The sequence below is a fragment of the Pinus tabuliformis genome, chromosome 6 (assembly GCF_031772625.1).
Source record: "Pinus tabuliformis cultivar Carrire ecotype Pingquan chromosome 6, CPIR1, whole genome shotgun sequence".
Taxonomy (NCBI): Eukaryota; Viridiplantae; Streptophyta; class Pinopsida; order Pinales; family Pinaceae; genus Pinus; species Pinus tabuliformis.
Genome location: NC_142292.1, coordinates 79,189,632 through 79,261,720, shown reverse-complemented (window position 1 = coordinate 79,261,720; position 72,089 = coordinate 79,189,632). Strand labels below are relative to the sequence as shown.

Here is a 72,089-nt window from a genome sequence, read left to right as displayed (position 1 = left end):
TGTACCCGACATGCTTTCCCATCATGAAGAAACTCCCAGTATTTCCCTCTTCATGAGCAGAATAATTCCCCTTTGCATCATTTCCAAAGAATCTTCCTTCTATCCCAGTTTACAAGAGCCAAAGCTTTGATATCTAGAAGCTTTGTAACGAAAGTCTAGTAGATGGTTGGTATGGATAGAGCCGAGGAAATCAGTTTGGGATCCTTTCCCCTATTATGATGGGACAAACTCAAGGGATAAGACCTTCTCCCATGATGAGAGGAACCATCTACCATCCATCCAAGCTATATAAGCCTCTCTTTTTTCCAAGCAAAAGCTAGTTGGAGTTTTGGAGCAAGTGTGAATAACCAGCAAGCCATTTATAGTTATAGCTTTCTAGTGTGCGTTTGAGGGATAATAATGTGATTTTGGTTTGGTTTGAGACTAGAGGGAAAGAGGCCTTAAAATTCAATTTCTTGGGGCTATCCATGAAGTGCTAGCAAAAGTGTGGGAACCTATATATGTCGGAGGAGACCAACAACGTCAAGGCACGAGTTGTAATCTCTTTCTGATTTATATTAATGCAACTATAGATTGATTTCCTACATGAAGTGTCATTTTATCTTTATGGCTTAATGTTCCTTGACCTATTAAGTAGGATGAATACAATATTGCATGCTGTCACATTTATTGTTGTTGTTGTTTTCTTGTTTCAGGTATTCGAAGGAAGGAAACAGAAGATAGTTGGAGTGAGGAAGCAGGACCATCACTAAGCAGAATAGCATTCTAAGAGGTAGGCCCTCGTAATTGATTCTAGCTTAAGGAGATTTTCCATAGATTGTTTACTTGTGGCTAGACCTACTCTCTTGGGCTAGAGGAATTATTTGTGTCCACACTGAGAATTTACCTGCACCACAAATTGGTGACTTTGCTAGGGAGCAAATCCTTCTATTTGATTGATTGTCATTTTATGGTTTTGTGTGAAATTTTCTAGTATCATCATTTCCCTTTAGTGTTCTCTGCTTTGCTTGGTTTACTTCTCTCAGCCTGAAATTTACAATGGCAAGTCTGGTCTTAGCCTTTGAAATTTTTTATCTTTTTCCTTGAATCCTCGGTCAGCATGTTTATTTTTTTGACAGTCGCGCTGATCAGTGCGAGTTTCTCACAAACAGTCGCGCCGACCCCCTTTTGGCACGTGTTTTCAGTTAGGTTGTCATGCCGATTCCTGTAGGTGAAGATCAAGGTTTACCCTAGATCATATCCAGTGTGTCTTACCCTTCTAATTTCTATCTCTCAGTTCATTTTGACTGTGTTCTCCCTGGCCGGAAATCTCTTTTAGTTTGGTTTGTATGATTGGGTAATTTCCATTTCCTTCACTTGGTTTCTTGAGTTCTTGGATGGTGTATAACTGTAGGGCATCTAGGTCATCACCCATTCACTTGTTTGCCTACTTAGAAAGTCAAGTCCATAGTCAAATTTTCTCCTTGCATTTCATTTGCTTAGTCCTTTCATTGCTTCAATTTCCATTTAACAAGTTTGAAAAGTTTAGTTTAGTGTTTGAGCGTCTCTTTTCGGGCACAAATCACATTGCCCATCTTGTTTTTGGCTCAATATTTGCTTCATTAGTTTTGAAAGGAATTCTCTTTTATGCTCACTTATGATTGATTGTATTGCAAATGTTTCATTGAAGTGTGAAGTGTTTGCGAAATATTAATTCCGTCATTTCAATGAGAAATACATAATTCTAGTTTGCTGCATCAATATGTTACATTAGTTAGCATCATTGAAGGCTAGATTTGCATCATCACTTGCATTGCAAAAGAAATGAATTCTCTTTATTAGTGAAAGGGCTACTTGAAGTGCATTTGATAGGAAAGTTAGGAATTGGAAAGAGTTTTTCATCATTTTTGTTTTCAAAAGGCGAAATAGTGAAAAACTAATTTTCTTTCAATTGCTTGTTTTTTTGCATTTGAGTGTGATTTCTACTCTCATTAGTGTAGACAATTTATCGAATTGAAAGGGTCCTGTCTCATTTAGCTGCATATAGGTGTTTTTGAGTCACATCGATAAGGCCTGAAAACCGAGACATAATTTCAAAATAACTCTAAAATGTACTCAATTAACCTAAGGTGCATTTGAAATCTAACGATCACATCTTAGAAGGTCTAGGCTAGAGACGTGTTCCAATGTCTTAAAACCTAGCAGCTGTCGTCTACTTTGGCACTAGATAGTGATAGTACGGACTTGTGCTCCCCTTACCGTCAAGTATATAAAGGGAGACCCCAGTAGGTTGCAATCCTTTATCCATATGAAGCCGATTCTACCGCCTTGTAAACATGATACACCGAACATAACATTTGGGGAGATTGCCTGCCCGTACTTCTCGATTCGCTGGGATGTATTCTGCAGTTCACGGTTACCTGGTAATCCCTTTTACCTAGATCATCCTGGGTAGTCATTTTGATCTTTTTGACTCCCTTAATATAAAATATCACTTGAGCGATTGTCCTTTCGAGCTCGTTTGAAACTGAAAGTGACAGAGTCACCCTTTCTTCTTTCATGACTCTTAAAACATGAAAAAACATGAGTTTGTTTTTGCGTCTTAAAAAATTGTTGCCCATGATCTTATGGCATCCATGTTAGTCTTTTTTAGACCACATCGTCAGTATACCTTTAAATACATTTTGAAGCCCTTGAAATTGATCTCTCTTTTGGTTATTTGAGATAAGATCATCGTGGGTGAACCAACTGGTTCACCTAGTTCCTCTTCCTCTCCTCTATCTGAAAGATTGTTTGAGGAGTCTTGTCCTGAATTCCCATAGTCGCTTGAGGACCAAGATGTTGAACTTGGAATTGTTCTGAGTATTCAACCTTTGTCATCTCGTCCTCCCCCTTCAGATACTGGGTCACTTTCTGACATTGGCCTGGAATCTCCGGATGTCCCTCTCCAGACTCCCGAGAATCCGTCGACTTCTGAAGGTCAGCTTGGACTAGTTGTTTATCCTTTGAATCCTTTATTTGATCCTGTTGTGATATCACTGCAGCGTCCCTACAGTTTGTACGATCAACCGAGTATTCCCTTGGAATTATCCCCTCGAACATCTTCGGTAGTCCATTGTCGTATGTTTTCAATCATGGAATCAAAAGGCGAAATCCCAGTCTCCTCTCTGGGTCAATCAGAGATTTCCACTCCACTTATAGTCGAGAAGCAGGAATATCCTTTCCCTCCTAAAGGTTTCCCTTACACGGGAAGCATTTGGGCTAGTGTGCATCCTGAGCTACCGCGTAATTACATGACTTTAGGTCAGTTGGTTTTAGGCACACCTACCACCTCATCATTGTATCACAACCCTATATGGGTGTCTGGCGCTATCCCTACCACAGGTCCATTCATTTAGAACCCAACCATCGAACAAATGGTGATTTCTGCAATCACTTTAGTCCCGGTGCAATAGAACATTCCCAATCCTCTTGTTTCGTCGGTCTAGGTGACCCGTCTAGTTCAACCGACGATCTCAAGTCATGTCGTTGTCAGTTCTTCGATCCCTCCTGTAAGTGGACAGGCTGTTCCACCGCCTGGGGGGCAGAGTCCGAATGTTTCTATGATGTTTGGCAAAACCAATGTGAGTGGCTCACAACCTCACATGGTTGGGATGAACCAACCCTCTTTGGGCGCTATTTCAAATCCTGCTGGTCCTACTGGATCAAGTAATGTACATTACCAACAACCCAATGTTGGTTTGTCTGGGTCAAGTCACGTCTAGTACTAGCAGCCCAATATGGTTCAAGGTCAGTACCAACCTCCTTATGTTCCATATGGTTCACAGGCGATGACTAATCCATCATACATCTATTATCCTAGACACTATGTCCAACCTGGTCCATCCGCCACGCCTGGTGGGTAAGGCTAGATACATTTCAGGAAATTTCAAGTTGCCATTCCGGGAACTGTTCAAGTACCTTTGCAGTAGCAATGACAACTCTTACAGCATCAAGGGCAACCTTCGTTGTAGCAGGGGCCATCTATGCAACAGTAAGGCCAGGTCATGCCGTAGCAAGGACAACTGCAACAACCGTAGGGGCAACCCTCGCAATAATTGCAGCAAACCATGTAGCCATAGATGCAGTATGCACTGCAATCCTCCCAGCCTATGGCTTCGCAAGGTCAACCTTTGTAGCTGCAGGGACAACCTTTACAGCCACAAGCTCAACACTTGCAGCCACAAGGTCAACCCAGGTAACAACAACCCTTATATTCATATCAACAAGGGAAACCCTTGCAAGGGTAGGGTCAGGGTCAAGTCCTGCAATAGTAGGTGCAGAATCCTTATGCCAAAGGCCAACATCTTTAGCCTCCTTTTGTCCAAGGACAATAAGTCTGAAATCCTTGTGTGCAAGGACGACAAGCACACAATCCCTACGTCTAAGGGTAGTAGGTCCAATACCCATTTGCCCAGAGGTAGCAGGTCCAAAACCCTTATGATCAGGGAAACCAGGTGCAAAATCCATATGTCCAAGGACAACAGGCTCAACAACCTTTTAACCAATATGTTTCTTATCATTAGCCTCTGGCTAGATAGTTTCAAGGCTTTCAAGGTCATAATCCTCCCTACAGGCAAGGTAACCTACAGTGGAGGAAAAATCAAATGCCTTATGGGAAAAACCCTCCACTTTGAGGACAAAATCCTTTCCAACAGGGATGAGTCCCACTAGTTATACCCCCTTATCGACCTCAAATTCCTTTCAATACCCAATTTCCATTCTTGACTATGCTGGAATTCCATATGTGTCTAGACTCACGAATGATCTGATTCTTCATTCACCATATTGGCCTCCGGTTTCGTCCAAGATTCCAAGCGATTGTCCAAAGTTTGAAGGAAAAGTGAAAGAGGACCCTCAAGCCCACGTGATGACATATCACCTCTGGTGCTCCTCAAATTACTACGTTGATGATTCCATTCGTTTTCGTCTTTTCCAACGAACTCTTACAGGAGCTGCGACCAAGTGGTATATCAAGCTCCCCCAAAATACCTATAATGACTTTAACACTCTTGCCATGGCCTTTCTCACACATTTCCAGTTGTCGGTTCACTATGAAACGGGCACCCATCTGTTAACATCACTCAAGCAAGAAACATCGACTCACATCTCCGATCACATCCATGAATGGACACGAAGGCACCGTCTGATTAAGTTTGAAATTGTTGATCAGTTATTGACCGAGTGGTTCACCAAATCATTTGTCAACAAAATTGCTAAGGACATTGCTATGGGTGGATGCGTCACTAAGGAACAAGCCATCACACATGCCTAGTATCTAGACCTTTTCTATTCACAGTTCAGCACGTTATATGATGTGTTACCCGATGCACCCAGACCATCATTTGATTTGATGACATGTAAGTCCCTCGCTACCCATCCTGTTGATGGAATAATTGGTTCAGTGACTCAAACCCTTGCAAAATATTCTTCCAAGCAAAAGTCGGTCTCCAACACTACTCCCAATGACTCCTTTCGCAATGCGTCCAACCCTAGTAAAACCTCAGAGGTTCACACTGTCTAGTCTACTACAGTGGATAAATCCTCTAAAGGTAAGAAGAAAGGCAAAGGCAAGGGTAAAGTCAATGCCCCAAAACGAGGTGCTTCGCAATGGAAACCTAAGTATCCATGCCTCATTTGTGAGGAGGATCACTATACTAAGGATTGTCCCAGATGATCTAAAGTTAGTCATTTTCTCAAAGGGACCCCAGATGTCCTGCAAGAGCCCTTTCCATCCCAGCAGACTCAAATGGTAGACCAACCTCAGTCATCTGCTTCCTCGGGTTCACAGGTGTTCATGATGAGTACCCTGATCAACGTGGCTACCAGTGTTGGAAATAATACTGGGGGGTGAATCAGTATTATCAAATCAATCAAACTTTTTCATTTCCATACTTATATCCATATACGCTACTTCAGTTAATGGAACCTGCGTGTATATGCGACTGTGTCTAATAAAACTAGCGTATATGTAGAATACTTATGATTCAGTTAATCCATTAAATGTTGATCTTTAGTTAGTGCATAAGAACTTCATTAACCATATAAGCAGTAAGCAGGTGCAGTTAAAACAGAACAGATCATCACACACATGAACACCATGATATAAGGTGGAAACCCAATGTGGGTGAAAACCACCTGCTGCAAGTTGTCTCTATCTTCCTTTAATAAGAAACTTCATTTTACAATCTTTTGTATTGGTGTAGTCTTATACCAGTACACTGGCTACAACCTGCAGAGGGCTACAACCCTCTCTCATTTTCCAGACTCTCATGGATGGGAGCTACAACCCCCTTAGCCTACCGAATGCTCCAATCTTCACTCGATCTCCAGTTGCTACTGGAAGGGAGCTACTACCCCCTTTGCTCTTGTACTCGCTAATGTACTAGTACGTAGGCACCGACCTACAATCTCCTTTCATCCTCCAGGGACCACATTTCATACATTTTCAGACTAGATACTCCTGAAGCACAACACTATAATCTGAAGGCACGTTTCATCAACTTTTCATACTGGACCCATAAATATCATTGAAGCTCAAACCAATCAATACTAGCATCATCAATTTCTGAACACTGAACCACTGAAACCCTGTCAACAACACAGTCACCAAAACACAGAGCAGAACACTGAACTCTGCAACAACATCAGAACCCACTGTATCATCAAAATCATGCATTAGAGTGCATACGCTACTTCACAACTTCACCAAGGTGAACCAGCGTATATGTCATTAATTACTTATTCATAACTTTGTTGCACTTCCTGACTTTAGACATAACCAGATCATTACATATACAAGGATAATATATGAGTTAGCACCCAGATCTAGTCCATCAGATCACATAAATATGAGTCATTATGATCTTGATCCAATATTAGTTCTCATCCATCAATACTGAAGCTAAACACAATCAACCAACCAAGATATGCAGGATACTGACACCTTTAAACTGTCATCAACAACCAGAACTACCTATAACCTTAAACATCATAGCTCAAATGGTATACGCTACTACAATGAATCAAGCCTGCGTACATACGCGCTTACACCAAGGTCAACCCGTGTACAAATCTATAAATATTCAATCATGACTTGCAGCGATGTCAAACTCAAGTTATACCCAGTTCAGATCATTACATGCGTAAGTATACAAATCTAGAATAAACATAATCAATTATCTAGAGATAGTTCATTTCAAACCATTTGATCCTGATCTATCCTTAGATCTTGTTCTCCATCAACCGGTGAGATCCCTCCATGGCTCAGATCAAGCAATGCATCATCAACCCATAACCTGCATACTGGATCTCATACTTCATCACATATTCAAGACATTCTCAATGCCCTTGCATAATGATCTTCTTCTCCTTTTATAGCCTTAGGCCTTTCACAATACCACGATCCAAAACCATAGTAACACAATACCACGGGCCCAATACTTTGGGATCCACACCTCTGACAAGATACCATGGTCCAAAACCATAGGTTCAAATACCAAGGACTAACTACCATAGACCAAGGATAATTTTTCCAACATATACGCGTTTTTCTTTGCGTGAAAGTGCATGTATACGCATATGTGCCTTTGTAACGTCCAACCTGCGTGTATACATGGCTTGGTCACAATGAACCTGCATATATGTATTTTCTCTTCATTCTTGTAGTATGATCATCAAATCCTTGCTGCTGACCTGTTGCACTATGCTATCATCTGTGTGATTTGCCATCAAGTACAACACATGCATCATAATGCCAAAAATCTCCCCTTTTGGATTTGATGGCAAAGCTAACTTGTCACACTTAGATCTATCATCCGATTCCTTTGATCTGATATCTCTTCTGAAGATTCATCTAGTTATAACTAAGTGAGATGTTCTTCTCTGAGTGGGTTGCCATCAAGTACAACACATGCATCATAATGCCAACAACCAGGTCAAAAGATTATTAGATTCTTTCCCTGTCAGCAGAGAAAGAGAAAGAAAGTACCCCTTCTTCCTCCACCCCATCCGATTTCGGTCCTCTCCATATAGAGTGACCTAATCTTGATTATGCCATTTGACCACCTTCTCGAGGTGTGCTTCAAAAGTCCTTGTACAGTCCCAACGCTCAAGGCACTCAACATTATAACATTGTTGAAGATTTGACTCAAGCACCATCAACTATGTCTGCTCTCGAGGTCCTTCAAAGCTATCCTTCTCAGCGGAAATCGTTACTATCGGCTATTGGGGGTATTGATCTAGCTGACTCTAATCTCATCTACTTTGACCTGGAAAACCACGTTCCTTATTTACCTCATCATATTTCCTTTCTCATTCAAGTAATCATAAATGAGAAAACCATTCATAGGACTGTCATCGATGAAGGTGCTTCTACCTGCATCATGTATGTCGCTTGTTGGAAGGCAATTAGTTCTCCTACTCTGAAACAGTCCCCTAACACTCTGGAATCTTTTGATGAGTGCGATTCATGACCATTCGGTGTCCTTCCCAACATTGCCATTACCTTGGAGGGCAAGATGGTACATGTCAAGGTAGAGATCATTGATGCTAATCTTAACTACAATCTTCTACTCGAACGGAGTTGGACCCATGCCATGCATGCTGTAGTCTCCTCCCTCTTCCATGTGATTCGTTTTTCCCATCAAGGGAAGATAGTCACGGTCGACCAACTATCCTTCTTTGCCTCTTCCTCTTTGGATGGAAATGTTCCATATGTCAAGAACACCGGTGCTCCTTATGGCAGTGTGGGTGCAAGAATTTTTAAATATCCTACCTTGATGGGCATATTTCCGCTCCCACCTCCCCATGTTGCCTCTTTCAACATGATTTCGGTCAAGTATGATCCTTGATTTGTTCCTTCACCGCATCTTATTGATGCATGGGGCGAGGTTATGCCGTTAAGTCCCGTCGAAATTGATTACGTGGAAATTATTTCAACCTCACCTTCAGTATCCTCTGATCATCCTATTTCAAGAACAGCTCTCGATGCGTATTCTCAATCCTTGTGGCTTGGTTCTTCGGAATCCCCCGATCCCTTAGCTGAGACTTTTATTTCTGATGAAAGTATCATGGAAGTAATGTTTCTAGAGGAAGTACCTTGGAACGACACTCATCATCATTCCTCATTCTTGCCTAGCCCGACGGTCATGTCTATTTGTCTAGAGGAGTTCTCTTCTCAGTTCCCATCCCTACCGCTTCAGACACCGATCATGACTCACAAAGTTTGGTCAAAAGGGAACATGGGTAACATTACCCAAACGATGCCAATTGATATTTCTGTCAAACCTGGTGTCGTTGAAAATGTCCATATCAGGGTAACTTGTTCTCCAGAAGAGATTAATATCTATACTCGTTTGTTCCAAGAATTCTGGGATGTTTTTGCATGGTCATATGAATAAATGCCCAACATTGACCCAAGTATAGTCGTGCACGAGATCCCATCTTATCCTCATTCGAGACCTATTCGCCAATGGCTTCGTCTAGTGCACCCTAGAAAAGTGGCTGCCATTAAGGGTGAAGTTGAAAAACTTCTGAAAGCTGGATTTATTTATCTAATCCCTCTTACAGATTGGGTGTCAAATATTGTACTGATGACAAAGAAGTAGGGCATTATTCGTCTAGTGCACCCTAGAAAAGCTGGATTGTGCTTGTCCTAAAGATAACTACCCCACTCCCTTCATTGACCAAATCATCGACGAATGTGTCGGGAGTGAATTATTTTCTTTATGGATAGTTTTTCTAGCTACAACCAAATAAACATTGTGTCGACTGATAGATAAGACAACCTTCATCTATCCTTGGGGGACTTTTGCATACAAAAAGCTCCCTTTTTGCCATAAGAATGTTGGGGCCACATTCTAGAGAATGATGTCTTATGCATTCCATGAAATTCGAAACATTATTCAACCTTACTTGGATGATATCCCCACTCTTTTTCGTAACCGCCATGATCACCCTGATCATATCCAGCAAAATTTTCTTCACTGTGGACACTACAACATCTGGGTCCCTATAATACTAGTGAATACCCCATTACTATTGTAGTTATACCCCTTATTTATATTGTTGTGCCCCTATTACCCCCATATTGTTATTTCTGTGCCCCATAGAATTCCTCTATTGTTATTTTTGTGGCTTTATATTATTATTGTTAGGTCGGCTGGATTATATTGTGACTCCTTAGACTCCTATATATAGAAAGGAGGTTTTGTCATTTGAATCATCCAAGAATTGTTCATTTATGTAATGTAAAGGAGGTTTCCCCCTCAAAGAGGCTGAATTCTAAGGCGTTGATCTATCTTTTCTATCTTTTCTTGAGCTGGTTTCATAACATTTGGTATCAAAGCTTTGGATTCTAGGGATTTGCTGCTCCAAACAGGTCATTGTGGAATTTTCGCTATAATTTTTTTTCTATGACGTTTCAGAAGTCGCAAAAAAAACCCATTTGAGAAGAAATCGCGCTGAACCTTGGTTTAGAATTTAAGAGCTTTTCGCACTATATTTTTGGAGCTATGATCTGAGGAAGTTGGTCTTTGTGCAGACTCCTGAATTACATTCCAAACAGGCGACCTGGGAAAATCGTCATAACTTTCTCTCTGGGGATCGGATTGAAATTTCATAAGAAGGTATAGAAAGAAGATAGACTGTAGTTTCTTATATACATTTTTCAGATCCAAAGGTTGAAACAGTGACTCGTGGCACGTCGTACAAGTTCGCTCTACTGAACTAGTCTATAATCAAGTCACTGTGGGAGATTTCACATAACTCTTCCTTGGAGAATCCAATGTGGGTTAGACCTGTGGCATTGGAAAGAGGACATAGAGGGCTACTAAAGGTAGCAATTTCAAAACTAGATGATTGGAAAGTACAGAGATACATCAGAGGCAATATTGAGCTCCTACAAAGTGAAAAAAGGTGTGTAGATTTTTTTAAAATTTTTGCTTAAGCTTGGTTTGAAAATTTATTTTGAAGGAATTCAAAGGGCATAATAGAGAACTATTATCGGTAACTGATGCCCCAAGGAAAGAAAATTCAAACACCTAGTAAGGAACCTGAAATCTCTAGCATGACTCATGAAGAAGAGGAAGAAATGCTACTTGATATATCAAAATTACAAGAACAAGTGCAACAAATGTCACACTCACAAAAGTTAACAGAAGCTAAGATAAATGGTGTGGAAGCTAAGATGAATGGCAGGAAGCTAATATGGACAATTTGAAGATAGATTTGAATGCAAATTTGAAGACAGGCATGGCAGATTTGAAGACAGATTTGACAAATTTTCTACAAGAAATACTTACTAATGGTGAAAAGGTAGTAAAGGAATCTCATGATGAGAACAAAAGAAATGTTAATCATGATTCCATAGACGCTAATGTTGGATTGAAGACTCACCATATTCCAAAAATGATATGAGGAAGTTTGATGGCAAGGATCCCGCCACATGGATATTACAGATGGAGCAATTCTTCGATCTCAATAATGTGCAAAACGCACAAAAGGTACATATGGAAACTGTATATTTGGAACCAAATCAGTTTGTATGGTATCAATGGCTTTGCTCTCGTAAACGATTTATCACTTGGGAAATTTTTATGGAAGAATTGATAGCACATTATGAGGATACGAAAAGCAACATTTTTTTAGCCAATTGATAAGTCTCAAACAAAAGGGTTCAATAATGGAGCACATTGAGGAGTTCCAAAAATTGAATATAAGGGTAAAAGATATTCCAAAGGAGCATAGGATTGATGTGTTCATAGGGTCTTTAAAGGATAATATCCAACATGATGTTTGCCTTTGGGAACCTGATTCATTAGAGAAGGCATTCGAGTTAGCAAGAAAAATGGAAAGCAAAATTATGGCAACTAGGAAGCATACCACTCACAACTATAAAGACGGAAGTGTTGTTTCCCCTAGTCTTCCACAACCTATAAGGTTGACACCACAACAATTGGAAGAAAAAAGAGCAAAAGGGCTTTGTTACAGTTGTGATAGCAAATACACTAAAGGTCATAAGTGTGCTGAGAAGAAATTATTCTACATAGATTGTGAAGAGGAAGAAGAAAAGGAGCAAGAAAGGTCAAAAGAAGAGGATATACTCTAGGAACAAAGCCTAGATGAAGAACAAATAAATCCGACCATATCTTGTAATGCATTGGCAGGAATTACCACTCCTCAAACCATCAAGATAGAAGGACAAATCAAGAAGAAAAAGGTAATAGTGTTGATTGATTCAGGAAGCACCCACAATTTTGTTCATTGTAGGGTAGCAAAAGAATTGAATTGCTTCCTATATCCAGCACCAGAGTGTCAAGTGATGATTGCAAATGGAGGAACAATAAATTGCTCTGGAAAGTGCCATAATATCAAGCTATCCATGGGAGAATATGTATTGACTAGCCCAATGCTTTCCATTCCAATGGGAGGTGCTGATGTTGTACTAGGAGTCCAATGGCTACAATCCTTGGGTACAATAGCTTTTAATTTTCAAGAACTTTTCATCAAATTTTCTACGGAAGGAAAGGAAGTTGAATTAAGGGGTATTGCAGGGAAACCAGGAAAGATAATCAGCTCTAATGGTATGACAAAGCTTCTAAAAAAGGAGCAAAGAGGTGTAATTGCACAATTATGTTCGCTAGATGTTTCCACATCGGAATCACCTATTTCTCCAGATCTCAAAAAGTCCTGGACAATCATTCCAAGGTATTTGAGACTCCCAAAGGTCTCCCACCTATGTGTGATCATGATCATGCTATTCATCTGATTCCAGGAAGTGTTCCTCCAAACATCAGGCCGTACAGATATCCCTATGTTCAAAAAAGTGAAATTGAACGTATGGTTGCAGAAATGCTAGAGGCTGGTATAATTCAACCGAGTCAAAGTTCTTTCTCTACTCCAGTAGTATTGGTGCACAAGAAGGATGGATCATGGCGCATGTGTCCGGATTATAGGGAGCTCAACAAGCTCACTATTAAAGATAAGTTCCCCATTCCTGTCATTGATGAATTACTAGATGAATTGCATGGATCAATTTACTTCACGAAGTTGGATCTTCGTTTGGGATATCATCAAATCAGAATGAAGATTGAAGACATTCCGAAAACGGCATTTAGAACTCATGAGGGTCATTATGAATTTTTGTTCATGCCTTTTGGCCTTACCAATGCACCTTCAACATTTCAAGGTTTGATGAATTCAATTTTCAAACCATTCCTTAGAAAATTTGTGTTAGTATTTTTTGATGATATACTAGTCTACAACAAGTCTTGGAAGGATCATGTTGAACATGTTGACAGAGTGCTACAACTATTGGAGGAGAAACAATTATATGCAAAAAGATCCAAATGTTTCTTTGGAGTCCAGGAGGTGGAATATTTGGGTCATATTGTATCTCATGAAGGAGTTAAGGTAGACCCTAGCAAAATTAAAGCCATCAAGGAATGGAAAATCCCACATCCATAAAGCATCTGCGAGGATTTCTTGGGTTGACAGGGTATTATCGCAAGTTTGTTAAGAATTATGGGAGAATAGCAGCACCTCTAACAACATTATTGAAGAAAGATGCATTTTCATGGACTCTGGAAGCAACAAAGGCCTTTGAACATCTTAAAGAGGCAATGTGCCAAGCACTAGTCTTAGCTACACCGGACTTCACAAAAACCTTTATTGTGGAATGTGATGCTTCAGGAAATGGAATTGGTGTTGTTCTAATGCAAGATGAAAGACCCATTGCTTTTGAAAGTCGTCCAATCAAGGGAAAGTTTTTAAGCAAAGCTATTTATGAGAAGGAAATGTTGGCAATACTCCATGCACTTAAGAAATGGAGACCCTACCTAATGGGAAGACACTTCAAGGTAAAAACGGATCATGATAGCCTTAAATACTTTTTAGAACAAAGATTATCGTCTGAAGAGCAAAAAAAGTGGGTCACAAAGATGTTGGGTTATGACTTTGAAATCATCTACAAAAAAGGGAAGCAAAATGTGGTGGCAGATGCACTCTCAAGAAAGGATGAGGATGTGGAAGTATTGTTGTGTGCCATTTCTATTATCCAACCAGATTGGATAAACGAAGCAAGGGAGGAATGGAAGAATGATGAAGAAGTGTGGACACTTATTCGAAAGCTACAACAAGATTCCAGTACGTCTCATACATTTAGCTGGCAAAATGATTCGTTATGGTACAAAGATCGCTTATACCTCTGTAAGAATTCCCAGCTAAAACAAAAGATTCTTATGGAATTGCACACTTCTCCCTTAGGAGGGCACTCAGGATTTTTAAAAACTTACCACAGGGTTAAGAAGGAATTTTTTTTGGATGGCCTTAAATCAGATATTCAAAAGTTTGTGGCGGAATGTTTGGTTTGCCAACAAAATAAAGTTGAAACAATTAAGACATCAGGTCTATTACAACCTTTATCCATTCCAAGCCAACGTTGGGAGGAGGTTTCAATGGATTTTATCACAGGTTTACCCAAGTCTGAGGGAAAGAGTGTCATCATGGTGGTAGTTGACAGACTTACCAAGTATGCACACTTTTGTGCATTATCACATCCATTTAAAGCTAGTACAGTTTCTACTGCATTTATGGAAACAGTTCAAAAGCTACATGGAAACCCAAAGATTATTGTAAGTGACAGAGATCCCATTTTCACTGGAAATTTTTGGACAGAATTATTTTCTTGTCTTGGTACTCAGTTAGCTCATAGCTCATCTTATCATCCTCAATATGATGGGCAAACTGAGATAGTAAACAAATGTTTGGAAGGATATCTTCGTTGCTTTGTATCTGATAAACAGACACAATGGGTCAAATGGTTGCCTCTGGCTGAATGGTGGTATAACACTTCCTTCCATACAACAACAAAAATGACCCCATTTATGGCACTTTATGGGTATCAACCACCATCCATCACATCATATTTAAGAGAAAATTCTAAGGTTCAGGCAGTGGAACATCACATCGAACATCAACAACAAGTCCTCCAACTCTTAAAGGATAACCTCGTGTTGGCACAAAATAGAATGAAACAACAGGCAGATCAACATCGCAGTGAAAGAAGTTTTGATGTAGGTGATTGGGTATTCCTACGGCTACAACCATATAAGCAAATGTCCCTAAAGCAAGCTAAGAAGGATAATAAATTATCACCAAAGTATTATGGTCCGTACAAGGTGTTGCAAAAGATTGGTACTATGGCATACAAATTGGAGCTTCCTGCAGCTTATCGATTGCACCCAGTTTTCCATGTTTCATGTTTAAAGAAGGTTATAGGTGACAAGCTCCCAATTCAAACAATATTGCCAGAGCTTGACGAGGAAGGAAAAATTATATTGGAACCGGAAGCAGTCACAAACAAGAACTCGACAGCTACGAAATTGATCAATTTCAGAGTATCTTATCAAGTGGAAGAACTTATTTGTTGAAGATTCCACATGGGAGGATGAGAATTTTATGCAGAAGTATCCAAAACTACTCAAGCATTGAGGACAACACTTTTTTGAAGGAGAGGGGCATGTTGGGTCCCTATAATACTAGTGATTACCCCATTACTATTGTAGTTATACCCCTTATTTATATTGTTGTGCCCCTATTACCCCCATATTGTTATTTCTGTGCCCCATAGAATCCCTCTATTGTTATTTTTGTGGCTTTATATTATTATTGTTAGGTCGGCTAGATTATATTGTGACTCCTTAGACTCCTATATATAGAAAGGAGGTTTTGTCATTTGAATCATCCAAGAATTGTTCATTTATGTAATGTAAAGGAGGTTGCCCCCTCGAAGAGGCTGAATTCTAAGGCATTGATCTATCTTTTCTATCTTTTCTTGAGCTGGTTTCATATCAAAAAACTTCTGAAAGCTGGATTTATTTATCTAATCCCTCTTACAGATTGGGTGTCAAATATTGTATCGATGACAAAGAAGTAGGGCATTATTCGTCTAGTGCACCCTAGAAAAGTTGGATTGTGCTTGTCCTAAAGATAACTACCCCACTCCCTTCATTGACCAAATCATTGATGAATGTGTCAAGAGTGAATTATTTTCTTTATGGATAGTTTTTCTAGCTACAACCAAATAAACATTGTGTCGACTGATAGATAAGACAACCTTCATCTATCCTCGGGGGACTTTTGCATACAAAAAGCTCCCTTTTTGCCTTAAGAATGTTGGGGCCACATTCCAGAGAATGATGTCTTATGCATTCCACGAAATTCGAAACATTATTCAACCTTACTTGGATGATATCCCCACTCTTTTTCGTAACTGCCATGATCACCCTGATCATATCCAACAAACTTTTCTTCACTGTAGACACTACAACATCTGGTTGAGTCCACATAAATGTGTCTTCTACGTCGAATCCGGACGACTCCTTGGCTTTATCATTTTGAAGGAAGGCATTTCCCTTGATCCTCTTAAAGTCGAGGCCATAGTTAATTTATCCCCTCCATCTTCATTGCATTAACTGCAGAGTCTGCGGGGAAAAGTGAATTTCCTCCATCATTTCATACTAAATTATGTTGAGCTAGCTTCAGGGTTCACCTAGTTTCTTAAGCAAGGAACCCCATTTTTCTAGGATGAGGTTGCTCAAAAGTCTTTCGATGACCTGAAGATTGTCCTCATCAATGCCCCTTTGCTGCATCCCCCGAACTATCATCGCAATTACTTCCTTTATCTAGCTGCAGCCTCTAGTACTATCGCCATGGTGCTGGTACAGGATGATGACAAAGGCAATGAACATGTTATTTACTACCTCAGTCACAATCTCCTCAACACTGAGACACGTTATGATCGTGTTGAGAAGTTGGCTTTGGTTGTCGTACAGGTTGTTCAGTGCTTTTGACATTACATTCTCCTCCGCACTACCACTGTGATTTCGGAATGAAACCCCATGACCTACATCGTGACTCGTCAGTTGCTGGGGGGAAAATATTCGAAATGGATTGTTATCCTCCAAGAATTTGATTTGGTGTTTACTACCACCAAATTTAAGAAATCACTGGTCTTTGCTGAGTTGATTTTCTCCCTTCCCTTCGCTTCTCTCCCTGTTGGTGTTGATGAGCAGCTCCTCGACGAGACTCTTTTCTTAATCAGCACTCTTGACCCTTCGCATGGTGATATCATCATATATCTCCAGACATCCACCTTCCGGTCTGTGTTGACCAAGGATTATCGCCGACGCATTCAACATCAATCTCAACCTTACAGTATCATTAGAGATACCTTATACCGCATCGGTGTCGATTCAATTCTTCGTCGTTATCTCACTCTGGAGGAGGCTGAGAGAGTCTTAAATGATTTCCATTCTGGTTCATGTGGCAATCACCTATCTGGATATGCTACTGCTCAAATAATCCTTCGTGCTGGGTATTTTTGGCCCTCTTATCTTCAAGAATTGCATCCTTGTCATTCACAAGTGCCATGAGTGCCAAATTTATCAGTGTAAGATGCATGCCCCACCCGCTCACCTACACCTCGTTATTATGGTCGGTCCTTTTTCCAAATCGATCATCAACTATATGACCTATAACCCTCGTTTAGCTGGGGAGCATGGTATATTATCGTTGTTGTGGACTATTTCACCAAATGGGCTGAAGCGATGCCTACATACTCTGCAAATGGTAAAACAATGACTCAATTTCTATTCAATCACGTTATTTCTAGGTTTGGAGTGCCTCAGGCCATTGTCATCGACCATGGCTCCCATTTTCGAGATTACATGATGGCTGAGCTGACCTCTACGTTGGGCTTGTGCTACGATGGCTCAACCCTGTACTACCCTCAGGCCAATGGCCAAGTTGGAGCTGTGAACAAAGTTCTGGTCATGATGCTTCAACCCACCATTGGGATGCACAAGTCAAATTGGAATCTCATACTATTTTCATCTCTGTGGGCTTACCGAACCTCGACCAAGGACACAACTAGATTCACACCATTCCAGCTAGTCTACGGTCTAGAACCAACTTTACCAATTGAGTGCGAAATTCCATCCCTCAAGCTGGCTGTCTAACTTCTCCCTGAGACCTCACCCTAGGAAGAGTGTCTCTTGTACCTAGAATGACTTGATGAGACTTGCCGTCTTACTGCTTTGGTTATCGAAGCACAGAAAAAGCAGGTCAAATCCCACTTTGATCAGTCTGTCTCTCCTCAAGCCTTTTTTGAGGGCGATTTGGTTCTTCTATATGATTAGGCTAATGATAAGATGGGGGCAGGCAAGTTCGAACCCATGTGGCATGGACCCTACATTGTTAAACGTGTATTATAGAAAGGGGCTTATGAGCTCATTGACTATGAGGGCAATCCCTTAGACAAGCCTCGCAATGGTCTTTATCTCAAAAAGTACTATGCTTAGGCCATCTTGCATGGTTACTTTTGTACAATAGTGCATCATTCATTTTTGTATAGTGTGGTTTGGTGTGTTATTTTGCAAGCAGCTTCCCTGCTTATTATGTTTTTGCATGCTTTGCAGATGTCAATGTCTCCTCACATCGGTTTCATAGATGGTGCTTGCCATAGTACCTGGAATCTGTCATCCGTGGCATGGGCCATTTATGACCCCCATGGTGAGTTGATTGATCTTCAAGGTATATCTATAGGTCGAGCAACTAATAACATCGCTAAGTATAGCGTGTTTATCGAATTATTGTCAGAAGCTATTGCTCTTGGCATCCGGGAATTGGTTGTCAACCTTGATTCATAGCTTGTTGTTCTTCAACTTAAAGGGCAATATTCCGTTAGAAACCCTCAGATATTGAGAATGTATCTACGTATTTGTCTACTAGAGATCAATTTTGATTACATTACATATCATCATATTCCTTGACACATGAATACATTAACAGATGCATTAGCTAATTATGTGTTGGATAGACATTTGCGAGACATGTAACAACTCAAAAACAAAAACATTTGTACCATAGTAAGCAAGGAAGTACAACATATATATATATATATATATATATATATATATATATATATATATATATATATATATATATATATATATATATATATATATATATATATATATATATATATATATATATATATATATATATATAAAATATGTGTGTGTGTGTGCCAACAATCTTTGTCATACATTAAAACCTCAAAAAATAATGTGTGTTCGAAATACATCGGTGGCTCACAGGCCTCAAAAATATGGAATGCTAGATCTATGCACTATGCGGGTCAGCAGTCGGCGAATCCGATCTGACACCCCCACCGTATGCCTCTGGTACTGGCGTGGGACATCCTCCTCATTGTTGCTTCCCTCTTGATAAGGAGCAACAACAAACTGCTGAGTGATGCGCCTGATGATCGAGGACATCCCGACAAGGCGTTTTGGTCCAACATCTGCATTCATAAAGTCGAAGTGTCATGAACACATATATTTCAAAAAACAGTAAAAAACATCAAAAAATTTAAAATTTTGTTTGTTCTTACCTCCATCATCAAAATCCTCCCCTTTTGGGAGAAAAAGATCCAAATCTCCACGGAATTCGGTACCACTATAAGGCCAATCCTCCACTATGATCAGTTGTTATCGTAGCCATGAGAAAAAGGTAGGCTTATAGGACATCTGTTGGCCCTCCGTAACCCTTGCCATCAAATCGCTCCAACAGACCATCCATGGGTCTCATGGAATTGGCGGATCTACCACAATCAGCTGGTATTGGAACAATGACACCCGTCCGAAGAAGAAGGTCACGAGCACATATCTGAAGCAAAACTGCTTCAGGTGTCCCACCTTAGCTTTTGATAGTTGGTGCTTCATGTTGATTTTCATAGCTTCCACCCAGTTAAATATGGTGGTCATCGTGCAGTCTATAGCGCACTGAAACTTCAACTTGTTGGTCTCATGCGATGCTTGGGACCCAGCTACACTCTTGATGGTCAATAGTAGCACTCTCAACACAAGATCCTGAACAATCATAATCTCGATCTTGCCACTTTTGGATTAGAGAGCTTCTGGGAAATGTTCGACAAGTAGCATAGTCACACTTTCCCCAATCGACCTCGACCCATATAGGTTGACTGGTTCCCCTCTGACAATCCTATGATGAAATAAATGTCTGAAGTCTCCAACTCCAGCTCTTGGTCACTGATGATGAAAAATTCCCGATTCACGTCCCAGAGACTGATCAGGTACCATAGCAACTCAGGTTAGGACCGTAGACCTAGTGTAAGAAAGAATTTGAGGACCCCATAGTTCCTCGAAGCATAAATGAAATTTGGATCAGCTATTGCTTGAGTATCAATATCCTCATGCTCACGTTCTTTCCAATCCACCATTTTTCATGATTTCTTCCTGCAAAAACCATGTAATCAAGTCAATGATCATCCTTGGCCGAAAAAATTTGGGTTCAAATGACTAAGCAAAAAACATGCAATTTTTTTCTCACTGCTCTGGCGCAACTATTTTAAAAATGGTGGTGCTGACGGCGCGGTTGGAAATTTTAGCCACCCTTGATCAACACAATTCTGTGCCCAAAAATTGCATTGACTGAAGGCGATTTTTTTTTTCCAAAAGCTCCCTATGAAACCAAAAAAATGGATAAAAATAGGAAAAATCAGTATGAAAATGGAGCTTAAGGTCTTGGCTCTTACCTGCAACTGACGGCTCAACGAATGACCTCCTGGATCTCCTGTAATTTTCTCTAGAAAAATTAGGACACAAGTGGGTAAAAAGCTCTTCACACAAAGGTAAAATGGTAAATGGTGAAAAATAATTACTTTTGCCCCATTTTATTCATTTTTTCATGAAATATTAGGGTTTTTGAGTATTTTTTTACCTATTTTTCCTCAGAATTGGATAATGCATTTACCTTTCTTGTGCAGCAATAGGTGATGGATTGTCAATGATGGTATTAGAGTCATGTTTCAGCTCTTTTCTTGACTCGTAAATCTCAAATGAAAAGATTTCCGAGTATTTTTCCCTTTTTGACTTGTAAAAGAGAATAAAATGGGGGTCTGCTTTCAAACTCTTTTTCGACTCTTTAAACACGAAAATATTGTCGAGCTCTTGACGTTTTGAACTTGTAAAATGCTATGAAACATCGTGCACCCTATATACGTTTACCCCTTTTTCCAGTTGGGATGCACTATTTACGAAAAATTTACTCCTTGAATGAACTGGTCAAGCGGTTCTCTCGAGCATTGTTTTCTACCTTTTTGGGCTCGAAAGATAGAAATGTATGAAAAGAGACCATGTGGAGTTTTCCTTTTTGTATCTTTTTCAAACTTTCTAAACATGAAAAAAAATACGGAGTTGCACCTTTGTCGGACTTGTTAAAACATTAAATGACATTGGATTCGTTGCCATTACAAATGTGAGCTTCTCCTTCCTATGGCTCATTAAACTTACTAGGTCGAATTCATCCAAAGGATGAACTTACAGTGCAAGCTTATGCTATCCCCTTCAAGCTTGCGATAAAAATAATTGTGGTACCTGCCAAAAATGGTGGGGGGGAATTGGAAATTCGGTTAGTCATGTCGACAACTCACTCTTGAACATGACTCTTTCTTCTTCATGTTGGGTTGGGATATCCTCCTTTTCATTTGACCTTCCCTGGTTGGGCCACTCATTTTTGCCTTCCATTTTATCTCTGCCACGTCATCATGACCATCGATCTTATGGATCCAACAACTGCCAAACTTCAGAATCGTGTCATTGATATGTTCAAGAGTCAGTCCTTATGCAATTACACTTACTCCTGATTCTCTGTATCATCTGAAATCATTTCATCCCTTTGTCTCATGTTGATGATGTGGGATACATCATGGCCCTCCTTAGACATGGTCATTTCCTGTCGACTTAAGCTTATTATCCAGGAAGTTGGCTGAGAGACTCCCTTCCAGTACCTTGGAGTTTGAATGCCCTAATGGCAAGTTCTTCACACTCAACAACAAGTTCACATCAATCGGGTGATTTCACGGGTGTTCAACATCACTTTCTTTATTCACATTCCGTGAACTATGTTGCTAATACCTTGGGAGCCATTGTCATTATTGGTAGTTTCTCTCGCGCTTGTTAATGGTTCACATCATTGACCGGTAATCAAGAGACTTCCTAGCATGTTTGACTTCAACACATTCATTCACATGTTAGGATTTGTACTTTGATTGGGTCGTTTGGAGCGCAAGACCCTGGGCTAAGATTACACAAGACCAGGTTGCGAGGCGATGTGACATGGTCATGTTGATATACATGTCTCTTTTAGATGGATGGCTGCAACCATACCATGAGTTGTTATATGTGATCCTTCTCATTTTTGGGTGGCTGTGACCATACCTTGGTTTCATTATGATCCTTTCTGCTGGATGGTTGCGCCCATACCTTGGATCCATTTACATGATCATTCTCTGGATGGTTGTGTCCATACCATGATTCATGTATCATTATTCAGAGTTTTCAGTGATGTATATGTATCTATGCTTGCTTGTAGGTTTTCCAATGACGGACTCCGGTTAACCACTTCCAATTAGAAAACATTTCACCCCTCACTCTAGTTCGACCTTCATGCTTAGGGGCATCTGTTACACAAAATTTTGTCATTTTCCCTGTAATCTCTGTCTATGATCGTGGAGGACCTCTACGGTGTACCCGACATGCTTTCCCATCATTAAGAAACTCCCAATATGTCCCTCTTCATGAGCAGAATAATTCCCCTTTGCATCATTTCCCAAGAATCTTCCTTCTATCCTAGTTTACAATACCGATGTTACTGACTAGTTTTCTCCTCATGCTGATTTACAGAGGTTAAAACTAACCCACATGCCGATCGGATCGACTCAGCCCTTTTCCAGTCGCGTCGATCCTCTTTTGGAAGGTTTTTTAAATAAGGAGTTGAAGCTTCCATGTCTAAAAGCTTCGTAACAGAAGTCCGGTAGATGGTTGGGCCAGATAGAGCCGAGGAAATCAGTTTGGGCTCCTTTCCCCTATTAGGATGGAACAAACTCAAGAGATAATACCTTCTCCAATGATGAGAGGAACCACCTCCCATCCATCCAAGCTATATAAGCCTCTTTTTTCCCAAGCAAAAGCTAGTTGGAGTTTTGGAGCAAGTGCGAATAACCAGCAAGTCATTTATAGTTTATAGCTTTCTAGTGTGTGTTTGAGGGAGAATAGTGTGATTTTTGTTTGGTTTGAGACTAGAGGGAAAGAGGCCTTAAACTTCCATTTGTTGGGGCTATCCATGAAGTGCTAGAAGAAGTGTGGGAACTCAGATACATCAGAGGAGACCAACAACGTCAAGCCACCGATTGTAATCTCTTTCTAATTTATATTAATGCAACTATCGATTGATTTATATTAGGAGCTACGTTCGTAAGGTAAGAAATCCTATAATGCAGTGTTTCATTGGAGGATTGTATGAAGGCTAGTCATTGTCTATAGGTGGACTGTGGGGTTTTGTAGCACACTGAGTTTGTGCCCTAACCAGTAATCAGGTTTTCCAAGATATGCTTTAGTCCTTTCAACGTATACAAGTTTCCAGATGGGCAGCATTGTCATGGTTAGTGAAGAAACAAAGGAAGGAGAATCTTATGGAAGGAAAGCTTTAGTATTTTGAGGTAATTGGTTGAGTTGTTCTAGACCTATCATCTGATGCATATCTCCAGTCCTTGTCATTAGATCTATTGTGTCATCTTCATGGTGAAGATCTCTGATGTATGATCTCGTATTTTGGCAAGTGAAGTATTGAATTCAAATGTATTTGTACTATCTATCTCTCTGTTGAACTATTGAAGAATATAAGAAGAATTGATCAAGGGTTTCCTCACATTGGGGTTTGTCCCTGGCTGGTGCCACATCTTGTGTCAAGGTTAAGTTAGCTTTCTCATGATTGACCTACCACCATCCATTTACATTAATGGACCCAACCAATTTAGTCGACTGTGATACTCTTAACTTCAGCTTCCCTTATATATGCACCAACTTCATCTGAGTCTTTCATTACCTATTGGGTTCCACATAGATCTCCCAGAGTTCCATCAACTTTCTTCTTTCCCAATCAATTCCCAAGGCCCTCAAAACATAAAATTCAAGAACAAGAAACAAACAAGAATAAAATCATGAAAACAAATAACAATACGACACCGCAAGCAAAGTGGCATGATCATGCACTAGACATAACAAAACTAAAAATCAACTGCAAGAAAATGACAAGGTACCGAAATCACAAGACTCTCAACAGACCCCATGACTCAATCCCCATGGGTTCCCTGTGCTTCCAAGGGAAAGATCAACCTGAGCCTTCTTCAAGATTCCATGGAAACTCCTTTGCCATGCAATTCTTTGTATCATACTTCCATAACACATAATTGTTAGTGCATAAATAAATGTAACAATATACCAATTATCTTACCTTGTTGTGCCAATCACGTTGCCTTGTAACTGAACACACATGTCAACCACATGTTCCAAAGATCAAGGCAACATATCTACTAATTTGAAATCAACCTTTACCAATACTAACAATCATGTCATAATCCATAGTCAACTTGTAGTCATTAGACATAATGCTACAACTATCACCTACTTACAGTCAAGTACATATCAATTATCTCACACATATGTGTGAGTAAAACCATCTTAAAACAAGATCATGCCTTCGAAGAATCTTACATATATATAGTCATATTATGCAATTCATCAATTCAACCAACTTGCAAACATACCATGTTAAATAAATCAAATAGGTGACATAATCAAACACTCAAACATCAAATAGATGACAAAGTCAAACTCATACCTTAATTTCATAACCCTAACCATCTGCATAGGCCAATCCAATTTAGCATGATACATATAACATCAAGATCTAATGTAATAACCCTAATCATTAACTAACATGTAACGACAACAAGTTAACATATAACATGTTCATCAACAACATATAACAGAATAATCATGTTAACAATCATAAAAAAACAATAGCAATGCATACAACCATAGGTTACTATCATTCATGACTATCCAACATGTGCATGTGACTACACTAATCAACTAGCATGTATCATACATGTAACCATAATAATAATAGAATGAGTGTCATTAGTAACCCTAATGATTATAACAAACATTAACTAACATACCTGCATGCTCACCATACAAACCTGTATGATGATATGCTCTTACTCGAAAGTCCATTGTTGCAACTTTACTTTAATGATCTGCATCTCTTGCTCTATCTCAGCCAACACATTAGTATCATAACATACCAATATTATTATGATGAGCTAATTGCATACAATGACCTCACAATGCATGTTTGACCTACCATACATGCATAACCATAACCATGACAATGCATGCATAAAAATATATAGACATTGACATGCATAACAAACGCATATACAACCATACACTCAGAATGACACATCCCACAACAACACCATCAACCTTCACATGGTGACATCACTACAACCATGATCAACACCATGCAAATGCGACAAGCAGATGGACTACAAGCATAAGGAACACATATGCAACCGACATGAATGCATGACCAACACACCACCCATCCAGTCCGAGGGGTGAACCATGCTCTAATACCACTTTGTGGTATCAGATATGACCCAAAAAGAGTGCAACCAACTCTGATACCACTCGGTGGTATCATATATGACCCAAAGAGAACACAAACCAAACATCACCCAAGGAGAACACAACCATGCTCTGATACCACTCTGTGGTATCAGATATGGCCCAAAGAGAGCGCAACCCTATCTGATACTACTCTGTAACACCCTCATCCCACATCTACCCAAGTAACCAACCAATCAAGGGTAAATATGTGATGAGAGGCCACTATGGTGGGATTCAACTTCTTAAGTCACCTTAAAGAAGTGGAATCAGTGGAAACACACCACACAAACCTTCCACATCAACAACAGAACTCCCAGGAGCCATCCCAACCACTCAGGTAACCAACCCCTGAGACTAACTAAAAGTTTAGTGCATCAAACCCCTAGACGCTCCTTTGATATGGATTATTGTTTAATAAAGTACTGATGCACTGATTAAAGATCAACATATGATGAATTAATTAAATCGTAAGTTCACTGAATATATGTTGGTTTCCTTAATAACAGTTGCGTGCACACGCGAGTTCCATTCACTGAAGTAGCATATACATATTTGATTGTGAAATGAAAAAGTTATTGATTTGTAAATACTGATTCGCCCCCCCTTTCTGAGTATCATTTCCAAAAATTGGTATCAAAGGAGGTACTTTGGTAGAAGCTTGATCACTTGAAGGAGATCCGTAGAAACAATGGGAAAGAAGCTAAAGAAGAAAGCACCTCAGAAGAAGAAGACATCTCAAAGGAACAGTGACAACAGGAGAGACAATTGGCCATTAGGTGGAAGCAAGTATTCAGATTCTGAATCACCACATATTGAAGATGAACAAGTAAAAAAAGTATCAAGTACAAATTTTTGGTCTTCTGGTGATACTTTTCTCTGTTCATGCAATGTTGAAGATATTGAAAGTGATAGTGAAAAAAATATAGAGGTGGAACTTGAAATACTTGCAGATACAATTAGAGATCAACAAGATCTATTTAACAAAAGGAGTGTGCCTTCAAAGAAGAAGTTACCATATTAAAAGCTCAATTGGAGAAAGGAAACAAAGTAAGGAAGCAATACAAGGAAAAGAAAGATCAATGTCAAAAGCTGCAGGATGAAGTGACATCATTAAGAAATGAAGAAAATGACAAGAGTACAACAATCAAGAGACTTAAAGATAGATCTAGTTACTAAAAATTCCTGAAGCTGAGATCGTCTCTCTAAAAGAAGATCTTGAAAATTCAAATAAGTAGAATGAAGAACTACCTCAAGCAGATGGAGAACAAGAAAATGAGATTCTCAAATTAAGGCAACAAGTGGAAGAAGGAAGAAAGGTTGAAGAAATCATGAAGAAGCAATATCTCGAAAAGGAAGAGCAATATCTGGTTGAAGAAAATATCTTAAAAGGTAAATTAGAAGAAAAAGATCAACTGTTACAATTTCAATATAGTACTAAGATTTTGGGAAATATTCTTAGTAGTCAAAGGTATCCTACCATCAAAACTCTTGGTTTTCATGAAATTGTTGGAGGTGAATATAGCTCACAAGATGAGGAAAGGAACTCTAATGCAAATTCTGAAATGATCAACCAGGAGATAAGAGGTCAACCCCCTCAACAACCAAGGAAAGAAAGTATTCAAAGAAAATCATTTACTCCTAACTATGGAAGCGATAATTGGTTCTTTCCTCTGATGAATAATGTTGTTTAGATGCCATAATTTTGGACATATTGCAACTAGATGCAGAAATAGAATGGTTCAAGAAAATAACCGTCACATAGAAAGATCATCATATTCTAGGTACTTTAAGGGATATTGTTTTTCTTGCAATATGTTTGGTCACAAAGCCATTGACTACGATAGAGGGAATATGAAACATAGAAGATGTTATGCTTGTAACAAGTTTGGGCATATAACAAAAGAATGTAGGAGCAAATTTCGGCCAACATACCAAAAGGAGAAAACATCATCACACACCAAGCTATGGAAGAAGAAGGAAGTACAGTCAGAAAGATGTGGCATAGCTCAATATACAGACATAACAGACTCGAGGGAGATGAAAGTGTGAAACTTCAGAATTCCAATTCTCATACACAGTTATCATGAAGACAAGTCGCGTATATGCTAGAGTTATAAGTTGCACAGTCATGTATATGTTGGTTTGATGAAGAAGCAGTGGGACATACTCAGGCAAAGCGGTCTGATATGGTTCAGTCAATTATCAATTATCTTTTCTGTTCTGATTGATGATGATTACTATCTGATGATGACATGTAGAAGTGATTTTGGCCCTCATAAATTGTTAATGACTTGATGATTAACTCGTTGATGATGATGCCTTGATGATTCTTACTAACAAATGCAATGATCAGATCTGACAATGAACAGTTGGCACAGGTTCAAGTGGAGCATATGCATCTAATAATGCATTGTTAACATTATAATAGAAGACCTTGGTACATGATGATACTTATACTACTTGATCCACATAGTGGTTTTGATTCAGATGACTCTTTTGATGATGGACATATATAGGTTGTTGATCTTGATGCTGCTGACAGATGCTTATGGTGCAGATCATATATGGTGTATGATAGTTGCTAATATGGTCTTGTTTCAATCATTGGTCTTTGTTATAAATATCTTGTATATCAATTGATGTAAATGTCATGTAAAGACCTATGATGTAATAATTGTTATATTCAATCATGTAAGGACTTTTCAAATCATGTAATATTTGGCATATCACCACTTGGTTGGGTGATTGATGTATGTATGAGTCATTGGTGAAAGGAAGGTCATACTCGCATAGTTGAGTTATAGGGTCATGTTATTCTTTTGAAAAAATATTTCTACAGATTCTTCATGTGCTCAGGGGGAGCATGGACAACATAGTGCATCTCTAAGGGGGAGAATATATTGGTCCGCCCTTTGCCCTTGATGTCAAAGGGGGAGAGTATCTTAGTATTGTTTGATATATCTAATAGGTTCTACAACTTGATGTAATAAATACCAATATTGTTGCCATCAAGTCCAAAGGGGGAGATTGTTGGCATTATGATACAGGTGTTGTCCTTGATGGCAACTCACATATCTGATGAATGATGGCAGTTCACACTGCAACATGTTAACAACAAAGGATTACAGATCAGATTCCAAAGATTGAAGAAAGATAATGGTTTAAGAAGTATACATTGGTTCACTTTTTCCAAGTAGCGTATACATTCGGGTTCACAGAACAAAAGGAGCTATACGTACGCAAATATTTTCACAGAAGGTAAAGCGCGTATGGGATGGAAAATTAAGGATAATGAATACGAGGGGTTCCTACCATGGTATTGACCCATGGTAATGAGCGCGAAAAAGAATATTGATACCATCAAAGAATATCAATAACATAACTATGGTTTTGGTCCAAGGTATTGGAAAATGATCTGTATATAAGAAGGAGAAGGTCAAATGGTTAAGTGTGCAAGTAATGAATATCTTGTGAAGAGTTAGATCAAAAGAAAATATGCATGTTATGGGTTTATGGTACTTTGCTTGATCTGAACTAAGGATTCACCTAACTGGTTGATGATGGATCAGATCTAATGATGGATTAGGATCATAAGACCTGAAATGAATTATCTTTATGTGGTCTGATAATGGATAGTGTAGATTTGGTTGCTAACACATGTTTTATTCTTTTAATGTTATAATCTGAGTATGTCTGAAGTCTGGAGTAGAAGTTATGAATTTGTAGATCTATACGTAGGTTCGCCTTGGTGAAAGCACATATACACGTTGGTTCGGCACTTTGAAGTAGTGTATGCATTATGAAATATGATGTTTGAAGTTGCAGTTGGTTCTGGTTGTTGATGCATAGTTTTAGGCTCAATTCCGTGTTCTGGTGATATTGATCTAATTTTTTAGATTGGTTGATTGTGATTTGCTTCAACATTGATGGATTTCAGTGATTAGTTTGATTGCAGTGGTGATTGATTTTGAGCTTCAATGTTATTGATGGGTCCAATATGAAAATTAGGTGAAATGTGGCCTTCATATTATGTTGTTGGGTACTAGGAGTATCTACTCTGAAAAATTATGAAACATGTTCCCTGGAGGAAGAGAGAAGGCCGTGGCCTTCTGTAGGCTGACGCCTACATATTGGTAAACATATCAGCCAGTACAAGGGCTAGGGAGTTAGAACTTCCTTCCAATAGCAGCTGGAGAATGAGTGAAGGTTGGAGCCTTCTGTAGGCCGGCCCCTACATACTAGTAAACATATCAGCTAGTACAAGAGCTAGGGGGTTGTAGCTCCCTTCCAGTAGTAGCTGAAGAACGAGAGAAGGTTGTAGCCTTCTGCAGGTGAGTGCCTGCGTACTAGTATGAGTCTACACCAGTACAAGATTGTAAATAGGTATTTCTTATATTAAAAGAAGACAAAGACGACATCAACATGTGGTTTTTCTCTCACATTGGGTTTCCAACTTATATCTTGGTGTTCATGTGTGTTGCTTATGTGTCATGGTTTATTATGTTATTAATGCACATGGTTACTGTTTAATAAAGTACTAATGCACTGACTAAAGACCAACATATGATGAATTAACTAAATCATAAGTTCGCTGGATATACGTTGGTTGCCTTAATAACAATTGCATGCACACACAAGTTCCATGCAATGAAGTAGCGTATACAAATATGATTATGAAATGAAAAAGTTATTGATTTTTAAACACTGATTCAACCCCCTCCTCCCCCCTCCTAGTATTATTTCCAACATAGGGGTCTCATACTTATCTGAGATTCGCTATGAGGCATTGTTTCCTTATCACATTAGTTGCATTATCATCTATTAGGCCATAGATACATTGTTCATTCATTTACAAGTAAAAACATGATGGGAGCCATACATAGCCATTGTCATAATGCATATTCATAACCATCATAATAACAACAGAAATGCCAAGGAAACAACATCCATATAATCCACATATAAAACAACATAATACTCATGAATTAACAAGGAGAAATAACCTCATATTAATGATGCAAAGGCCAACCAGGTTTGGGACATCCACGAACCACCTGACCATAGACATGGTTGAGCCAAATCTCTTTTCATCCAGTCACCCCCACGCAATATTGCAAGAATGAATGTGTGATCTCATGGAACAATCCATCAAAACTCAAGCAGGGCTTCCAGAGGCCAAATGACCCCAACCCATCAAACAATGATTCCACCTCACGACCGGACATCACAAACCATCACCAAATTGGTCTATACCCAAGCCTCTCTTTCACATCTAAGGGTATTTGGTTGTGATGCATATGTACATGTTCCAAAGGAGAAAACAACCAAGTTGGATAGTAAATCTGAAAGGTGCAACTTTATTGGGTATAAGGATGGTTTAAAAGGTTATATCATTGAGTTATGGGTAGTGACCTAGGCTATGGGCCTGAAAACGTTGCACAAATCCTAGAGTCATAGGAAAAACACTACGGAAAAAGGTCCCCGAAAGCTCCATTGCCCTTGTTGTGGGAGCTTCTAGAGCCTCCTAGATGCACCCTTGTCCATATACAGGGAGCATCTAGGGGTTTGATGTTGTAAAGCTTCAGTTAGTCTCAGGGGTTGGTTACCTAAGTGGTTGGGCTGGCTCTTGGGAGTTCTATTGTTGATGTGGAAGGTTTGCGTGGTGTTTTTCCATTGATTTCACTTCCTTAAGGTGACTTAAGAAGTTGAATCCCACCATAGTGGCCTCTCGTCACATATTTAACCCGATTGGTCGGTCACTTGGGTAGATGTGTGATGAGGGTGTTACAGAGTAGTATGAGAGATTGTTGCACTCTCTTTGGGTCATGTTTGATACCACAGAGTGCTATCAAAGCATGGATATGTTCTCCTTGGGTGATGTTTGGTCTCTGTTCTCTTTGGATCATATATGATACCACAGAGTGGTATCAGAGTGGGTTGCACTCTCTTTTGATACCACAGAGTGGTATCAGAGCATGGTTCACCCCTTGGACTGGATGGGTGGTGTGTTGGTCATGCATTCATGTCGATTGCATATGTGTTCCTTATGCTTGTAGTCCATGTGCTTGTTGCATTTGCATGGAGTTGATTATGGTTGTAGTGATGTTTCCATGTGAAGGTTGATGGTGTTGTTGTGAGATGTGTCGTCATGAGTGTATGGTTGTATATGCATTTGTTATGCATGCCAATGTCTATATGTTTTTATGCATGCATTGTCATGGTTATGGTTATGCATGTATGGTAGGTCAAAGATGCATTTTGAGGTCATTGTATGTAATTAGATCATCATAATAATATTGGTATGTTATGATACTAATGTGTTGGCTGAGATAGAGCAGGAGATGCAGATCATTAAAGTAAAGTTGCAACAATGGACTTCAAGGTAAGATCATATCATCATACACGTTTGTATGGTGAGCATACGAGTATGTTGGTTAATGTTTGTTATAAGCATTAGGGTTACTGATATGAAGGTCATTCTATTATTATTATGGTTACATGTATGATACATGCTAGTTAATTAGTGTAGTCATATGCACATGTCAGATAGTCATGAATGATAGTAACCTGTGGTTGTATGCATTTCTATTGTTGTTTTATGATAGTTAACATGATTATTATGTTATATGTTCTGATGAGCATGTTATATGTTAACTTGTAGTTACATGTTAGTTAATTATTAGGGTTATTACATTAAGATCTTGAAGTATAAGTATCATGCTAAATTGGATTGGCATGTTAGTTAATTATTAGGGTTATTACATTAAGATCTTGATGTTATAAGTATCATGCTAAATAAGAGGATTGGTTAGAGTTATGACATTAAGGTATGAGTTTGACTATGTAATCTATTTGATGTTTGAGTGTTTGATTATGTCACCTAGTTGATTTATTTAACAAGGTATGTTTGAAAGTTGGTTGAATTGATGAATTTCATAATATGACTATATGTATGTAAGATTTCTTGAAGGCATGATCTTGTTTTAAGATGGTTTTACTCACACATATGTGTTGAGATAACTGATATGTACTTGAGTGTAAGTAGGTGACAATTGTAGCATTATGTCTAATGACTACAAGTTGACTATGGATTATGACATGATTGTTAGTCTTGGTAAAGGTTGATTTCAAATTAGTAGATATGTTTTCTTGATCTTTGGAAAATGTGGTTGACATGTGTGTTTAGTTACAAGGAAGTGTGATTGGAAAAACAAGGTAAGATAATTGGTATATTGTTACATTTATTTATGCACTGACAATTATGTGTTATGGAAGTATGATACAAAGAATTGCATGGCAAAGAAATTTCCATGGAATCTTGAAGAAGGCTCAGGTTGAGCTTTCCCTTGGAAGCACTGGGAACCCATGGGGATTGAGTCATGGTGTCTGTTGAGAGTCTTGTGCTTTCGATACCTTGTCATTTGCTTGTGCTTGATTTGCAATTTTGTTATGTCTAGTGCATAATCGTGCCACTTTGCTTGCGGTGTCGTTTTTTTATTTGTTTTCATGATTTTCTTCTCGTTTGTTCCTTTTTCTTTCCTTTTATGCTTTGAGGTCCTTGGGAATTGGTTAGGAAAGAAGAAAGTTGACGAACTCTGGGAGATCTGTGTGGAACCCAACATGTCACAAAAGGCTTAGATGAAGTTCACACATGTATAAGGGAAGATGAAGGTAAGACTATCACAGTCGACTAACTTGGTTGGGTCTGTTAATGTAAATGGATGGTGGTAGGACAATCATGAGAAAACTAACAGGAAAGTTAAAGTGAACGGATGTGAGGCATCTGAATCCTTGGCTATCTTGGGAACGGTTTTTCTCAATGTCGTGCATGTTGTGCATGGATAAAGGGAATTCTCTTAACCTTGACTTTATGATATTTGGTAATTATGTTGTGATCATGTTTATGTTAATGTTTATATAATGCATGTATTTATGTATGTATGTATGTCATTGTCTGACATGATAATGATTGTTTTATGTTGATATATATATATATATGTGTGTGTGTGTGTGTGTGTGTGTGTGTGTGTATATATATATATATATATAGATATATATATATACATACATACATATATATGTGTGTATGCATACCGTTGTCTGACAAAGTCATCAGGAATCGTTCTTGTGGAGGAATGATTGCTTATGCAAGTGAATGGCTCTACCACCTCTGCTAGAAATATTGTATCTGCGACAATGCACCTTTCATTTGTTAATTTTTGTTCTACTTGAGTGATTTTCCATTGAACCGATTGAGGGGTGATATATTGATATCTAGTTGTTGAGCTCTTAGCCTACACCTACGTTGTAGAATGACCCCATTCCTGGTATTATGAAACACCTCTTTGTACCCTTTCTCACTGACGGGGCATGTCACTTGGTAGTTAGGGAGATCGCATTAGAGATGTTGACCAAGAGCCACCTAGAGCCACAAGTGATAGGTGTCATTTTCACCGAGAAGCAGACAAGTCTATCATTGGAAAGGAAATTGAATATTGATGAGCCGAACAAGACTCTGCTTGACATATTAAGTTCTACCTCCTTGAGGTCTCGAAGCACCCAGTTTGGGGATCCTTGCCAACAAATAGTGATGCCAATAGGGGGAGCATGGGAGTAAAAAATCTTTAGTAGGAATAGACTTCGCGACCCATCGGAGGAGATAGAGGTCCCCACTAATAATCTCTCAGAGTTACTAACAAACAAACCAAACACAATTACATTTCGATGCCTCTTGGAGTTTCTTTCTTTTGGAGGTGGCTTGCCAACGAGGGAAGAGATCTTGTATGAAAATTTTTGCTTCAACATGACCGCATTCTCATGAAACCATTATAGATATTCCCATAAATAGATCTAACTTTTCAAAATCGCTAGGGAGGTTGAGGAAAAAGGTTGGAATGAAACTAATGTGCTCTAGAATCCCCTAGAAGTGGAATTCAAAATTCCCATGCACCTTCACAGAATGCATGATGAGGAGAGGATGCCAATGACTCTCTTCCTCTGGTAGCCTAAGAAGAGGATATTCCATGCGCCTAGCTAACACAATGTGTTCATCCCCAAGGAGGTGTCCCATAATTGATTTGAATGCCAAACGAAATAGTTAATTTCCAACTCCATGAGTGTAGTATTAAATTGAATGCATGCCCCCTTTCGCGAATTATGATTTTCCCCGGTGTGAAATCTCGAGGTGACATGCTTACCTTGCAACCTAGTACACCTCCCATTCAATTTATTTGGTCCATTGGTATCATCTGCCATGTTCATCAACATCCCTTGCTCCCATAAATTAATTGTCAATCACGCAGAGTATAGAAACTGAGTGTGGCTTTCGATGCTTCGGATTGATATGAATGATGACTTAATGGGGTGTGTTGGTACCTCCCTTAGGTGTGTAAGCTGGTGGGAAGGATAAAACACACCTCCCCACCTTTTGCATCCCTACCACTCCATCTAGGGACTTTATAAAGATAATTGTTAATCTTAATCCCACTATGAGAAAAGGAGATGGAGGGACAAGAAAATACTCACTATTAAGTTGCCATTTGTAAATGGCCATATACTATGGTAAAAAAATAAGAGGAAATGCAATCTTTAATAAGATAAATATATTGCAACCATTTTCGTATGCTCATAATTACATTCCCATAAGCTAGGGAGTGTAAAAATCCATTTCCTTTTTTTGTTTTCTATGAATAAATTTAAGGTAAGTCTTTATGAAATATTGGAATGACTAAGCAAACACTAAATTTAAAGATTAAGATATGTGAAAAACAAGTGTGTCTTTTTATTCCTAGGTGACAGAAGGAATGAGCTAACCCAAACAAGTCATAATCAAGAGCGTCAAATTTAAAGATTAAGATATATGAAAAACCAATATGTCTTGTTATTCTTTAGCAAAAGAAAGAATAAGCTAACCTAGACAAGTCATAATCAAGATTTTAATTGCTTGCTCCATGACTAGGTTTAACAACCCTGTGAAAAACTAGTATGTCTTCTTAAGAAAGAGTGAGCTAACTTAAGCAAGTCACAATCAATAATTTAATTGATTGCTCCATGACTATGTTTAACAACGTCGATCATTACCTAACACATAATAAACAAAACAAAATAAGTCTCATCGGATATGTAATTTATTCAAAATCTATTGTTGGCAATGTACAATAATATTTAAATATCAATAATTGGATATTGAATTATTCAAAATTATTTTTGGCAAAGTAGATGGGAAACCACTTAGTTAATTGTGCATAATAATATTAAAATATTAATCATGTAGGTAGTGGTAGTGGAAGGGCCAACCATTGGACTCTAAAAATGTGGTTGCATGTTGCATGATGATAAAACCTTGTTGATGGAAATGATAGGTCTTGAACTAATTAGAGGCATAAACTAACAATTATAAGAAAAAGAACATGTTAATAGACAAATTTAATTTCTTTAATACTGGGGTAAAGGATATGGTGACAAAAACTCAAACATTTTAATAAAAACTTTGATGTCAACAACTATAGTGGGAGTAAATGCATAGCCAAAAGGTACATGGAAGTGATCATGATGCCAATAAGTCTAAGTCCCATTACAAATTAGAAATAAAAGGTGCATAACTAGCTAGAAATATTTTCAGCAACATAGATTTAAAATTTTGTAAATTTAACATTTTACAATTACACCAATTACAATTTAACATGATGTTTTTAGAGCACTCTAGTATAAGAATAACGTGATGTTTTAGAACACCCAGTATAGGGTTTCGTGGACAATCATATTTATAAAGAATAAAAAAAATAAAGATAATTAAGTATATGAAGAAAACCCTAATTGAGAATAAAAAAATAAAGATAATTAAGTATAAGAAGAAAACCCTAATCTGGAATAAAAAGAGTAAAGATATTGAAGTATAAGAAGAAAACCCTAATGCTATAAATAGAAATAATAGGGGAAGAGGAAAAAGAGGTACCTCTTTCTGATTATCAGGAGAAAGATGCGATACCTCTTTCTGTACCTCAGGAGAAATATGCAAAGCTTGATGATGTTCTTAGAACAATGCCCAACTCGGAAAAAGAGTAGTTGTATAAAGCGAGATGCATTATTTCTCCTAACATTCAAGGCCGAGAAAAGAATGAATGCAAAGAATATATGAGGGACTGGGCAACAACAACTCTTCCTCTGCAAGTTGAAAGTAAGTTATTGAGAAGAAATTTATCTGTAGAGTAACATATGTATATTGTGATTGTGATTTGGATTTAGATTTTTATCTTGACGATTGAAAAAATAAAAATCTAAATAAAAAAAATTGTATTAAACTTTAGATCTACACATTCTTAGCTCAGATCTATGCATTATTAGATAAATTCTAAGATCTGCTTTTAGATCTATATGTATATCACATATAGAAATTCATTAGGTCAACATATGTATTAATGGATTCTGGACACACCCACCATCAACTCCTCCCCATAAATTTATGCCTAAAACCCACTAAAAGCTAAACCATATATAGATCTATATGTATATCACATATAGAAATTCATTAGGTCAACATATGTATTAATGGATTCTGGACACACCCACCATCAACTCCTCCCCATAAATTTATGCCTAAAACCCACTAAAAGCTAAACCATATATAAATCTACTAAATTATACCTCATAAATTTAAACGGCTCTTATCTACTCTATTAAGTCTACAAGTTATTAGATCTAACCTGATAAAACTTCATTAAACCCCACACATAGATATTGTTCATTGTAAAAGCAAAAGATATCGTTGATGAGAAAGGAAAGGGATTTCAAACCCGTCGACCCCTCCCGGTGAATCATGAGTATATGGATGACCATACTCGTTTTGCAGTGTCTTGTTATTTTGAAATTTATTTTTTTTTATTTTTGTTTTTTTAATATTTAAATTAGTCAATGGCTAGGTTAGTGTAATGACTTGGCTTGTCCTTTGAAAATGAGAGTGCCATTTACAGGTTTGTTCATAAATCCCTCTCTCTCTCCATTTACACGAAGCACAATCTTGCATACGCGTTTCTATCTTTCAAAATTAGTAAGTCACTCGAGGTTAGCATTCAGAGACAAAGAAAAATTAGAAACGGAATTAATTCAATTTTATGAATTTTTTTCACTAATAATTTAACTTTTAGAATTTTTTTTACTATTAAATCAATTTTATAATTTTTTTTTTACAAGGAAATTATAATTTTTATTTTTATTTTGTTTACTGATTTTATTTCTTCAATAATTTATGCACACGAGTGAGACTACTCGTGCGTATATTGTTAGAATATTGTTGAAGTGGAAGATGCTTACATCACCTCTGTTTCAATGGCTATGGATCATAACATGAGATATTTTTGAATATTTGGTATTTTATTTGGCTTTCAAGTCTTTTTGGTTTATATGTGGAGTTAGAATATTGTTGAAGTGGAAGATGCTTAGGTCAACTATGTTTTAATATCGGTGGATCATAACATGAGATATTTTTGAATATTTGGTATTTTATTTGGCTTTCAAGTCTTTTTGGTTTATATGTGGAATCAAGCACTAGCAAAAATAATTTTATGTGATGTGTAAATCAAGCTTTAGTAAGAATTCAAAAAACTAGATTATTCAAAAATAATTTTATGTGATGTGTAAATCAAGCTTTAGTAAGAATTCAAAAAACTAGATTATTTGCAAACTAAATGCATGAACTTTGGTAGTGTTTAAGATTTGTCATACTACACTTATTATTTGTTAGGATAAAGCCTACAACCAATTGACTTACGATTTTTGTGGTTGCTAAGCGAAAGTAAGAATATAATGGAACATATATTGCTTATGTAAGAAAGTGGCATTAACATAATTGCTTTGAAAAAATAAGCCATAACATAATGTGTTAAGTGTATAGTTAGAGTAAGTTAGACAAAGAATGCTAGAAAATATTAATAAGACAGAGCATCAATCCAAGCTTATAGGCCAAAGAATTGCAACAAAGATGTTAAAATCCTTAGCTATAGCTTGTCAACTTCAAGATGTACTTATGAGGCATTGTACACTATGTGTGAAAATTACAAAAAGACACCTATCTACTTAAGAAGGAGACCCATCAATTTTATAATGTACGGTCTACATGGCTAAGAGAAGTTGAAAAATACTAAAGCAATAATCAAAAGCAAAGTAAAAAACCACAGAAGGAAAAAGGCCTTAAAACAAGACTTGAAATCAACTAATAATCAGAGTTTGAATATACTTGTCCTAAATGAAATTTGAGATGAAATGTTGCAGGTTCAAGTAAATTGTTGTACTATAGTGTTAAATATTATTAATATTTAACACTATTAATATCATTATTTTTCTACCAAACTATTGAGAAGCTGTAATATTATTTTCAGTTTGTTTATATTTAGATTGGAACTCTTTCCAAAATAACTTGGAAAAATTAGTTCTTCCTTTGAAATCAACACTTTTCCAGAAAAAAAAAATTAGTTCTTCCTTATTCAAAGCATGAAATCAACACTTTTCTTCCTAAAAACTGTTTGTAAGCTTTTAGATCAAACATTTCTTTACTGTTATCACCGTTTAAGTCGTTTAATTAATTGTGTGTACATATTTTCTTATTCTCCGTCTCAGGGATTTGAGCTGGAAAACAGAGCCGTTACAATGCTTGAGCAGAGTAATTCCCATACAGCCCAGTACTGAGAGCCGATACAATGCTTGAGTAGAATCATTCCCATACAGCCCAGTACTGCGATTCCAGCGCAAGGGAGTCAGAAAACACCGTAAAATAAAAAGAATACTGTTCAAAACCTTCCCCAGTAGTTTCGTAAAGGATGGATAACGGAGATAAGATACCGAGAATCTGGCGCGACAGCAGGATCATATGTCTCATTTTTATTTACACCAATAAAATGGTTGTTTACTTTAGTATTATGTCCAAAAATCTACCGGGCTTTCGATTCCGGTCTCTGCGGGAAGTTACATTGTACCTATATTCTGGTGAGAAACCGAAGCCGAAATATAGGTTACTGGAAAGCCAAAAATATGAAGCATTTGCGGCTCTACCATCAACAAATTCATTGATTTTTAACACTCCCGATTTAAATTCGAGTCCTTAAAGAACCTTTTTTTTTTGCTACTTCTTACATGTGTAGATGCTGCGTATCTAGTATTTGATTATTTTGAAAAGATGTTCATGTTTAAAAAGATGCTTGTTTAAAAGATCTGAAACTAGGCTGAAAATTGAGCACTTTGCATGGAGACGACTCTTTTGGGAGATTTTGAATTTAGTCCACCGACTGGACTTGGTTATTAATAAAAGCAGTACAATTCAATTCGAGATTGAGAAATATGAAGTATACGAGCTTTTGGGTGAATTAGGTTTCTGAGACGACTCTTCACGTTTCGATTTGAGCAATTAATCCTTCTTGACTTCAGCAAGGAATCGCTTAGGTTTGAGCAATTAATCCTTCTTGACTTCAGCAAGGAATCGCTTCTAACAAGGAATTGCTTAATACTTGTAAAGAGGTTTTCAAAATAATAATGCACTCGGGCAACTCTTAATTTAGACGCAGAAAGCTCTCACATGGCAGGGATCAATAATCTCTAATTCACGATGAGGAGTCGTCGAAAATTGACTGAAGCACAAGGACCTGAAACGGATTGGCTTTCTTTTGATTATGCTCGTCGAGAATTGACTGAAGCACAAGGACCTGAAACGGATTGGCTTTCTTTTGATTATGCACAGCCTCAGCTTTTGAATACCCGGGGGACAATTAATAATGAGCTGTACAACTGTTGGTGGGGCCACAAAGTCCGTGGAGGTAGAATTTGTTGATTTTTTGTAGTTTTCTTAACCGATAATTACTTTTAATGATATTCATTCCGTTGTATTTACATTTATCATTAAACAATTACATAAAAGATTTTTAATAAAACCGATTTAGGGAAAACCCAACAATTTTTTTTTCTGTAGAGAAATTGTTCACTCAACATAGATACATCTAAGTGAAACAAAAGTCAAACTTGCAACCCTGGTCACACAGTGAAATTGCCTACCAGACAAGATGATCTGCTGCTCAACAAATTCGACCTTCTTCTCCTCTCAGGAAAGACTCGGTTTTGTTGCCCAGCTCTGCCACAAATTCGTTCTTTTATTTGCCTCAGATTTATCTTCTTTTCTTGCCTCGTATTTGACTTCTTCTCAGCCTCAGCTGCGACTTCTTCTTTGTCTCAGATTTGACTTCTTATTTTACACAAACTTCTTCTTTGTCTCAGATTTGACTTCTTATTTTACACAATTACACAGAAGAGTAGTAGAATAGTAGAATCATAAAGAGAGCACAATCAGAACACAAGATTTTTAGCCCAGGAAAACTCACACTCCAGCCTAACAAAAACACAAGATCTTTATCCTAAAAAAACTCATACTCATTCGGGAAAAACCCAACAACCTTTTTCCTTAGAGAAATTGTTCAAGTCACCCAAGATACATCTAAACAAAAGTCAAACTGGTAGCCCTGGTCACCTGGTCAAACTGCCTACTAGACAAGACAACCTGCCGCTCAACCAATTCAGCCTGCTTTTTCTCTCAGGAAAGACTCGGTTCGTTGTGTGCAAATTTGGAAATTCTTGTCGATGTCATGGAAACGTTGGTTACTTTCTGATGTTGTAGCTGGAGATGCCTTTTAGACATCTTCTGTCAAATGTAACTAGACATGAAGCTTGGACAGTGTTTGGAAATTTGCCTGAATATAATGCTGTTTCCTAGAATGCATTGGTTGTTAGATATTTGCTGAATGGGTATCCCAGAACAGGATGTTGTCTCATGGAATGCAATGATTGTGGGATATGTGTAGAGTTGGAAGCTCTGGCACTTTCTCAGAAATGTAATTGACTGACATGGAGCTATATGTGGACAGATTTTCATGTGTGCTTCTTGCATGTGTCAATTTGGTAGCTTCGAGACATGAAAAGCTTGCCACAAATGTATAATTAGATATGGATTTCAATCTGATGGTTTTGTGGTTGCTTTCCTTATAACGTGTCTGAAACGCAAGACCATAAACGATGCACACCACGTCTATAATAGAAGGCCTAGATGAGTTGGGTTGTCATGAATGCAATGATGTTAGGATATGCAATGAATGGATTTGAAAACTAGGATCTCATTCGCTTGAAGAGATATTACATCATACTGGACAATGCTAAATTTGTGTGTATCTTGTCTTCTTGTATCCATGTAAGCTTGATGAAAAGTGGTTCAAAATACTTTCATTGCATGAGTCTGGATTATCACATAGAACCACAACTGGAGCACCATGTGTGCATGGTTGATCTTCCTCACCATTCTGGGCACCTGAATCATCTTCTTTAAAGCTGAATGGATCCCCTATGATATAGGTTCTAGAGAGTAAGCCATCGAGGCCCTTCCCATAAACGTGTTGAGGATTAAAGCCATTGCAGTGGATGAAACTTTAAAGGACAAAACTCTCAGAACCAGCAGGCCCTTACGGAAGCGGAAGATAAACTAGAGGTCATACATGATGACCTAACAAATGTTATGTTCTGATGCGAGTCTAGAAGAAGATAGAAGCAAATTTCTAGCTTGGGAAGAGGCATTATGGAGATAAAAAGCTAAGGCAGAGTGGTTGAAAGGAGGAGAATAAAACTCTTACCTTTTTTCACGTGTATGACATCAATGGCCTTGTTCATTCTGTCTTTCTTTAAAGATGTTGTTAAAGTGCGTGTGGATCACTACAAGAAAATCTACAAGAAGCCCGATAAGTTGAATATTTCTGAAATTTTCCTATACATCTCTCTTTTGAACAGATTGCTCTTAGATGAGCAAAATGATTCACTCAATGCCCATGCAAGTGAGGAGTATCTTCAAAAATATAAAAACTCTTTTCAAGGTGATAAATCTTTAGTCATAGATGGCTGGACCATTGAGCTTTTGGAAGGCTTCTTTAAAGAGATAAGGGAATACTTGTCACTACTTGTTGAAGAACCAAGATCCATGGGGAATGACTTTCGTTCTTTCAACTCCACCTTCATTGCGAACAACCTCAATATGAATAAGCCCCTTCTCTTTCACGCAAATTGGCAAATCTCATTAACGATTATGCAGATGTGTTTACAAAATTATGCCAAAGTAATAGCCTGAAGGCTATCATCTCTGATGAGCAGTTTGGTTTTCTTCCAGGAAGGCAGATTTTTGATATGGTGGGAATTTCCCAAGGTGCTCCACACTATTAAATCAAGGAATACTACCTCCTCCGTCATCAAGTTGAATCTCTCAAATACATATGATAGAGTGGATTCAATTTTCTTAAGATTGTAATTGATGCTTCACATAGGGTTTGATATCCACTTTGTCAATTGGATAGGTAAGTGCATATCTACAATATCATACGTTGCCTTATAAATGGGTCACCTTATTTTTTCCAAGCACAGAGAGGATTTAGTCAAGACGCGCCCTGTCACTTTTACTCTTCTTATTAGTGCCAAAGGTTCTCAGTAGAATTTTGAAGAGTCTAAACGAAGGATGACAAATAAAGGTAATTCAAGTGACCAAAGAACTCACTATCACCCATATACTCTTTGTATAGGATATTATGGTTCTTCCCGGGAGGCAAAAATGATAGGAAATGTTCTTCTTCAATGCTGTATAGCTACATGAATAAAGGCCTACCTTTAAAATTCAACCATAACCTTGCACCAGATTGATGGTCCAACTTCTATTAGAATTAAGATTTTGTTTCTATTTAAAGTTACAGAATTTGAAGAGACTACAAAGTATTTGGGTTTTCACTTGAAGGAAAATAACTACTACAAAGACTGGCTATGACTATTTTTAAAGACTGAAAAAGGGCCATTTTTTTATATAACAGGTGGATATTCATAAGAGGGAGCCTGACCCTTGTTAAAAGCATGTTTGAGTTCACAGCTATATATCAGACGTCTTTTCCTTCAATACCCACAGACATACTAAACAAGATAATGAAAATGTGCTCCAGGTATGTTTGGGCAGGAATGGGAGAATATGGTGGCATACTTTTAGTTAAATGGAAAACACCATTAAGGCCTAAGAAGTAGTGAAGCTGGGGATTCAAAGTTTTCTCTCCATTTTTAGAATCGTTGGCTACAAAGGTAATGCGGAGAGTCCTCTTTACTGAAGTTTTGTGGCAGAGTGTGATGAAGTGGAAATATATTGAACCATCAATCCTGGAGGACTGGATAAGATACCCTAGAAAATCGATTTCTGGATGATCTATAGTATGGAAAGAGGTACTAAAAGACTTCTCAATCATTGGTGATCGTCTTTCCTAGCTAATTGGAAACGGACAGAAGGTCCATATTGGAACGAACTGATTCATAGATAGGAGGCCTCCATATGTCAAGCATCTCACAACGTTTGATTGCCCTCTTACATTTCTTAAAATTGGTTTTATTTGGAAGCATTTTATGACAGGAACAATGAGGATGCAAGCCGGGTAGGACTCAACAAGGATTTGGCACTACAGTAGAACCGATATGTCTCTGCCCCCTAGTTGGATTATATAAGATTAAGAGATAAACCAAACAGTCTTGTATGGGCTGAAAATGAAATAGGAAATGACTACAAGGTTAATCTAAGATACCTTGCAGCTCTTAAAAAAAAGGAGGAAAATGATATTTCAAACTGGCAGCATATTTGAAAGTTTTAGCCGCCCTTAAAATATCATGATTTCTTACGACTTTTCCTCGAAAAAAACAATAAAATCTTTGATCTGGGATATACTACAAAAAAAAGCTGGCAGAGTCCTGGGAGTTGCCCATTATCTATGGAAAATTATGCAAGCATCAATCAGATTTCTGTTCAATGTTATTTTACTGAAGTGGTATGTATTGCTACAAAATCTATCACTAGTGGCAAACGGGTATGGTATGAAGACACAGAAGAAACATCAGAAATCTGGTTGGAATATCAAGAGGTAAGACCTGAAGCACATCGACCTCTTCCATGTTTTATTTTATGGGTGGTATTGCTAACTAGGAATGAGTTCCTATTCCAAGGAGCATGTAAATAACCATACAAAATCTTTTGCAAACTTAAACGAGCCTATCTACTGTTTGAGAAACCAACAAAGGTGAAAAAGTATTGATTTGTTGTAGATCCAAGAATAGAGACTTCAAGTATTCATGTGTATTTGAAGGCACCTCAAAATATCGAGGTTCACCTTTCTGACTTCCACAAAATCAAATTTGAGTGTGTTTTGTGCAGTGGCGCAAAATCACCTATGGCTATGAAGAAATCAAGGTCTTATCTATTTTGATGAAATTATCCTTGGAAGGAGGACTCGGGTTCATCGATATTTATGGACACTATTTACTGGTGGTGGAATGGCTAAGGGGAATTAGAACGCAAAGAAATATAGGTGTATTTGATAGTTTTCAACACGTGAAAGAAATCAAATTAAGCTTCACTAAAATCCACATTTGTCACACCTATTGAGAGCTTGTTGCAAAGATCCAAGCTCTCTCCATTACATTGACTTTTATGATTCAACTGGCCTTGATGAATCCATAGGACCCATTATGTTGTGATAAGGGAACAACATGCCCTCCCTCCTTAAGAGATTTGTCCTTTAAGCACTAAGATGATTTCAAATAGTAAGAATTCCTCTTATTTTTTCTTAGTGCTTTCCATGCTTAATTATCTATCCATCTATTTGTAATTATTATTGGTGCCAATCCTTGATAATCTAACACTGCTAGGTAGTTTTCTTTTTATTCCATGTATTATCATCATTTTTCCAATTTGTTGTAGTTTTTAGTTTTATCATATACTTGTTCCTTGGCTTTTGAGTACATGAATTCCATTGGTTCTTCCATTTATTTTCTTTGAACGAGGTTACTGATATGCACTTTCCTGTATTCATTATAGGCGTTCCTAGTAATGAGGATATCAATATTGTTCCACCTTTTAAGGTTTTTCTCCATCATGCACAACATTATCATTAATCTTCCTTTCTAGTATAGTACCGTGCCCTAGCTTATGTTCTTGATCTTTGATTGTGGTCACTTCTGAGATAATACTATCATATTTTGTCTTTAACCATGATCTCTACTTCAAGTTTAAGAAATTTGTGGCAGCCTTGTTATATCTTCTATTCCTTCCCCTTTTGAAACTGAATTATTGTACCATCTATCAACTTTGTTTATCCATCTTCAAGTCCTTTTTGAATTTTTATTTGTCTTCATCTCTATTTAAGGCTTCATCAAACTTATAACATATTCCCTCTTCAACTCTCTTGCTCATCTCATCAAGTATGAGCTTTGGTTCGTTAACCTCAACAACCTTTGATAATTACTCCCTAGAAGATTAAATCTACTAAATTAAAAACATGGATGAGAATTTAACACTTAATAAAATATAACGACAAAAGCAAAATGATCGCACCAATTTCATACACATGCACACATAAATTTTCCCTTCAAAATCTGTTGTTTCTCTAATTTAATTCTACAACATACAAGGGCTCCCTTCTTGGGGTAATGGCCATTTGAGGAAAAATACTAATGCAACAAGAACTTGGAATTAATTCAATTGATCAAACCATTTGTACTTCGATTTGCTAGCTGATTTGGACCCCTCGCTTACTGCCCCTTGCACTCTTCTTCACACCCTGCACACTGGAATGAGTATCCTTCACCCAATCACCGAGTTCTAACACTCACCGTTTTGTGTTCAAAGATGTGTATTCTCCCTTAGACTAGCCTTCTTTTTAAAAGTTCGAGTTATTGATTGAATCCACAACCATAATTTCCAAAGTGATTGATGGTTGAGATTAGATCTCAAGAACACTTTAGATCAATGATTGAGATTCATCTAATTCATTTATGTAAATAACCATTGTATTTCATTATATTAACTCACTTTATCTTTTAAAAGTCATTTACTTTAATTAATTAATTGCTAAGATTAAGGGTCAATTAGGTGACTTTCACATGCCTAAACACAGGCTTCTTTGGAAGTACCTTCCCAAGCTATTCTTTTTTTTTAATCTAGGATAATTGGTAACTGGTGAGAGTTATCCTGAACAGGCCTAGGATCAAATCCAACTGGCTGCCACTATAAACCTAGGCTAGGTGCAACAGCCTGCAAGCCGCACACAATAGCAATTAACTTATGCCTCAACAAGAGCCGAGACGTCTGCTCGGGGGTCACCTACTCTTCTAGCCAAGACACAATAGGCCATATACTCAATGAGATTTGAACCTCCATCTCGTGGGTTTCACCCAGCGAAACTTACCATTAAACCCCATATCAACACTCCCTCTTAGTGAGGAAGGCAATATCTCCTTCAGTAGCAAGGTAACCCTTGCCTCCCAAGGCAAGAAGTTAGATGCTCCATCCAACCTATCCTCAAATCTAAGACTAGATGTTGCCATTTCTAGATTCGACAATAACTTTCTTGTGCTAAGTCATAGCACCCACAAGAAAAAAGAATGCTACTAGTTTGTAGATATGTAAGATTTCTTATGATTATGTGTTTCGGTCCTTTGAAAACCCCCACAAAAAAATATTTTATGTCAAACCTTCAATTGGTAAGGTCTCCCTCTGTTCCTCTGAAGGATGACCTCCACTAATCAGTATTGGCTGCATTGATAGCTTTGTTGGCACTTATAGATATCATGCCCATGTACCCGCTGTACATTGTAGTTGTTGTCACCATGCTACTACACTACATGTACAAACTAGTATGAATTTACAGCCCAAACTTCTCTTCTATCAACCTCCACACATCATTCGGCTTTTGTGGCTACTATATGGAACTCTGTGGCTATGTATAATAGTGTATGGTTACCCCTACACACTAACGACTTCATGCACATGATCTAATGGCTTTCAGTGTTTGCATCCCTTAACTTGGCTATTGTTGGGATCTTTTTACATGTCTCGGACTTGGTGACAATCCTTTCTTGTTTTCTACACGCAGATTGGCAGCTAGAAGTTGTATTTATTTACTTTTAGCTCGTGCGCTAGCCCATCACGACCTTTTTTTGTCAATTGCACTTGATGCCTATGGCTACAATCCACTTTTTATGTTTCAAACTCATTTGTTTTTCGCCATACAACCTTAGTGGAAGCTAGAAGCCCCCACCACCCACCCACCCCCTTTTTCTTTTTCTCAATCACCATATGGTTAGCCTTTACTACAAAGTTGGACAACTACCACTTTGATATCTATCTTAGGCATTGTATGACATATGGCCAACCTTGAATGCAATTTTTTGCCTAGTTGTGTCTGCCTATGGCTTGATTTGTACAATCTTTGACTCCTGCACGAATATCTCTTGTACATTAACTTCTGGTTGATTCTTTTTGTGCTTTGTGGATCAATCTTCTTGTGCAACTCTTATAGATTAGTCTTCAGAAGTTGTGCTTTGATACCATGCTAATTTCTAACCCCAATGATTTGGTTAATTGCTTCCCAATAGATTAGATCTATTGACCCAAAAAAATGTGTAAGATTTTAACATTTAAATAGAATATAACAACTGAAGGGAAATGATTACACCAATCTCATACACATGTACAAATAATTTCTTCCCTTCAAATTTTTTTGTTTCATTAATTAAAGTCTATAGCATACAAGGGCTTTGTTCCTAGGATAATGGCCCTATGAAGAAAAATACATGTGACCCAACAAAATGCGTAACCCCATAGGAGAAAACTTTTGTCCTCCACTTGATAGCCAACCGGTCAGCCAGACAACCAACAACCCCTGAGAGCCACCATTATTGACGATATGCCATATATCTCCCCCACTTGCATTAGCGATGTGTTTCTTACCCATCTAGATTAGCATTTGGGCAAAGGTGGGCAACCACTCACAAGGTATTTTGATCATTTTGCATTTGAGTGCTTATACTTGTTTGTCTTTGGGCATTTAGTACGGATTATGGGGTGATCTGGATGATTAGCAGACCTTGATTGCATTCTTGATCTCTCACCTTACTTGGGGGGTTAATCTTTGATCCTAGTCCGTTGGGACTTTCCTTAAGGACCACTAGGTTATAGGAGGGGCACACTTGGAAAACCATGATTGAGATAACATGTTCCATCTTCCCTATGTCACACTTAACACCTTCCATCCTACACTACAAGTCCATATCTCTCCTCCATTCTTTGGGTACAACTTGTCATTGGTTCTTCAGGACTCGGCACTGATATGTTCACATACCTTGAGTAGGGCCCAATTTTTTTTTCCGGGAGGTTGATGCTACTAAAAGAAACAAAAAGAAATGTTAAAATGCAAAAGATGGCCAAGAATAGAAGAATTAGCGGGTGGGAAAAATCCTAGCATGAACTCTACCTTCCAAATATGTCTATCACCCAATTCCTGAGCACATGTTGCTCCATTTTATCATAGAGGAGCCCTTGCATGTCCCAACCCCGATGAGCGATAAATTGACTCATCTTAAAGGGATAATAAAATTGCTACTTCATACAAAGCAAGCTCTAACCCTTGAGCTATAAGTGGTAATACAAGGGAAAATCAAGAAGTAAAAGGCACACAAGAGGGGTGGAAAAACCAAGGTTGAAATGGTAACTCATGCATTTACGAATGCTCCCTCCTCACATCTATACACTCAGGACGTGGATACCCCCATCATCTGGCACCCTTGACCATGACACTTGGCAATGAAGTCTTATCCCCTCTGTTGCCACATTACTATTCACTAACACCTAATAATTGAGGGGTGGACTAGGGAAATGCTACTTCCCCTTAGTGTCTGGAAGCGCCTAATAAGGTTGACCTTTAGCCACCCCTACCTAGGGAAAAACACCTTTGCAAGTTCAGGGCCCTGATTTTAATAAGGGATCCTTGTTTGAAGTATTAAATTTTCCTTCACATTCAAGTTTGGTTCACTAAGATGCATTATTGATCTTTGTCCCTAATGACTAGTTTCTTTCACTAGAATCCATGTTGTTCTTGTTAGGTGGTTCTGTATCCCAAGTGTTGGGCACCCTCCCCACATGCACCCCGACCCTTTCGAGGAGTACATTGGCACAAACAAGTGAAGCATTGAGAGTAAGGAGCCTCCTAGCAACATCATCAATGACATATGTCCCAAAGCACCCCCAGTGCCCAAGACATTGGTTGAATTTGACCCAAGTTTGAGGATTCTTAAGGATGGCACAACTGGACCCAGCATGCCCCTAGGCTGGTCTTGACACAACTAGACCTAGCATGCCCCCAGGTTGGTCTTGACACAACTTGAAGGAAAACAATTGATTAAGAGCCCAGATGAGGATGATCTCACACTAAGAGACTAGGGAGGGTTTGTTGCACCAAAGGAAGCCCTAACACTGGAGGAGGCCACTTCCAATAGTTGGAGACCTATGGAAACCACTTTGTGGCACCCCAACTGGATCTTAGGACCCCAACTCTCGAATCATGAACTTCACAGGAATCTACACCTTCTTGGACACCTCATCACCCTTGGACATGGCATTTGGAGCATTTACTATTGATGACATTAGCATGAGAGTGCCTGCAACTCACATGTGTGGACAAATTAGGGCACATTTTGATATAGCTACTCTGTTGGCTTGTAATTCTAGGACATTTTAGCATCAAACTTGTTTTAGGGTCTTTGTTAGGCTTACTATTAGTCCTAATCCTCATATAAATAGAGGATAGGCTCATTGTATTGGATCATCATCACTTGTGACTTATTTTGGCCGTCTTAGAGATTTTCAATCTTTTTGTTTTCTTGTGGAGATGTGACTTTATAGTGTATTTTTCTATTTGGAGCTATTTCTTTGGTCTCGAAGATGTTATTTTGGAGCAATAAAGGCTTGTTCATGCATTCTATCTTGTAAGTGTACTTTGGATTTGATATTTTTTTTTTTGTGTGTCTAATATATGGAATGGTTGATTATCTAGGGTTTCTAATTTGCTAGTTATTGTTGAAAATCATTGTATTGAATCTAGATGATAGCATTGTATGCATTACTCACCCATAGAATGTGAATGGCAATCCCATTGGTGAATCTTTAAACTAGCTCTCCCAATTGACTTTGCTCCCTCACCAAAGTGATAGCTAGGGTTTTGAAACCTAGGGTTTTATTATTCCCTTACTCCTTGCCAAAATTTAGCATATTTTACACTCCCATAGACTCCATCATCCCAAGGGCTAGACCCTAGCCTTGGTAACTTTGTTGATCACCTAACAAACTTCACTTAAATCACATTATGTCTCTCTAAATCTGATTTTTGACCCCTTGAGGATAAGACGCTAGCTAGCGCTAGGGCATGAAATTTTACTAGGGTTGAAGACTTTGACTTGTGGAAGGATTCAACATTGGAAGGAGTGTTGGTTGCATCAAAATTAGCCCCTTGTAGTGGCTAATCTATCCATTTCAAAGCTAAATTCTTTATGTCCTAGGTAGATCTTGCTCCAGAAAAACCCTAGTTTTCCCTTCTCGTTCCTTAATTTGAAGGTATTGATTGTTTGGAAGCCTTTTCTTGGCCTTGTGACTCTAGGTTGATCCTTTTGGCTTGCTATTTCTAAAGCTCTATATCATTCATCCCTGAATAGGCCTCATTAGAGGAAGCGAATTGCCCCATCGTGCTTGATGAGCCTTCTTCTTAGGAAGAGTTGTCCTCTACAAACCTATCTTGTCACCTTATCCCTTGGATTTAACATCTCTCATGGATGACCTAATAAGGGCAAGCCTCCCTAGTGGTGAAAGTACATAAATGAGCATGAGGTAGTGGCTATGGTGACAGTGGGCCACACCTCATTGTTGTCCCTTCGTCTAGTTTTTGTCTTGTGAGCCCTAGATTTTGAGGCAACGCCTTTGGTGTTGTTGCCTGGGAGTATATTAGTCAACCTCTTGGTGGGTTTAAAGATTAAACTTCACCTTTCTTTGAAGAGAAAAATTCATAATGAAAATCTGGATTCTCTTCTAGTGACTCCAACAGAACTTGACCATGGAACTTGGAAGTAGCTACTTAAACCCCCTTAACTTATCATCGAAGAAATGGTGAGTCTCCTGGTTTCTTTTTATGGATAGGGTAAGCTGTGTCCACTATCCCCCTGAGGTGGCATTGAAGGTGACTATTTGAGGGCATTTATTTCCCCTCCAATGACGTTTGATAACTTTTGGAGAATTGACCAATCCCTTTGCCTCCAAGATCATCACTCCCTACAACTTTGCAATTGGATATGTCCTTTGGCAATATACCATCACCTTTGTTCTTATTAGGGTTTGTAAACTTGTGTTTATTATCCTTATTACAAGTGTTTTTTATGCCTCTCCTTTGACTTTTATAATTTATCTTTTTTATTTAGCATTACAAAGTATTTTGAGAATTATCTGAAGGATTAAAATGCATTGCTGTTGAAGAGCGTGTCAAAATAGTTTTGAGAAGTGCATCCCTATCTAACACTGATATATTATAGAACAAACTGTTCAAAGATCATTAAAGTATAAACTAATTTGCACTTTTCTTTTCTAACTTCAGTGATTTGTCGAAACATGATTTTGATCTCTATTTTCTTGGACATTTTGATGCTTTAAAGCTTATTCGTGTTATTTGTTCAGACATATCTTTGACTGCTTGACTGCTGTGTATGTCTTATTTTAAACTTTCCTTAAAAGCTTATTCTGTGGAATTCTGAAATTTTAGGAAACACTCCTGATGTCTCTGAATCATGATTTAGTCAAAATCATTTATAGACCAAATTGCTGTTGTGTTATTATTTTCTTCTGTTTGGCAATTTATAGAAGATTCTCTCGAGTATTGGGGTTTTTCCGGACAGGTCTAACCCGTAGAAAATCTTCTGGTAAATTCAATCCTTGTATTCATTTGGGTTGTTTTGAACTAGAATGTTTTGTATGACCAACATGCTAGAAAATTCACTGGCATGAAATATTCACACTTTCTTTAACCATTTCTCCAACTATTTGCTATTTAAATTTTCATTTGCTTTTAAATAAGAAATGAAAGTTTCTTTATTTGCGCATGCAGTGGCAGTGTCCTATGTGCAAGGAGAATTATTCACTGGACAGCATCATTAATTTTGTAAGTAATTTATTGCAATTTTTTGATGGGAACAGGATGATAAAGGAACATCAAATTTATGCTAATTCCTAACCTGTCAAAACTTTATGATTATCTAATATGGCAGATGAAAAACTACTCTAAGGACGTAACTGAAGTTGAGGTGAAACCAGATGCTTCTTGGTATCCAAAGGTTGAAGGTTATGCCAGTCTCCGTGAGCATTGGCATCAGCCAGATAGATCAATGATTATCTCAATTGGAAAAATTACACATCAGCAGGGAAACTTGAACCATATTAAATGTGAGAGTATTGCCTTTAAAAATTGGAATAAAGAGGAATTGAGATGGTATCCAAAGCTCGAAGGTTATGCCTGGCTCTATGAGCCTTGGCATCGGCCAGATAGATCGATCATTATTTCAATTGGAAAAATTACACATCAACAGGGAAACTTGAACCAGGTTAAATGTGAGGGTATATTTGAAAGTCAGTTGCCTTTAAAAATTGGAATAAAGAGGAATTGAGATAGTTATTTGGGATTAGGTGGTGCTATCTTATCATCTACAGCAAATACTATGCCATGGATGGAAAAAGGGGAATACAAAAATCGTGCGAGCCATCAGCTACAGTGCGACGGATACAAATGGAGATGATGAAGATCCAAGTATTAATCAAGAAGGAAGTGAGGACCTTGTCAGGGAATATAAAAACTGTGCCAGCCATCAACTACAGTGCAAATGATACAAATGGAGATGATGAAGATCCAAGTATCAATCAGGAAGAAAGTGGAAGTGAGAACCTCGACTTTTCAACAAATAATGATGCCAGGTTTTGACTCTTCATTCTTGAGACGTAATCAGACTTTACAGAGAATTTCCAAGCATGTTTGTTCTGAACTCCAAAAGGACTCTGAGCTAATAGTTCTAAGTGATTCAGAGGAAGAGAATGCGAATGATGTAAACATTGGTTAATCTATTGTTTCAGTTTTTGCTATTTCGGATACTTTGTGTCACGGTGTAGAGTACCATTGAATTCCTATGAAGGTTTGCAGGAGGATTCACAGTTTGATTGCATTGGTATTACCTAAACCTTCATTCATCCGCACTTATTGGATCCTTTTCTGAAGTGATTTTGATCCAGCATAGCATCAACGCTCCACTTGGTTATATTGGTGCTAATAGTGGTGAGTTCAATTTGTCAAATTGGTCCCCGTGCCCTCAGAATGTAGCATTTCATTTCTTTGGTACAAATCCAGATGTTTCAGGTACCTCAGTGTGCATATGTGGTACTTCTGACTCTTGTCAATATGTATGGTTTATTGGCTTCACAGCTGTAGGAGAACACAAGGGTGGGACCAACAATCCCTGACAGCAGCCGTTCGTTAGATTCTTCCCTGTGTTCCTTATACACTTCTTCCATGTTCAAGCACAGCCTGCACAAGCATATGTTCAAACTGATTATGGAGACCTGTAATCACATGTGACGATGTACAGACTAATTGGATTTCACTCAGTTTTTGTAGCAGTAACAACTTGGGTAAGCCAGGTTTCAAGGAACCTGCTGCAGGAACACAGTGTAGACAATATCGTCTGCACTTGGGGAGATGGACTCCACTTATTAGCTATAGGTATACAAGGTCAAGGCATTGTATCTTCTATTCCTGAGTCGATCAAAGTAGACTGGAAAACTACTTCCTGATTAACAGTGTGCAGCATCTATACCATCGAATGTTAGTGATAATAGAACTGATGGAGCTTTAGCGTATAACCAAGGTTCTGATAACCCATTACGTCATCAATTTGTCAGATCAATTAGGCCTCGATTTTAAGTTTCTGTGGATTCAGATTCTAATTAGGTCGCAGCATTCAGCATCAACTCTGTCGCTGGTCTTGCATGCCCATCGAGGATTATGAGACCAGGATTTTATTTTATGATTTACGTAGAAAAATCACCCTTTCCTATGGTGTTTGTATGCAAGGGATAACCCAGTTTTAATGCAGTAGCAGGTGCTTAAGAACTTTTGTAGTAATGGATGTAAGCCTTTTGATGCCTAAAGATGTATGACAGACTGGATGTGATGATGCAATGATGCAAAGATGATGTGATGATGTTTTTTCTTGGTGAGTTTTGGCAAAGATGATGTTTAGATGTCTCTACGCGCATTGTGGAGAGGAATCAGAAAATTCCTACTGTGCTTTGCTTAACTTCATAATGGAAGCATATTTTTATCGTGACAAATAATTTCCCTATGACTGGACTTTGAACACAAAAACAACTCTCAACAAATATGAAGGGGCCTTAATTGTGTTTTGTTTTCTTATTATTCTTGCAGGATGGATAAATCTGGAAAAGCTTATTGCTTCCAGAGGAGATGTTATCACGTGAAACAAATTTAAATATATATAGACCATGTAATAAACTTGTCAACACCTCATTCTAGCTATAAAACTTGTGAACATCTCATTTCTCAAAAATATTAAATTTGTTTTATCTATAATGTAAAAAATCATATAAGGTTATTTGCCAAAATCTGAAAACACAATCAAATGTTGCATGAAATTGGAATAGTTACAAAACTAAAATATTGCCTACAAACATTAAGTAAATTGACATCATGGTTAAATGTGTTTTTGTGAGGTAATTAGTATTATATATATAAATTAATCAAATTAATATGATAGTTAAAAATATTTTTATGGGAATTAAATTTTCTTAAAGTAAAACCAATAAGTATTTCTGAAATATAAATCATGTTATTTGATATGATAGTTAAAATGCTCTCTTGTGAGGTAAGTAAAAATTAATTGGTATCTCATATATATAAATTATGTAAATTATAAATGTTTTTGTCTAAGTTAAAAGCAAATGTTTAATGATAATAATATTTTAAAGGGAAAACAATGCTTCAATAAATTGTGTAAATAGATATTATTGTTAAAATGTATCTGTGTGAGATTTTTTTTTATCAAAGTAAGAAATAATGAATATTTAAAGATTAAGATCATTATTAGAAATATGAGTGTATAATATGGATGCGTAATTTAATTAAACTCAAATTATTCAAATTTGTAAACTATAATCCATTATAAGAAAAGAGGAAAATTAATGAAGAATAATTTAAATGTAAAACAAAGTTACGTTATTTTAGATAATTGAAACCAACCTAGATCCATCTTAAATATGGATTTATAAGTGTTGAGAGGATCAAATCTCTCCATGTGAAAACCTCTTTTTAAGTGCAAATCTCTGGAGTGCAAAACTTGAGGAAATGTCATCTCTTGAGGTGAAACCCTCTTTCTGAGTGCAAATCTTTGGAGTGCAAAACTTGAGGAAATGTTCGCACCTTGAGAGATTTCATCTCTCTTGGCGCTTGATAGAGCTAGATTTAAAATGGATCTAGGTTGGTAAATAATCAAAACCAATTCCAATATCAAACAAATCTAGTGTAATACTCTAGCTTGAAGGGGCCCTATAGGAAATGGGTCTTACAACCAAGTTATATGGAACACTTATTTCATCAACAAGCTCAATATGTCAATACACACAACATCCAGACGTATCATAATTATTCTTGAGGTTGATATTAGTTATACCATCAGGGAATCCACCCATTGAAAGCCTTGAAATAGACTAAAGAAGTAGAACTAGTTGAGGATTGGTGAGAAGAAAAACAACATCCCAACTATAAGCTCAATAGCATAAATTGTGTTTAAGCCAAATAAATCATTCAATGAAGATGCTTTTTGGGACAAAATTGTGCACAAAATTCCTTTGCACTTAGTCAATTTGAAGAAAATTGGGTTGTTTGATGATGTTGTAAGGTGGCTGCCACATTCCTAATGTTTACAGGTTAATACTAGTACATAGTTTGTCTATGTATCAACAATTTGTCCAAAGTGTACTTTCCCTTCAACTCATATATAAATCAAATTTCTGTAGAATAGTATAGTAACAGAATCTAAAATTCTCCATGGATTATTCCTCTAGAAACAAAGGCAACACTAGGAATACAAATGGTCCTCTTAATTAGCAAAACCAATATATATGTAACTGGAAGGTGTGATTTTATTTCATTCTTCAAATACTGGTTTCTTTTTATTTCTTTCTGTTGACACCTAATCCTCATGATTGGGTGAATATAATGTAAATAGATAAATAAGTAATATGAACAGTCATCAGGAGATGAACTGAACAGTCTCTTCCTCATGTATTTAATGAAGACCTACCTGAAGGAATAAACACGAATCATTTTTGCCTTAAGGAGTTACTGCCTAGCTTGACATGGTATCAGAGCCAACTCCATTTTTTTAGCTTTTATGCCCTTTGTAACTCCCTATTATGCTCCTCTGCTCTCCATTCAAAAGCGTTGTCCATACGCTGCTCCATAAACGTTGGTGCCCATACGTTGCTCCATAATACGCTGCATACAAAGTGTTGTCCATAAATGTTGCATACTGAACGCTGCTCCACGCACTGGCTTGAACGCTGCTCCACGCAGTGACCTGAACGTTGCTGCCACGTTCCTCTGCTACAACGCCAGAAGCGTTCCTTTGCATCTTGTTTTTCCATACGCTGCTCACTTCCTATGCACTGTTTCCCATATCTCTGCTCTCCTCATTATATTTTATTGGAAACATACAAAACCTCCTAGGGTTCTTCATGAGAATGGGTTCTTCCTCCTTCAAAACCTCTGAGTTCATCGTGTCTGTTGTGCCCATTTTGTTTTACTGTTTGTTCTTCCCAGTCTTCACTACACACTAAATACTCTCATTCCACCGCACAAAGGTTTCACCGGAGGCTTCACTATATCCAGGAGAGGGTTGCGTGGGGAATCCCTAGAGCTTCCAGACCTGTGTTGCGAAGCGTGAGTGCCAAAAGCTACAGAAGGTCCTGCGATTCTGTTTTGAAACTGTGCGCGTTGGTAAGACTTTGTATTAGTACAAACGAGGTCTTGTGTTCAAACTGTTGGCCTCCATACATAGGTGAACACTGCTACACTGTTACGTTGGCTTTCTTAGTATTCACCTTGCGTAGCAAATGTTGAGCACTGCTCTCCGTCCACAGTGTAATATGTTGAAATAACACTTTTGTTTTCGATGTCCGTTGTGACCTGACACCATATATATCTCCGCTATAAATGACTCCCGTATAATGAATCTCAGTAACCAGAGAAGCCAGTTTTGTGATGACAACCGGTCGCTTTACTTTGGATTTGATTATATCTCTACCGGATCTCACTGTTCTCATAATGTTGGCTGATAAATTCAAGAAATTAAAATTTTCCAATTTTTTGAGCTGACATCGGACCCACCTGTTACTTGAAAGAGATAGCAAAGTCTTCAAATTACAAATTTTCCATTTTCTGAAAAATAAAGATGGTTATTACTTCACTAAATAACGACTGGAATCTTTGAATTTAAACATCCTGTGTTGAAACTGTCATACCTCCTCCATATTGCTACCATAACTTCATTTTTCAGAATATTGCTACTACAGTGCATTTTTTTCGAGCAGAAGTATTTTTCTATCAACAGAAGTATTTTTCTATCAACAGAAGTATTTTTTTACAATATGCATTCAATCATATCCATGGTGGGAATAGTTCTCACTGGCAAGGAGAACTATCCTAAATGGTCCTGGATGATAAAACACACCCTCATTTTCAATGAGTTGTGGAAAGGAGTGTGTGTCAGAAACGAAGATAATGAATCAGTACAGCCTACCTCAGACAAAGAGCTCATCATTTGGGAAAACAAGAACAACAAAGCTTATGTATTAATCATAGCATCTGTAAATGAAGAGGTGAGTGGCCATATTTTGTCATGTTCAACTGCCTTTGAAGCCTTACAAAAGCTAAAAGAACTCTATGACTCACATTCTACACTTGAAGTTGTTCAACTCATGATTAAACTCTTCATCTTGAACTGCAAAATAATGATCTTCTTGCTCTTGCATCTGAAGTAAAGTCTATAATGCATGATATTAAATCCACTAAGGTTGAATTGGATATTCCTCTTATCGCTTTTCTCAAGGCAATTAATCCTACTTACTCCAATTATCTTGAGTCATTGCAAGCAAATGGTAATCTCAAAGATATCACCTTTGACTCTCTTGTGAAAAAGTTTGCTGAAAGAGAGAAAGCTTTTGGAAAGAAGACAACCCCTGAATCTTCTAAAGAGGCTGTGTGCCTTGCTCATAAAGAAGAGCATCTTGCTCAAGATTCTTCAAGAGGAAGAGGTGGTCGAAGAGGAAAAGGAAGATATTTTAGAGGCAGGGGGCAGACACTCTTAAGGAGAAAAGGCAGATTTGCACTGCATTCGTTGCAAAAGAAATGGATCATATGATGCCTCTACATGCAAGCTACCATGGGACAAAATTGAGCAACAAAGAAACCAACATAAAGGTAAAACTGATGATACAGGCAAAGGTAAAGCACTTGAATCCGCTCACTATGTTGTGGCACAATGTAACATTGGAGTAAATGAAGATTTATTTAATGCTTCACTTGCTTCTTGGAAAAATGATTGGTTGCTTGATTCAGGAGCAACCTACCACATGAATCATAGAAAAGATATTTTTGAAGAATTTACAGACAATGTTGATGGAGCAGTATACTTTGCAGACCAATAAAAAATCAAGCCATCAGGGCTTGGCACAATCAGGGTTAAACTGCCTGGTCTTCTAGACTTTCTTCTACATCATGTTATATATCTCCCACAGCTCAAGAGAAACTTGCTGTCCTTGGTCTACATCTGCCAACAAGGTCACTCCATTCATATGTTTGATGGCAAGCTTGAGGTAAGAAAAGCATCTGACCACTCACTTGTCATGAGGGGAATAGAAGGAGAAAGGCTTCTCAAGTTGCAAGGAACCTTTACTCATGCACAACATTTCTCATACAATTCTCATCATGAAGAAAGTACACTTCCATCAAGTTTATTATTGCATGCTAGATTTGGACATTTGAACTATGATAGTCTTTGCTTGTTGAAGAAAAATGGTGTTGTTGGTTTGCCTACAATTCCTAGGAAACTTAAGCAATGTGATGCTTGCATCCTAGGAAAGCATAGCAAATAGTCTTTTCATGATTCACATTCACGAGCACATAGAAAAATTGAACTCATTCATTCAGATTTATGTGGTCCAATGCCTGTTCCTTCTGCAAATGGAAATAAATATATGATGACATTTATTGATGACTACACCAGAATGTGTTGGGTTTATTTATTGAAGAACAAATTTGATGCTTTTCAAACATTCAAGGATTTTCATAAATGGATTGAAAATGATGCACAATCTCATATTGGGTCTATTCGCACTGATAATGGAAAAGAATACACATCAAATGAATTTGAAAACTATCTTCGCCAACATGGGATCAAACATCAAACAACTATACCTTATAATCCCCAACAGAATGGTGTAGCTGAAAGGATGAATAGGACAATCTTAAATATGGTACAATCCATGCTCTTCTTCAAAAATGTAAAGATAATGTTTTGGGTTGATGCTGTTCTATGTGCTGCATATATAAAAAATAGATGTCCATCTAATGCTATTAGAAACAAGACTCATGAAATGTGGTATGGACATGTTCCTTCGGTAAAGCATCTCAGGGTCTTTGGTTCCACCTGATATGCCTTGATACCAAAGGTACATAGAAACAAACTTGGTGTAGGAAGTCGTAAGTGTATCTTCCTGGGGTATTCAAACACCTCCAAAGCATACCGTCTCTATGATGAAGTAAATAAAAAGTTTGTTGTATCTAGAGATGTAATTTTTCTTGAATCATCCAAAACTGACAATGTTGTTGAGCGGCAACTTGATTGCTTGGATAGATTCGTAAAAGCAAAATCATTTCAAGAATTTGATAATCAGATTCCACATCTTGAAGGGGGGATTCCTATACTAGATCAACATGTGGAATCTTCTTCTGAAGAACACTCTCCCCCACATGAAACTCCAACAATGGATGATGCTTTAAGTGATGTGATTGATAGAATTGGGAGACTCAATCTTGATTTAGTCCCAACTCAATCAATGGAGCAGCCTGGACCATCTGAGAAAGGTCCCCCAAAGTGGCTGACAAAGACACTTGAAAGTGTTCATCTTGATGAGGTTGGAAAGACAGGAACTAGAAATTCAAACCGACAAAATGGACGTGATGTGGATGACTCTAATTCACCTGTTGATATGGATGTTTCTTATGATTTTGAATTGAACTTGTCTACAGATTTTGAACCAAATTCCTTCAAAGAAGCTGCTTCTCACAATGAATGGAAAGAAGCAATGCAAAAGGAGTATGATGCCCTCATAAAGAACGACACTTGGAAGCTGGTTGATCCTCCATTAGGAACCAAACCAATTGGCTACAAGTGGGTCTACAAGAACAAGCATAACACTGATGGCTCACTTGACAAGAACAAAGCTAGGCTTGTGGAAAAAGGCTTTGCATAGAAGGAAGAGGTCGATTATGAGGAGACTTTTTCCCCCACAACAAAATGGGCTACCATTCGGACACTCTTTTCCCTAACAGCTCAGAACGGTTGGAAAGTCCATCAAATGGATGTAAAAATTGCTTTCTTGAATGGAGATATAAAAGAGAATGTTTTTATGTCCCAACCTGAAGGATTTGCTGTGAAAGGACATGAACATAAAGTATGCAAACTGGTGAAGTCCTTGTATGGCCTCAAACAAGCACCGCGAGCCTGGTATGAAAAACTAACTGAGCATCTTCTGAAACTCAATTTCAAACATTATGATCTTGATGATGCAACTTTATTTGTCAAGAAAGTTGGAAAAATAGTTGTATATCTTGTGGTATATGTAGATGATCATTCGATGACAGGGAACAATGAAAGCTACATTGCATCCATAAAGAAGGAATTGGGGAAAAGTTTTGAAATGACTGATTTGGGCTATGTTCATTACTATCTTGGCATTGAAGTAACCCAACATCCGAAGTCCATATTTATTTCTCAAAAGAAATATATTGGAGATCTGTTGAATAGGTTTGGCATGACAGAGTGCAATCCTCTTACTACTCCAATGGAACAAAACTTAAAGCTCACATCTATTGAAGGAAAATAATTTGAGGATGCAACAAAGCATAGACAGCTTGTAGGAAGTCTCAACTACCTAACTACTATCAGACCAGACATTTCGTTTGCTGTTGGAATCCTCTCCAGGTTTATGCAAAAGCCTTGTGAGGGACATTGGTCTACTACAAAAAGAGTTCTAAGGTACTTGAAGGGAACTCAAGACTTTGGAATCAAGTATACACAGGTGGACGACTTCAACTTGATTGGATACTCTGATTTAGACTTCGATGGAGATCAAGAAACTGGGGTATCTACTTCAAGATATGCTATGAGTCTTGGATCAGGAGCTGTCTCCTGGCGATCACACAAACAATCAGTTCCAGCAAATTCCACAACAGAAGCAGAATACATGGCAGCAGCTGAAGTAACAAAAGAAATTGTGTGGCTCAGGAAAATTCTTGAAGATTTGCAAGTAAAACAAGTACAATCAACTCCACTCATGATTGACAATACCTCTGCAATAAACTTGGCCAAGAATCCAAAGTTCCATGATCAAACAAAACACATCAATACTAAATATCATCTAATTCGACATCATGTTGAGGCCAAAACAATCCATCTTCGTCATTGTTCCACAAATGAGCAAATTGTAGTCATCTTCACCAAAGCGCTTGGAAGAGAAAAGCTTGAACGATTCAGAATGATGCTTGGACTCACCAACATCCCTTCAGATTAAGGGGGGGAATGTTGACACCTAATCCTCATGATTGGGTGAATATAATGTAAATAGATAAAGTAATATGAACAGTCATCAGGAGATGAGCTGAACAGTCTCTCCCTCATGTATTTAATGAAGACTTACTTGAAGGAATAAACACGAATCATTTTTGCCTTAAGGAGTTACTTCCTAGCCTGACACTTTCTCCATATATTGTTTGTCTTGGCAGAGGTCTTAAAATGTGTTATACGTAAGTTTGTTGTTTCAAAACCTAAGTTTTCTTCTCCTCCTACACCTTGATAAATGTGCAATAGTTGCCCTCGTAAAGAAAAACACAACCCAGATAGAAGTTTAGCAATCTACAGGGATTTAACATTTGGTTAATGTAACAACCTCATCCCACGTCTACCCAGGTAACCACCCAACCGGGGTAAATATGCGATGAGAGGCCACTATGATGGGATTCAACCTCCTATGTCACCTTAAGGAAGTGGAATCGATGGAAACATGCCACATACACCTTCCACATTAGCAATAAAACTCCCAGGAGCCATCCCAACCACTCAGGTAACCTGCCCCTGGGACCAACTGAAGTTTTAGTGCATCAAACCTCTAGCCACTCCCTTGATATGGACAAGGGTGCATATGGGAGGCTGTAGAAGCTCCCACAGAAAGGGTAAGGGAGCTTCCAGAGAATTTTTTCTCTAGTACTATGCTTTCAACTCTGAGATTTGTGCCACTTTTTCAGGGTAGAGCTTAGGTCACTGCCTAGAACTCAATGACACCTTTATAAATGAAATTTCATAGTGGAACAGAGATACATATGCAAAAACATCAACAAAGACTAGACTGGACCCTTACTAGCCATGACATGCATTTCATCAAACATATCACAAATATGAAATCTACAGGTCCTAACAATAGAGCTGAGCATAGGGGTATATGAGGCATTGTTTCCTTATCACATTAACTGCATTATCGTCTATTAGGATATAGATACATTGTTAATTCATTTACAAGTAAAAACATGATGAGAGCCATATATAGCCATTGTCATAATTCATATTCATAACCAGTATAATAACAACAGAAATACCAAGGAAACAACAACCATATAATCGACATATAAACTAGTATAATACTCATGAATTAACACGAAGAAATAACCTATTATTAATGATGCAAAGGCTAACCAGGTTTGGTACTTCCATGAACCACCCGATCGTAGACATGGTTGAGCCAAATCTCTCTTTAGCCAGTCACCCTCGTGCCATATTCCAAGCATGAATGTGGGATCTCATGGAACAATCCATCAAAACCGAACTAGGGATTCCAGAGGCCGAACCACCTCAACCCATCAAACAATGATTCCACTTCACGGTCGGACATCACAAACCATCACCAAATTGGTCTCTACCCAAGCCTTCTAGGGCTCTAGAGTGTTTGTTCCAACCAAGGCTTCCAGGACAGTAACTCAACCCATAACTAATGTCAGGCTTCCAAACCATTTGTCCAACTAGAGATTCCAGGACTAGTAACTCAACCCACTAAGGGCTTCTAGAGCGTTTGTCTAACCAAGGCTTCTAGGACTAGTAACTCAACCGAATATGTTACAAGGCTTCCAGAGCGTTTGTCCAACCAAGGCTTCTAGGAACTAGTAACTCAACCCAAAGCTAAATGAAACATTAGAACCAACCAAAAAACAAAGAAATGAACCCACAACACCATGGTTCTTTAGGAAATGGCAAGGTTAGGAAAATCCACTGTCAATCCAAGCAATTCTCCATGCTAATGACAGATCATGACCAATAAACCACATACATGTGCCATGCATGTCAAACTATTGAGGAAAACATACATGCAACTCGGTACCTACAAGAAAAACCCATTGTAGCTGCTGATTTTGATGTCCTCTTGCACTTTCCTCCTCTTCCTTTGCCTTCTTGCTCCAAGAATATAAGTATTCCACACTCTCCAAGAGTGCTCCAAGAAAACTCTAAGTGTCCAAGATTATGAGAGAGAGAGAATAAAATGAGAGCTCAAAAGCTGAACCCATAAAAGGCTCACACTGTCCAAGCTTGAGTAAAAGCTTACCAACTGATCCTTCGAAGCATTTTTATCAATGAGGCCTCTATTTTCTTCATTTTCCATTATTTTCCTCCAATTTCCTCATCACATGCAATTTGTGACCTTTCACCTTCCTTTTCTCGTAATTTCCTTTATTTTCATAAATAAAATGTCAATAAATGCCTCATGTCTTTCCAAAGCCTTTGCCAATTTCCTTAGCCATAATAAATCGAAGCGACACCCCACTAGTATTTTTTCCCAATATTCATCTTGGAATACATGTCCCATGACGTTGGTCTTATATTTTTATATTTACATGGATTTTTTTAACCAATGTTGTTACATAATCCTTCCCCGTGGGGGAATACCGTCCTCAGTGTTCAATGACACCTATAACCAGAAAGACTGCTGAAAACAAAACATACTACCCATGAAGCTTTATAACATAGCTTGTTGTAGTATTTACAATGACCATTTTCTAAAACATGACAAACATACTGTTCACTGGAGCTTTATAACACAACTCATTACAATATTTACAATAATAACCACATATACACACATACAAATTTGCTTCATCCAAAAAATACTCATAATGTCTATTGAGCAGCTATATAAGTCCAGCTCGATACAATATTTTCAATAATACACACATATACACATATGCACATTTGCTCAAACAAAAAATAAAAGGATATGATGCCTGCATCTACAACAAGGGAATCCAGAGGCTCACACTTCCACCATCAAAGTAATACCAGGATTCACCTCCTTCCCAGGAAGTGCAGAATCCACTGCAAGGTCGAATCTGCACCCAATGTCCAACACTATAATCCTACACCACTTATCCTCTTAGTGAACAATTACCAACTCATTGTTCCAGGGCACACTCACAATGTGCATTTGATTCCATCTGGAAATGTGTTGACGTTGTTGGACCCACAAACATGTCAGGGGATCTCCCCAGTAAGAAGTTCCAATTAGACCTTAGATCGTTTGGAGGAGGAGTCCTAGTAGTGGGTAGTAAAGCTATGCCTTGACTGTGTTAGCGCACATAGATAAGCAAAATATCCTTGTCAGAAGCAAGTGTGTGACCTTGTAGCAAGTCATGAGAGATGCATGGGGAGGTTCTAACACACGGAAGGAGAAAATAAGTGTATCCTTTAGAAGCCTGTAATAGTACGCAACTTGAAAGGAACACACGAGATGAATGACATCACAAACTGGAAAGAAAAATAGTTGACAATCCAAAGTGATGAGTTAAGCCAATAACACACTTCAATAAGATTCATACAATTGATGAGCCTCATCATTGGGTAATTATATGGGTCTTAATTGGCCTTAATTCACCTCCTACCTTAGTCAAACCAACTATTCTCACAACTTATTACATACTTTGATTATATTTTGCTTATGAGATGAGTTAGAGTTGGATATTTTGCTCTGTGGTCTAATGTGCATGTAATGCAGGAATAAAGGATAAAAGCAAGGAAAAATGTAGGAACAAAGGATAAAAGCAAGGAACTGTGGCAAAGGCCTTGGTAAAGACTCAAATGGGACAAGGGAGAGTAAATTATAGGAGGTAAATCCTCCTCATTTACTACCCCTCCATTCAAATATTCCTCCATCAGCTCAGATTGCAAACAACCAAATCATGGGACTAGAAGACAACCGAGCTGTAGGAATTTACAGGGTAAGTTTCTCAGACAGAACACCAAAGGACACCGCTCACAAATAGATCATAGAACAATAAACCAGTATTCTTGACGTGGTTAAAACCCTCAAAGAGGGAAACAATCCACGACCTGAGCCAATGCAGCCACTTTAGGCAATTTATTAATAAAAGAATGAAAATTTACATAAGCTTCTCTCATGAACGGTTAACCTACAAATGACCCTCCATGCTCTTTCAATAGAGATCATGGACCAATTGGGTGTTAAGCCATGGATCAAGCATCGGTAATACCGAGGAGAGAATGAACCGTTGGGTCACTTCATGTCTAGAACATATCGTGACCGTCAGATTGTAAGTTACAAAAGTACATAATAAAGAAACACACTTTACCTAACTCTACTCTAGACCAAGTTATACTTAACTATGTCCTATGCGTCAAAATATCCTAACACAAGCAAGTGAAAAGGACAAAAAACAAATTTTTTTGAGTTGGGAGCCAAGCCTCCCTAATTAGAAGGAAGTCGTTAGAGACTTTAGATGCATTTAGACTTCTATTGTGAAAAGTCTACTTTATTTTTGAGCTGCAAGAATTGTGACAATTTGTTCTGTAATCCATGGTTTTCATAATGAGAATAAGCTCTGTTTTAAGCCAGCTTTGAGTTAACTCAGAGAGCTGAAACTCTTAGGTTAGGGCCTGACCCGAGTAGCCAAAGCTCCTATTTATTGTACTGTTATGCTAGCATAGACTCATGTTTTCTATTCGTTTGCTTAAGTAGCATAGACTCATGGTTTTCTGTTTTATTTACTTAAGTAGCTTCATTTTCCTTACAAAAGTATAGCGTAGATTATTCATGGTTTTTATGTTCATTTGCTTCAGTAGCTGCATTTATGTAGTTTACTTCCATTTGTGCCTTCTTTCAGTTTACTGGTTAGTTAGGAGAAAATATCACCATAAGGTTGTGTGTAGGTGTCTCGACCTCATCTCCTCCCTTTGGGACCATGACTTGAGGAAGAGACCCTTTAGCAACCCCAAAAACATAGGTTTTTGGTTCTCGCATGAGATATGGAGATTGTTGTTCGATGCATTATTTGTTCACCTTCATTGGTTTTTCTATTGTTTCCTTTGAAACCTCCTTCAACATGTTCTTCATGCATCACTTCCTTGCCATCTGATCCACAACAAACCTTCACAATCACTGTTCGATTCATTATTTTCTCCAACTGCTGCCCAGCATGAAGTCTTGCACTTACTTTATGTGCTTTAATCTCCACCGTCGATCTATCTCTTGATCTGATGACTATCACATCACCTCAACACTTTATGCACTTTAAACCCCCACCATCGATTTGCCTCTCCTGATCTGATGGGTATCGTGTCACCCGATTGCCAATTAGCTTGGCCGATCTCCACCATCGATCAGCGTCGCCTGATCCAATGACTATCACCCAATCTCGCACGGATTATTGCACGACTGTTATCTGCCTGAGAGCATGCAAGAAAAGTGGTTTTCTCATGCTACGTGTCGTGCAGTAAGGATAATTGCGTGAAAGTTCAGAATTCGACTTACGGCCTTGAGGGCGCGCGAGAAACTACTTACCGCCTTAGAAACCCGCTCCATAATTTCTGCACATTTATTTTCCCTGTGATACGATCTCCGCCATCCATCCTCCGATTAATATTGTTCGTCCATCTCTTGACTTAATCCGCACAATAAGATCTCAACTATTCATCGCTTCGTTACCTTGTCTGTCCATCTCTTGACTTAACCTCCGCGATAAGACCTCAGCAAGTCATCCTGTTCAACCATCTAGTCACTTAAGCCTTTGCGATAAGATCTCTTCCGTTCATCTGCTTCATTACCCTGTTCGCCCATCTCTTCGCTTAATCCCTTGCGATACGATATCCGCCATTCATCTGCTTCGTTACCCTGTCCACCCATATCTTGAATTAATTCTTCGTGATAAGATCTTTGTCATTCATATGCTTGATTAACCCTATTCATCCATTTATTTGCTTAAGCCCCTGCGATAAGATCTCCACCATCCATCTTCTGCTTGTTGATCGATCTAACGATCCCTATGCGCCACTGCATCCTTAAGTCCTCCTTTCATTGATTTCGACCTTCGATTGCTCTTCCGCTTGAAAACTGATTTAGCTTAAGTTTCTTTGCTTACACCTTAGTATAGTTTAATGCTCTTTACCTTCTACAACTTTGATAACAGCATTAGGTTAGTGATTGTTTTAGCAATTCTGCTTAGCATAACTATTTTATTGGTTAATTAGGTTATGGTGTGGTTTAGCATTACATGTTGTTTTCTTCATTACTACAGTAGAGTAGCTCTCCCTTAGAATAGGTTTGCTCTTATCCCATCAAAGAATTAAGCTTCTTTTGACCCTATAAAATTCTGGCTTGGAACCCCTGGGGTCTCTTTCCAGATAAACAATGACAACAGGTAGGACCTTCACTTCTACTTGTGCATATAGCACTATCACCTTCAAGTTTGTATGAATCCCAGGTTGATAAGTAAAGCTGGTAGCCCTAGGAGTTGCAACATTCTTGTTGCAATACCTAGGCTCATCACTTTTTGGCGCCGTTGCCGGGGAGGTGTCTAAGTAGAATGTGATCACTATTTTCTTCTATTTCTAGTCTCCATCTTTCTTTTCTTCTACTTCTTATCTTCAAGTTTCTTCCATTAGTTTATTTCTGCAAAAGTAATCTAGTAGCTTCCTTTCTTTTATTTGTCATTATCTACTTTCCTTTCCATTCTACAAGTACTTTCTAGCTTTAAAGAAAATCTTACAAAAACCAACCCAAAAACATTTCTTTTCATGCCCAGTAGGAATAGGGACAATTTAGGGAAATTCTTGACAAATACCACCAGTGCATCCAACAGTCAACCTTCTCTCTTCTTCGGTGACTGTGAAGTGGAATAACCTTTAGGTGATCAACCTTACATATTTGAAGAATCTACAGGGGAAGAATAATAGGAATAACCCTTTCCTACTGAACCAATGGCTGAAAACCAACATGACAGAGGAAATAGAGAGAGAATTGAGAGTGCCTTCCCCATTAAGGAGACCAATGGGGACACTAAAATGAAGAATATAAGCCCCTCTGCTCTACCTCATTTCCATGGCCTAACCACAGAGGACCTTGACACTTTCCTATTTGAGTTTGATGTTATATGCTGAACCTATGTCTATACAAATGATGAGTAAAAGTTAAAATTGTTTCCATCTACCCTCTAGGATGCAACATTGCTGGTTCATGGGTTTACTTGGAGATAGCATCACAACTTGGGCTCAGATGCAACAAAATTTAAACAACAAATATAGGGACTACTATAGATCAAAGGATACTAAAGAAGATATTTTCAGGATGACCATAGTCCAGGATGAATCCTTAGAGGACTATGAAGAAAGATTCCAGCTCAGTTACAAAAGGGCCAGGTGTACACTTGACCTTGAGTCACTAAAGTTGGTCCTGCTTAGAGGAGTAAGGGAAGATCTTCTGAATACCTTACATATGATAGTAGGAGGAGATATCTACCAATTTCCCTATGAGGATATCAAGACTGGCTTTAGAAACCATTCTAGGTCAGCCAGGAAAACGGGTAGAGGTAGTCAACCTATGGCGAGTACATCATCCTCCAACTTATCCATCAAGGGTGAAATTGGAAATATTCTGGAAGATTTCAAAAGCGATATGTTGCAAATCCTTGCCTTGTAATTGGACACCATGAACATCAAAAGGAAGCAAGAGGAAGTAGAAAGAGCCTTGGCCATCTTTTGTCCTAGATGCACTAGGAGGCATCCTAGGAACGAATTTCCATTGAACTGTATTAAGATTTTCTCAGTCTATGAAGAAAACCACTCCATAGACAAGTTCCCTTCTTTACCTGGACTCGAAGTCGTATATCAAGGTGTTCAAGGGGTCACTGAGCAACTTTGCTACATCAAATAAAGGAGACCTCTTGGGCCTAGACCATAACAGTAGGGTATGCAAGCGTCATCCCATGCATATTACAACTCCAACCAGACCACAACTATACCTTCTTAGGGATCCCCTGCTCATCCTTCCTGGTATACACCACTTCCTTAGTCCTATGCATCTCAGTATCATTCCCAGCCAACCAACCAGTCATTTCAACCTTATGTTCAACCACAACATCAGTGGAATACCCCACTCCAAGGGTGGAGGCCCCAATTCAACAATGTTCTAGCCCTATTGCCTCCACCACCTACCCAACCACAATTCCTGCACTCTGCTCCACCCAAGCAACCCCAGATGCCTGCCCAGCAAAATCTGAACCCAAACAATAGGTAGGCCTAACAAGCATATAGTGGAGAAACATCATACCCAGCTTATGCTGTAGAAATCCAGGAGATAAACCTAAGATCTGGAGAATTCTCCTTGATAACCAACCTCCCTCTCCACATAGGGAGGTTGAGGAAGGAAGAGAGGAAAGCAACCTTAAAGTAAAACCACCCTTTCCTGAGAGATTAACCCAACCACTCCAGCCTACCCTAGAAGAAAATGAACTTCTGGGAGAATTGAAAAATCTATGTGTAAAGATACCCCTTCTCCAGGCAATCAAAGATGTTCCTGTTTACAATAAGTTGATTAAGGAGAAATGCTTCAAGCATCCAAGAAGAAGAAAAATGGACGCCCCTATCATTGTGTGATTGGGCAGTTGTCTGACTTAATGCTGGGGCAGGTAATATGTCCTGTAGGTTTTAACCCCGTACAGAAATTACCTGCATACAAATTCTAAAACACAGAAAATAAAAAATGTGAGATCATAACACATAAAACACATATACATAGAGATTTTCCCCTGGATCCCAAAACTGATATTACCAGCTTGATTTTTCATTATATTCCTTTCAATGTTACAATACATATTTATACATGCTGAAGCATCCAATACCATGGACTGAAAACCATCGCGTCCAATACCATGGATCGCAAAATCATTATGTCCAATACCATGGACAGAAAACCATCGCGTCCAAAAAAAATGTGCGAAAATCATGCACAAAACCATAGGTGGGTTCGCCCAACCTAACATAGGGTCCAAAACCAAAATTTTCTGGGGTGCTGCCCTAGACCCCATAAAGTGGGGTTACAGGTGCCCTTCAAACCCCCTATTAACTACATGGAAAGAATATAACACAACCCAACATTCTCCCACTTGTTGTTTTCTTTCCACAGGGGGCCACAAGAGAGCTTAGTCATTTTCTCAGCCCTGAAATGCCCATTGTCTCTCTACACCAAGATAAATTCTCAGAGCTCAAATATTTTGTTAATGCATCTGCAGTATTCTTCAAAGTGTCCACCTTTACCAGCAACATCATTTTGTCTTCTATCATATCCCTCACAAAGTGATACTGAACATCAATGTGCTTTGTCTTTGAATGATATGCAGGATTCTTTGCCAAGAAAATTGCACTTTGGCTGTCACAGTCTATTCTTATAGCTTCCTATACTAACCCCATACTTGAACACAATCTCTGCAACCAAATTGCTTCCTTGCTTGCATGAGTGGCTGCCATGTATTCTGCCTCTGTAGTTGATAGTGCCACTACAGATTGTTTCTTACTCATCCAACTGACTGCACCTCCAAATAGGTTAAACACATACCCACTTGTAGATCTTCTTTGATCCAGATCTCCAGCTCAGTTTGCATCAAGAAAGCCACGAATATCCAACACTCTATCCAATCCTGGTCTTCCTTGGTAGCACAGACCATAATCACTAGTGCCACACAAATACCTGAAAACCCACTTCACTGCTGTCTAATGCTCCTTTCCTGGTTTTGACATAAACCTGCTCAATACTCCCACTGCATGTGCAATGTCTGGTCTAGTACAGACCATTGCATACATCAGGCTACCGACTACACTTGCATATGGAACACGGGA

At 38.2% G+C, this 72,089-nt stretch overlaps 1 protein-coding gene across 2 annotated transcripts; it reads left to right on the top strand.

Moving 5' to 3' along the window:
- The first annotated feature begins 39,998 nt into the window (after nt 1-39,998).
- On the top strand, nt 39,999-54,743 carry LOC149257348 (uncharacterized). 2 transcript variants are annotated; one of them, XR_016256717.1, is made up of 4 exons: nt 39,999-40,420; nt 52,631-52,684; nt 52,791-53,845; nt 53,993-54,743. XR_016256717.1 is itself a non-coding variant. In XM_089414082.1 (3 exons), exons 1-3 carry the CDS (start codon nt 40,379-40,381, stop codon nt 53,184-53,186), a joined length of 492 nt encoding a protein of 163 aa, XP_089270208.1. In that variant the 5' UTR covers nt 39,999-40,378; the 3' UTR covers nt 53,187-54,743. The 2 variants fall into 2 exon arrangements, 1 of the variants encoding a protein (XP_089270208.1); XM_089414082.1 differs by having other exon boundaries at nt 52,791-54,743.
- Nucleotides 54,744-72,089: the final 17,346 nt, after the last annotated feature.

Coding starts and splice junctions, on each gene's coding strand:
- LOC149257348 (XM_089414082.1), top strand. CDS start 40,379: ATGAGCTGTACAACTGTTGGTGGGGCCACAAAGTCCGTGGAG. Junction 40,421..52,630: donor GGGCCACAAAGTCCGTGGAG/GTAGAATTTGTT, acceptor TTGCGCATGCAG/TGGCAGTGTCCTATGTGCAA. Junction 52,685..52,790: donor TGGACAGCATCATTAATTTT/GTAAGTAATTTA, acceptor CTAATATGGCAG/ATGAAAAACTACTCTAAGGA.